Source organism: Saccostrea echinata, unplaced genomic scaffold (assembly GCF_033153115.1).
Source record: "Saccostrea echinata isolate AGI-Se365-2 ecotype Australia unplaced genomic scaffold, CSIRO_AGI_Sech_v1 ptg000033l, whole genome shotgun sequence".
NCBI classification, from domain to species: domain Eukaryota; kingdom Metazoa; phylum Mollusca; class Bivalvia; order Ostreida; family Ostreidae; genus Saccostrea; species Saccostrea echinata.
The window spans coordinates 8,991,598-9,052,545 of record NW_026889782.1 but is presented as its reverse complement, the minus strand read 5'-3'; the positions used below and the strand labels follow the sequence as shown (position 1 = coordinate 9,052,545).

At 32.1% G+C, this 60,948-nt stretch overlaps 2 protein-coding genes and 1 pseudogene across 2 annotated transcripts; 1 reads left to right on the top strand and 2 right to left on the bottom strand.

The window, feature by feature from the left end:
- Positions 1-267: 267 nt before the first annotated feature.
- On the bottom strand, positions 268-8,429 carry LOC133198087 (tenascin-X-like; annotated as a pseudogene).
- Positions 8,430-21,942: 13,513 nt separating this feature from the next.
- On the top strand, positions 21,943-25,947 carry LOC133198086 (tenascin-like). The gene is made up of 9 exons (XM_061334232.1): positions 21,943-22,030; positions 22,428-22,557; positions 22,837-22,908; positions 23,220-23,434; positions 23,807-23,914; positions 24,222-24,332; positions 24,743-24,850; positions 25,281-25,391; positions 25,826-25,947. Exons 1-9 carry the CDS (start codon positions 21,943-21,945, stop codon positions 25,945-25,947), a joined length of 1,065 nt encoding a protein of 354 aa, XP_061190216.1.
- A 627-nt stretch (positions 25,948-26,574) lies between these two features.
- Positions 26,575-58,027, bottom strand: LOC133198973 (fasciclin-1-like). Its single transcript, XM_061334868.1, has 23 exons — positions 57,977-58,027; positions 52,431-53,143; positions 46,958-47,129; positions 45,228-45,337; positions 43,175-43,329; positions 42,709-42,868; positions 42,276-42,390; positions 41,860-42,004; positions 41,560-41,722; positions 40,962-41,076; positions 40,339-40,486; positions 39,943-40,114; positions 39,515-39,629; positions 38,824-38,971; positions 34,985-35,150; positions 34,743-34,857; positions 34,143-34,287; positions 33,507-33,666; positions 29,495-29,621; positions 29,009-29,174; positions 28,506-28,677; positions 27,992-28,121; positions 26,575-27,789 (listed from the first exon to the last, which is right to left on the bottom strand). Exons 2-23 carry the CDS (start codon positions 52,572-52,574, stop codon positions 27,551-27,553), a joined length of 3,282 nt encoding a protein of 1,093 aa, XP_061190852.1. The 5' UTR covers positions 52,575-53,143; positions 57,977-58,027; the 3' UTR covers positions 26,575-27,550.
- Between the last annotated feature and the right edge of the window lie 2,921 nt (positions 58,028-60,948).

Genomic DNA, 60,948 nt, shown 5'->3' with positions numbered 1-60,948 from the left:
GTTTCAGTGCTTTGATGAGTAAGTTACATCTGAAAATACGAACTAGATTTTATTTATTGATTACAAGTTCTTTGTCATCCGACTTATCGTCTAGAGCATTTTTTTTTACCTTGGAGTATACAGTTAAACAACGTTAACACAAACACGAGATTTTTGAGAAGGTAGTTTCATTAAATAAATTCAAAAGATAATGTCAAATTATAAACTTATTTTATTTTTAAATTCCAAAGAAATCAATTTGGAAACAAATTTTGTGCTTTTCAAAGATTATCTTCCATAGCCTTGAATATAGAAACATTTGGAGTAGGGATCTCCAGCATATCCTCTGATACATACGCATGCGCCCTTCTTACATTCCGCATGTCTTCCGCATCGTCCTTCACATGGCACTAAGAAAGAACAATTGTTGAACTCATAAAAAAACATAGAATAACGAAAAGGCTTCACTAATCTGTTTATTTTTGCTCCTCGAAAACATTTGTCTTTCTTTTGATTTAATCTTCTGCGAATAAAAATGTTTCAGATAATTAAGAGGACATCTAATAAAATACATAGTTCACATTTTGCAGCCAGTATACTGTCATATCTCTCCCTTACAATAACCTACATCTACAAGAATTAGGTTGTATACAATTTTTGTATTTTTCAGTCATTATTTCCAAATGTAGCAACTTCTATTACTCATACTAAATAAACCTTTTAATCAAGTGAATAAATTGGATTCAACTGTGTTTTCATTAACAAAAAATAACTTACAAGCTACGCATGACTTGTAAGGGTTTCCATTGAATCCGCGATGACACTGACATCGCAGTGTATTCTCATTACAGTAAGCATTTGATCCACAGCGTCTCTTACATCCATTTCCTGTAAGATTGTTAAAGGAATTCAACAATTCAACAATTCTTTATGGATATAGCAAATTCTATGCCTATATCAAAATAAAGATTTTTTTTAAACATTACTACAATATTGAATGTTGGACTAGATAAAACAAATTTCTTCATATATAAGGACATTTTTTATTATCTTATAGCTGTGTTCCCTCATGCATTCATATTTGACTTCAATCCCCTAAAAATAAAAACAAAACAATACTAAATGTCTGCTGCTATACCTATGTTTTCTATTTGATCGAAACTTATATTCTGTATTTTTTTTTCTATTTTAGCAACTGATCATTCATTTACTAGAATGCTGAAAAGCACACAAAGAGTAATATTTTGAAATATGCGCACTTTATTTGATTACAAATCCTCCCTCTGTATTATTTGATTTTTATCGAGATATACACTAGACAAAATTGCTAACGCACCATCTAAATAAATAAATATCTTTCTTTTCAAAACTTGGTTATGATGTTTTTGATATATATATATATATAATTATGTTACTTTAATTAAAAAAAAATGAGGCATTTAAATGTCTTAACTGATAAATAACAACAATGTTTACTGAAGCGTAACCATTTCAAAGAAAAAAAATAAAATCGTGTCCATACTCTTTTGGTGGGATAAATTTTTATTTTTTCTATGTGGTAGTGTTTTTATGTTTGTACTAATTAAAAACTCTGGATAAAAGCTACACAGTATGCGGCGTTTGACCCTAGAAGAACGTGCCAAGACAGTCAGTATGGTGTCTGCAGGGGGTTCTTTTGGAAAAAATTGTAAAAAATTAAAACAATTAAATGATTATTCATTCTTCTAATGAAAAATTGTTGCACATGAATCAACAATCATATAAATGTTTACTATAGATAGCGACGGCATTAAATAAGCATCGCACAATAATTTTAAGATTGTTCCACAAAATTGGGGCAACCGGAAGTTGGGTAGATTTGAAAGGGACACCAAGGCACTGGGTGACTATTAAGGTCCTTTAAAGGTCTTATCATGACACTAAGACATTTCTCAATCCAACAGTTTTGAAAAAGATGGCATATAATATATACTAGTACCGATCAGGCAAATGATCAATTCAAGTATAAGAATTTTGTCTAGTGTATGGATATATGATTGTGCATGAATATACAAACTTGGTTTACAGCCTGTTACAGGATTGGGCCCCGTCCCTTTGACACACACGCATGCGTGTCGACCTCGGTCACAGTAAGCATTAGCTCCACAACCACCTCGGCATCCGACAACTAAAGCCACAATCAAAAAAATAAACTAAACTAAATATAAACTAAACTAAAGCCATAATAAAAAAATATCTTCTTTATGAATTTAGGGCATTTTTGCCTTTGAAGAAACTGTATAAAAACATGTACAAACATTCTCTTATTTTGAATTGAAAATGTCACTTCAAACTAAATTTAGTTGTCTTAAGGAGTTCCATGTTTGATTTAAAAAAACTTTAACAACGTAAATGTATCAAAGTTAAATGAAAATCAAGGTGCATCTTTTTCTTTTATGAAGCATATCTGGTACGAAAAAATGATACAAACGTGATACGCATTGGTAGTGGGGGTTCCCTATGTATCCTTGTCTACATTTACAGATTCCGCGACGTTCGTCACAAATGGCATTAGCACCACAACCTCGTCGGCACCTGTAACCTTTATGAAAAGCAAATAATGAGGACTTCATTCATGGCAAATAAGGCTAAGATAGAAGCCAAAGCGAACATAAGTTTAAGTTGCCAATGAATATGCAGACCAGCAAATTAGCAACTCGAAAACTATTAAAACATAATGTACCTGGAAAGCAAGCCACTAGTGGGTTTCCATAATACCCTGGGTTACACGCACACTTCCCTGTGTTGGTAAGACAGCGAGCGCGGATCCCACATCTATTTCCACAAGGACCGCCGCCTGAAATGTCAATTTACTAAAAACCACAACATTTTATTCTTGAATGACTTGAACGTGTGAGGGTAATTAAACACTAATGGATTCAAATGAAAACCCTGAATTAAAAAAAAAACCAAGTTAATTAGATAGCAATCACGTGACTGTGTGACGTCAAAAGCGACAATGGCTGATCAGCTTTTCACATTAATCTCACTAGAATATACCTGATTTAACTTGGATTTTCTGCATTATGGACGACCAAATCACTGATTTTGTCGACATGAGGTTGGATATCCAACAGCATAAGTTTAAACTTAAGGAACTTATGTCAGCAAGAGAAAATCAGCAAATTCGATAGATATGCTAAATAAGCAGAGACGATAGAGAGGAAGACGCGATGAAGACGAAGAAACTCGTCTTCACAGTACAATTCTTATTACACCTACGTATATTTGATACTATCACTTAGAGCAAGGGATGGCAACCGTTTACCGGATCTTATTAGTCAGAAAAGTTTCAAAACCGGTCACATAACCCTGAATATTAACCAAAGTTTAAGTATCCCAGTACGCAGCTATGTTAAGACTTCCCGAAGCTTTAAAATGCGCTCAGAACATAATATGTCATTGCGAGGTCGGTTTTGGTTTTAATTTATAAGTATTGAACTTTAGTACTTCCAATTTATATGAAGGGTTTCCTCGGCTATATACTAGCATATTTGTTATGATATCACATGACTTTGTTGATCACGTGACGGTCATTTATAATTTTTTGAAGTGTTTCATATAAATCGCTTCGGCGCAGCTGATTAACACAATAATTATTAACATTTTGTTATATAAATAAACTCATCGTATCCTTGTGTATCCGAAATGTGCTTGGGAAAAGTCATAGTATTACTTGGGTACAAAATATTTCCTGAGAAATTCAACTTACCTACAAATTTGAGGGTATTTTCCACACAATATCGTAATCTGTATTAAAACAAAGTCAACACACATTTTTCCCAAGCAAGATTCAGTTAGAGAACAACCTCTTCTTACAGATTTCCACAAAAATTCTCAGATTAATCCTCATTAATCACCTGCGCCAGACTCTTTTATACACACAAAATAAATTCTACCTCCAACCACGGGTATAAAACAGAGTACATTTCAAAAGTATATTTTTTCATAAGCATTTTGAACATGATGAATTTCAATCAAGGGTAGGTAAGCGGTGTATTTTTAAAATATTCGGACATATAAGACTTAAAAAACCTTTAACGACCCGTGAATTTTGCAATAGCTATCTAGCATTTTACATGCAGTTTGAAATAAAGTGTAAAGTTCATGACACTCTCCCCGTCATAACACCTCAAATTTGCAGTGACCTGACGTCATTTTCCATTATGACGTCATATTTTGGTAGTTCAGAGATGTGAAGGCACAGAGTGCACTGTCATATTCTACGGGAAACCTTAACCTACCTGCGTATTTAAAAAATCTTCCTGATTACTGTTCCAGCTCAGTATCAATAATACACTATTTAAGCCTGTGTATAAACAAATTCGTCACAAGAACATAGATTTATTGTTAAGTCATTATCAGTGATAAACGATCAACGTAATTTCATAGTGACGTCATAAGTGTTCGACGCACCTAACACATTCAATTTCTTCCGATGAGGTTTACAAAAAATAAATAATTTCATGGGTTTAAAAGTATAGTTTTCAAATACATGTATTTGTTATTAATCAGTCACAAATGTAAAAATAAGTAATAAGGTGTCATTTTTAAACATTTATCGGGATGAAAATACGGATGGGTACGTTATCAAATATACCATAAAGCCCTTCGAGCTTTAAGGGATTTGATCACATGACCAACCCGTCTTAACATCCCGATAAAAGTTTTAAAAGGATGCCTTATTTTTTAATTGCATACCCGGATGACAGACAGTGAGGGGATTTCCTTTGTATGTAGGACGACATACACAAGTGTGTCCCCCTAAGCAGACTGCGTTCCTCCCACAAGTGCCTCCACAACCAGTGGGGAGAATTGGCGGGAGATAAATAGGGGGCAGTAGATGCCGAAAACTGACTCTTCTGTGACTAGTCTGACTTCCGGGGAAAGGACGGACAGCCCTGTTATAGTAAACCCTGTATAAGAAAAAAAATAAGTAACTAAATAAAGTGTCAGGGTTTTTATTACCTTAAAATGGAAGAAACTCATCGTGGTAATCGTAATTTTTTTTAATTATATTTACACAAATTCCATGACAAATATATAAAACAAATTAAAGAAAAAACTTGCTGTGAACTGAGTTATAAGATTTTTTAATGTATAAATGTATGAAAAAAAACGCGTTAATTATTTTTGAAATCCAATTATACATTTATGCACCCATGCATAAATTATCAACAAGACAACTAAAAAGATAGACATGTTGTAGAAAGCACTTGGTTTGAGCACAGGAGTTCGCATACCTATCAATTTAACCGAAATTTTCAGTAAATAAAGAAAATACGTAATACCTATAATAATAACACAAGGAGTGCAACGCATTCCAGGTCACTGGGGAACTCCTCTCTTAATATGGAGGCTGCCGCGCAATCAATTTTCAATTGAAAATTATAAAACACAAACCATTCTTTTCGGAAGGAACCATTCTTTATGTCTGTTAATGCATATGATTTGAAATGCCTGTTTAACAACAGTAGCAGTGACATTTCTCATCGACTTTGCTCAAACGTTGGTTGTCCGCGACGCCATTACGTGACGTTATAATGGGTGCGTTGATCTACTCAAAAAGAAAAAAAAAATGCCAGAGATGAATAATAATATGGAAATTTCTATAATTTAAGGTCATGTACGATATGAATCTTCTACAAACCAATTCAACAGTTCTCCGTTTTTACATACAGGTGTAAATAATGTGAAGAATACAACGTACAAAATGATACATATAAGAAATCAAAATGAATTACATGTACTCCCAGTAGACAAATGATTTGAACGTAACAGGGAAATGTTCTGAGCACTGTCTTTCTCCTAAAAGATAATTATCATTTCCTTTTGACATTTGAAACATCATTTCAAAAAATGCTTTGGGCACTTTTTGGTATTCTTGCATGAAGTGTGCGAGGGTCTGTACATGTATGTGTAAAATGAATTATTTAATAATGTAACACTGCATGCATGTGAACAAAATTGTGAGTGATAAAATCATATATTCAATAAATAAAAGTAAAATGGAAGCGCACGTCCAGCGATTGAACAACTCTTGAATATCGACCCCCCCCCTCCCCCGACAACTTGTACGTAAATACATTCCACATATATAGATACTTATGAAATGACCTCTTTTTTCTTGTTAAAACAACAGACAAATAATGATCAGAAAAGCTTACTTGAGCCTTCTGCTCAGGTGAGCATGAGCACAAATTATAAGTGTTACGTTTTTTTTTTAAAAATAAGTATGTAATAGGTTTTTTATTTACTGAAAATTTCGTTTCAATTGATGGGTACGCCATCTTCCGCGATAGTACTGATTAAATTCTCAAAGTATACGATTGTTGAATAATTTTTTCGTTCTTCCTTTATTTACTTTTCCTCGCCAAAATTGAAGAAACATTAACTTGGATTGGAACCCCCCCCCCCCCCTCTACTTCCTGCTTTCAAGTTTTTTTTAACACCTTAAACGTAATCTAGTATTAATATATGCTTAATTTTTAACATACTACACTGAATAAATTCAATAAGGGTTGGAAAACATATATCTGTTCAATGTCTAAAAGGTCAAGACAACAAGGAGTACTTCAGTATACTTAAGTTAATAATCAATTATAAAGATTCACGGGCAATTATTTTTTTTAGTATTTTAGAAAAAGAATGAAGATGACTTCAGCCCCCCAAATTATTCACATATTTTTCTATCTATACATAAAAATTTAGATTTATTAACCGTAAGTTGTGTATTGAACCCCCCCCCCTCGCCTAATGCCCCACAAATCTTTTAAATACCACTGCTAACTTATTATGTAAAATGTTTCATATATTTTATATATATTTCACAATAGACAAACAAGTACTCGTATTACAAGTTAAAAGCTTACTATGGTATCATATTGTATATGATTGTTCATTTCAGGCATTATATGTTCCTTTTGGGTAAACCGACGCGCCCGTATTACGTCACGTAATGGCGTCGCGGACAACCAACGTTTGAGCGAAGTCGTTGAGAAATGTCACTGCTACTGTTGTTAAACAGGCATTTCAAATCGTATGCATTAACAGACATAAAGAATGGTTCCTTCCGAAAAGAATGGTTTGTGTTTTATAATTTTCGACTGAAAATTCATTGCGCGGCAGCCTCGATATTAAAGGAGGGGTTCCCCGGTGACCTGGAATGCGTTGCACTCCTTGTGTTATTATTATAGGTATTACGTATTTTCTTTATTTACTGAAAATTTCGGTTAAATTGATAGGTACGCGAACTCCTGTGGTTTGAGTGATATGTTTGAAGAATTAGAACTGACTTCAGGACTATTAATTGTGAGCAGAATTGTGTCCATATTTCGATATATATTAATTAATGATTATTTTCAAGTGCAGCTCTTTCAAATTATTTAAATACAAACACATTAATGAAAATTTGTCATTTCCCATTTTTTGTCTTGAGACATAGTTGTGAACTGTTTTGGAGTGAGCTAAGAAGATTACATCAAGTTCCTTACCTATGTCCATATCGCCTTGAAAACACGACCTTCCTGGACGAGGAGACACGCTGAGGTTTGTAAGATGACACAGGCTGGGGTTTGTAAGATACACGCCGGGGTCTAGACACCCTGATTGGCCCGATAGTAACCCGCTTGTAAATCTTCCTTCTTGTCCTATACCCCTGGAAATAACATGGGGACGGTGCACGTGATTACTATAGCTGCGCACGCGCACACGAAACCCAGGATTCACTCTTCTTGTTCTTCGATATTGGCTTATCTTTTATCATACATTTGAAAAATTAAGAAACAATCAAAATATTTGGGATATGAAATTTTAATTTCCTACAAATAATGAAATAATAATGTAAAAAGGTACTTACGTATGAACCTGTTAGTAAATCGAAAAATATTCTATCAGTACGATGATAACTAAGCTGTCACATTTTTCTCTTAAATTACATTTCAAAGAAATTGTTTTCAGGCCAACTTAAAATATTCACCATTTGCATTTTCTGCGAAGAAAAAAGTACAACAAAGGACTACCAAAACAAAGGATGCAAAAAGTCTGAAACTTGTCCTTGATAGAATAGCCATCTTCAACGGAAAAGGTGTGTGCTCTTTTTGAAAGGTCACGGGAAACTTTCACTTTCACTATTTTATTTCTTCGAATACGTGCTATTTGGTGAGAATCATTCACTGTGCATAATGAACGATCCACGTGTTACAATACAAAATAGTACGGGAGAAGGGTTTTCTTGAATTAATACATGCTTTTGATACACCTGTAGGTAATTGACCGAAAGAAACATCGCTCTTAAGCATTATTACTGGAAGAATGAGAAGAATCTTGTTAACGTTTCCGAGAGCTTGACTCACATCAAGAACTAGAATCCAAAAAAACCCACTTATTTCTTCTCCCTCCTCAATACCCATATCATAAAATTAAGAAATTCAGACACATGAATTCTATTTGTTCATAAGAAATTCATTGATCTTTCAAATCAAATATAAGTATCTTAGGTTTCCTTAGAAAAAGTCGTGTGTATTTTCGTTTTGAATAAAAATAATGGTTGTTTTTTTTTTCTTCAAAAGTACTATAAATATTTCATTGATAGCTCTTGCACAAGGATGAAGTTTTATTTTAGGTCGTGTTGTTACTATCAAAAGTATAGAATCTTTTGTAGCATAGATGTATACTAATGAAAATGGTGAAAATAACAAACAGTGAACAATCTTACTAATGCAATCTTGAAAAAGGTAAAAATACAGACTGTCACACCTGAAAATTCCAGAGGTGGGATCACATACATGTACCTAGCTAGGCTATCTTTTTTATTTATTCTCACCAGTATTAAAGCATCTTTTCATTTACACAACCCAGTATTATTGTCTTCTCATGGCTTTGCTTTTATTAAATTAAACGTTTTGATTAAATAACTCTCGAAACGAAAAATGACCATACGAAAAGGAAAATAAAAGCAAAATAAGAAAATATAACACATCAATCTCACAATTCTCTTAGCTCGCTTTCCAAATAAAATTATAAAAGAAATTGTAAGATTTATTGATTGATTGTTTGTAGTTCTACGTCCCATTCGCGAATCTTTAACTCATATAGATACGTAACAATACACCCGTGAAGGTCTTAAAATTTAGACACTCAGGGCCACTGACCAGTGAGATTTCTTTATCGTACCAACGCCTGCTTTGCCAGATGCCTCAGGTTTCAATGCTGAACTGAATGACCCACAACTTTAAGCTTTAAGTGCCTAGCTCTTTGCGAAGGAACAGTTGCTTCTTTTTTTAAAAAATCGATTTATCCCACTGTGGGGCGTGAAGACCGGTCCTTCGGATGAGACCGTATAAACCCAGGTACCCTGTCGCAGTAGGTGCTGGCACGAAAAAGATCCCTCACTGCTCAATGGCCCTGAGTGCCGAGTATAGGTCAAAATGTGTAACTATCCACCGGCAAGTGGTGGCGTCTCCATATGAGTGAAAAATTCTCAACAGGGACGTTAAACAATAAACAAAAAATAAATCGAGGGTCGGGGTCGAGGTATGAACCACAACCTTCTAATTACGTAGCCAGCGATCTACCGACTGGGCTACCGTGATGTTTAGAAATTTTAAGAAATTAGAGCATATACAATACAAACTGGAAACAGGGCAAAATCATTTACCCCTGTGCATAATAGCTTATACATGTAGGAGGAGTACGCTTCCCCTGATGACCGGTCACACCTGCCGTGCCCTCTCTGTATTGATCAGATAAACAAATTAATTCGTACTCACAAAATTTGTAGAAAAACAATGGACTAATATTTTGTTCGAAACACCTCAGTCAAAATATTATCCAATGATAGGTTGCTTTTGCAAAAATGTCATTATAACAAACATATAATACAGGGGCGTTTTCCTCAAAAAACTGTTCTTCTGCTTAAGAGTAAACTTGTTTTCAACTATCAGGGCATTGAAACGAGAAAAACATGCGTGATTTCATTACAAAGGGAAAGGTTTCGTTAATTTGTTGTAATCATTACATTTTTAAAATTCATGTATTATATCCTTTCCTCGAAAATATAACATTAAAAAGAAAAGTACATTCATATTTCAATTACTTACTTATGTCAAGAATAAAATAAAACTATTTTTGAATACTTCAATCTATATGATTTATTTGAATAGTTGGATTAATATAATTCATACACTTGATATATCTTTCATAAATGCCCCCACGGTTGGTGTTTAAATTTCTCATCCACTGCAAAAGAAAAGATTAAATTAGTGACGAAACAATTCTGTGCTGTCTAAACTAATGAATGTTAGAAAAACATGTTTCATTTTCGAAAAACAATTCTTGTGAATTATTGATATATTCAGAGGAAAATTATAAATTAGACTTATCGGTGATTTGCTAATTACCTTTTTTTAAAAAATAAAATAAAATTTACAAAATGTTGACTTTAATTAAACGAGATTGTTTATATCCATGTGTCATTAACGTATTTATCTCCTGATACCTTTAATTTGTCATAGGCATTTTTTTTTCTAATTCTACCGACTTGTTTACCATTACTCTGAGCTCTCTGTTTCTACTATTATGCTTTTTCAATTACTTTCTAAGTCTACCATTGGGTGCACTATATGCTCTCTGTGTATTTCTATTCCCTATAAGGCTCTGTGCTCATCGATCATGATAATTTCTGTGTGATCTTGATCTGTATCTACGTTTCTTTAAACTTTTTCCAAATCTACGATGTATATGATGTCTGTTTAAACGATTTCTAAATCGTTTCTGAAAACCTCGATGAATTGGATTGTGTATCCTTGTTTTCTTTGTACATCTTAACCTTCTAGATTTAAATTTTACCGTTCAAATTTTCCATTACATTCTCATGTTAACCTGGAAAAAGGTTCCTATCCTGTCATTTTATCACTGTCAATGAATGTATAGTATGACTATATGGCGGTTCGCAAATTTGAGTTACAAACCTGTTATAATTACGTGTAGTTCCGTATTGATTATAATAAGATGTTGTTCCATATTGATTATTATATGACGACGTGGTGCCATAACGATTTGCTGATCGACGCTTCATCAATAAAAGGAACCCACTACGTTTTGCACGATTAAGCTTTCCATCAATGTCTTTGACCTGAAAATAACCAGTATAAACCAATACATAGAAAAAATAGAAATCATATCGACATCCTTTTTTATTTTAATTTACTTTAATTTTTTCAAACTTTAAGTTTTGCCTAGAGACACCATATTTCCTGATTATTTGTTTGTATAACGCCCCTCTCGAGAATTTTCCACTTTGGAGACGCCAGCACATGCCCCTGGAGGGCTGCAAATTTAGACCTATACTCGGCACAGAGGGCCATTGAACAGTAAGGGATCTTTTTCGGGACCCCGGTTTAAACCGTCTCATCTGTCAGACCTGTCTCCACGTACGTCCCGCAGTATTATAAAAACAAAAATATACCAAAAAGCCGTGAAATACATGTAGTTTCTCTTAACACACTTATATGTGTTGGAGTGCTTACACTTCGCTTTTTGTCCGCTAATTCATGTACACGCTAATATATGATAGAAATCAAATGCGCATGATTGCGTTAATCAGTTGAAGAAGAGGTTTGCGCTTCATTTTGAGTGCACTAATACACATGTGTTTACATTATCTTGCACATGATATTAGTAACTAAAGAATAAAGAGGTCAACTTACCGTCTGTCTGTAAAGGGCGTTTCCTGCAGAACAGACAAAAATACTATATTAACAATGATAAAAATATAATAGTCATCTAATCGAGCTACGTCACTTGTGCTGAAGTTCTACTTAATTATCCAAAAAGGATATTGCTTTAGGTAGGTTTCTCTTGTCAAGAATGTTGAGTATAGGCACCTTAACATAGGCACAATGAAGTATAAAATGATTAAAAACAAACACTATTTCTGTGTGTGAGCGTGTATCAAATAACAAAAATCATGGCATATCATCAAAATCAGGAAACGTAAAAGGCATTTCCTAACAATGATGATCTTCATTTCCAATCTGTGGACACGAACGAGATGTATGGGGTTGGATTATTGTCGGCCTTAAAGTTTAAGGTTAGATGTTTCCACACCCCAGATTTTATTGGTTCAAAGTAGGCAAACCGCTTTAGTTTCAACGTAATATAGTTTAATATAATTAAATGATTATGGAAAAGGTATATCACCAGTTTTTTTAATGATCGCAGCCAGATTAGGAACGTCCATAGGAAATACTCCTTAAAAATTTCTTGAAACTAAAAACAATATTCAAAACCTTTAAAACAGTATAATTTTTGATGAACGGGAATTCTTCTGTCTGAGTTTAAATAAATCAGATTCTAGGCTGAGTTCACCCAAAGTTATTTAACAGCTAAAAAGACTGTGAAAGTCCTACGATATACGGAGAGCTTTTTGCTGTGAAATTGATTCTCTTTTCTTCGAAACAAATTCATTGAAATGAAAAGTACTGAGAGCAGTTTTTTTTCACTATGGGAAACTAAGTCATCCTTTTTATGAATTACTTTAAAAAAAAACGTAGTACACGTATGGTTTAAGAAAATGTTTATACTTATATAGTATAAAAAATTGTAAGTCTTGAAAAATTAATTATTATAAAAAGAAAAAAAGATGCTGAAGACATGCGCATTTTCATGATGGTCAACAATTGGCGTTAGGGGATGAACATTGCTGTGGAATATCGTGGTTTATTGTATGGACAAATACTTTTTTATGTCTATCTGTCTGGTCTATCTTATGAAAACATTTTAATTCAGATTGAACAAATTAAAAAAGCATAAAATGGATAGATAAAGAAGAGGAAGATATAACAATATACTTACCTTTGCATGATATAACAAAAGAAATTAATAGCAAAGTTGCAACAACTATTAGAAAACGCTGCATGATTCCTGGATAGAAACTTGAATAACGTTATACAACGATCCTGTCTCTCTCGCTTGGGTTTTTATTTGTACGTGAATTGGGCGTATGAGTTAACATTAGATTTATAACGTGAAACGATAGTGGAAGTAGTTGATGAATCACAAATTGTGTGACATAAATAAGGTTAGTTGTGTAACGTTAAGTAAACGCTGCCAAAAAATACAAATAAAACGGATCGGTAGTGCTTTCTTAAAAAAAGAAAAGAAAATGAAGATGATTAAATAAAGTGTACAGAATAATCCTAAGTATAAAATGTATAGGGGCTTGAATCACGAGCAGTTACATTTTTAACATACTGTTATTATCATTAATAAATTATTAGGATTTTTTGTGTAATTCTTTGAATTCCAAAATTCAAAGTACCGTAGCTGAACTTTAAAAAATATGCTTTTAAATTCACAGCATCAAAAACTGATTGTTTTGCTCGGAAATATTATTTTGTGAATATCTGAAGTATTTTCGTTGGAAGATAAACAATAGCAATCAAAGTTTCAGTGCCACTAGTTGATGTTCAAAACTTCGGGTATCACGAATGCCTGTAAAAATAAAAATAAAACTGCACATTTTCTGTGGCCAACAATATCAATCATTTGGACTCTGTTTGACTGTTTAATATCTTTGTTACATTAAAAGTTTAAAAATTATCAATTTAAACTTAACTTTTTGACAATATTTATCAAATTAAAAAGTTTTTTTTTCCTCTCATAATCAGTAAAGTTTTGATTCTGATTTTTCTTTATATTTTTGATAGCTCATTTTATTTTTTGTTTTAATTAATTAGTGTGAAGTTAATAAATTTCACTTAATATTGTAGTTGTAGAATAATGTTACCTTTTTTATTACGTAATGTTATGTTGAATTATTTTTATATTAACTTTAAAATATCTTGATATCTTTATTTTGGTTTTGTTCTAAATTCTTTTAAACGAATTAACTGAATGATATTTTGTACGAATTGAATTGTACCGCCTTAATTTAAACGGAGCTCTCTAGTCTGAGAAGTTAGTTAGGCCGGATCAAATATAAACAAGGTTTCTCACAACGGTAAAATTAGTGTGTTTTGTTTTAATATTTCAGTCTATCAAATCTAATGGAATTTATTATAGTAAGCGTTACACATTATATAACTACTTATTCATGCTAATTACATCATTCTCAGGCTAGATTCCGTGATTAATTTGTCAATATTTTGTTTTAATTGTATGTTCTCATGTTTATAAATCACTTTCTACCGAGAGCTCTTTCAATAAAGATCTGTTTGTGTTAAATCGGACTTTGTTTCCATTTTTCCAATTAGATATTCCTGTAGAAGCCGATTGGCAGTTGCAGCACTCCCAGAGTTAATTCCCCGAATTCACCATTCAGTATCACGAAGGAATTTATTCCAGTGTGACAAATATAATGTGTGAAATCTTGATAAAATGACTTATTTCTAATCCTAGTACATGTATCACGTTATATCCCCTTTCATGAAATTTTCCCCCAAATTACCAATAACTAAAGTTTATTCAAAATTTCAAAAGGGCACTTTCTCCGACTAAACCATTTCAAGATAACATTGACAGAAATGTATCAAACTTTATTATCCATGATAACTCTTTTATTTCATGGATCAAATTTAAAGAGTGTACTTTGTTGATTTTACTCCAATTCCCAAGTTTTACCACTGTCGAAAACCTGTTAGCAGGTTCGAGGACACTTTGAAGGGTCATTTATACATGTAGCCATTAATACCAATACCCCGAAATAGGGATATACTTTTTCCCACTTTCGTCCGTTTTCTAACTGTCCATCTGTTTGTCTGACTTTCACAAAAACTTTAACTTCTTTCTTTAATTCTGAATGAGGGAATATATGGCCTTAAATGTGCATTACCTGTGACAAGACCGTTTTCATAATTGCTTTATAATATTTGAGATTCTGACTAGGTCATTGACGTTTGAACTACTTTTAAAAAAAATATAGGTCTCTGATAACGACCTAACAAACATTTTCCCTAGGGAGAATTTATCCTTACACGTACATATATTACCTCTATAAACCAAATTCATGAAAGGAACTATTTTAACGACTATAACATACACATAGTCCATTAAAAATACACCGGTAATTTTTAATTATTCATCAGCTGAAATCGATTACATTTCTCATGTATTTATAATTATGAATCAGTCAAGAAAAATCTTGATTAAATATAATTTATTTTACATGATTACAATCCTGTTTATTTTTCAATTACTTTTAAATATCATTATTTCACTGAGAGCATCATTGTCAGAAAAAATTAACTTCATATACGAAGTGTTTTTCCTCCGTGTGTGACTGACAGTACTTTTAATAATGTTCATAATGATCGGAATTGTGTTTTCTTAAGTGTCATATACAGTGTCAACACACTATGGTTGACTACTTCGTATTTGGTTAATAACGCTGTTGGACAAGAGAAGAATAAATGCCATAATAATCTCTTGGAGCATAATGGACTTCTTTTGATCGTATATATGCTTCAACATTATGTCCTCAATTTTTATAATCCTTTTGAACATAACCGGAATTTTCTGAACTTATGCTGAGTGTATGGCGATAGACTGGTCAAAACATATCGAAGAGTCTTCGATTTTACTAATCGCAGGTTCAAATGTACGGCTTCCAAAACACAATGCAAATACACACTTGACCATTGATTCACCACAATTTTCTTCAAGGATACATAACACAAACAAAGATTTGATGCCTGGATTGATATATATTTTTTTGACTGATTTTGATTAGAAATGATATAAGTAATAAATCCCTAAAATATAAAGAAATCGTAAGTTTTCTTTTGTGCTTAGATATGTGACTTTTTGTCGCTTTCTATATAATTCTATACAAAATTTTACACAACTTTTTAACCTTAAGACAAAATCTTACAAAATTCTCCCACTAAACCTGATAAACATTATTCAGGTTACCAATTTCAATATAAATTTATGAGAAATATTGCCGATTACTGAAAAAAAGTTTGTTTGTGTTATTTATCCTTAACTTGCAAGAAAATTAGTTCATGAACATTGTACGGTGTATTTGCATGAATTGTTGAGAGACACTCATAGTGTGTTTCAATTTTATTTACCACTTCACAATACTGTTTGGGAAATTCCCATGGTGAGTGTTGATTACTTTTTCGAAACGTTTAACAGAATTAAAAACATTAAGTTTAATAATTAAAATTAGTTCCAGAATATTTACATATATTTATCATATATTTGTGCACTTCTCCCACATATTTCTACGACTATATTCTCAGGAACAATGTATCATAGGTGGTGAGAAATCAAGTCTCAACCGGGACTCGAACCCAGGGCCTCTTGCGTACCATGTCACTGCTCTGACCACTGAACAATTGAGACCCAATATATTGACTGACCTAAACGCACCTGTTAACGCGGTGACATATTCCCATCTTTGTAGAAATTCGTCCTCGAATTCTAGGAGTTAAGGAAATGCTGTAAGGCATTTCCTAGGGAATAGTGGGCATTTGTACGTTGGGCACCAAATGTCACAGGTAGTGAGAAATCAAGTCTCAACCGGGACTCGAACCTAGAGCCTCTGGCATACCGTACCAGCGCTCTAACCACTCAACAAATGAGACCCGATATATTGGCTGACCTTTAAGCACCTGTGAACCCGTTGACAAATGTATTCGTGAACATGTCCAGTATGTCGAAGTTCATGAGCCAAGGAAAGCTTTTCATTTCAAGTTATGTTCATGCAAGATGACTTCAGTCTACAAAAACCGGCCCCTTGTCCTTTCAAAAGAGTAAGAATAGTGGTTTCTTCTACATATAACCAATATTATGATAAATCTGTTGATTTTTACACGATAATTTGAATAACAACAAAAAGACAATATAAGTTCTTCTATTAATAAACTTATTATATACCATTGGTAAAATGTTTAAATTCTTTTGAATTCCCCTTGGCTGGTGTTAATCTTTTAAGCCACTGTAAAAGATTATGTTTAAAACAACCGTTGTTACCTCCAATGTAATTATACATTGAAGAACGTTATTTTTTACTCTGACGGTAAAACAACACATCTACACATCTTTAATAAGGCCATTCCAAATTTTTTCTATGTTTAGCGTCCACCCATCTTTCAAAAACAACTCCAAAAAACACACAAACCTAAAAAAAAAAAAAAAAGGAAAACAGACTTCAAAGTAATAAAAATAACGTCAATCGAATGATTTGATTTCAAAAAATCATATTTTTCTCCTTTCTAGATCTATACTTTAACAAAATCAAGTACTAAATGCTTAAAATATACCACATATGAAAAAAATATGTAGATCATTACAGGAAATGATATAATTCAAAGATTTAGACCAGAATAATCAATTTCAGGTCTCCTGATTTTGTTTGTTTTTTTCATATATTTTATTAAAAAACCAAGGCACACGCGGACGCTAAACATAGAAAAAACTTGGAATGGCCTAACGAAGAAATATATTTTAGAAGGAAGAATTACTTTCCCCAATTAGCTGAATTACTATTTTATTTATTTCTTACTTGATTTTTTTCTACAAAGATAATATGACACGAATTTGTAGTTCTATACTGCTAAATAGTAGACGTTTTGTGCTTTACATAGTTCATCTTTCGTATTGTATGAAAAGCAATAATTAGCTTTAATAGCGGATATAAGAATGTTAAGTTTCCTCTAAAATCCATCGGTGTGGTGTTGAAGCAGTGGTAGTTTTCTCAGTTTCTTTTCTTTCTCTTTCTATCAATTGTCCATAGTTTCTTTGTTTCACTTTGACATACTGTTTACTTTTCATGACTTTCAATTTCAATCTTGAACTAGTACTCGAGTTTCTTTCCAATCCATAAGAATGTGATCTAGTTTTTAAATTGGCATTGCCTGTTCTTTTTTGAATATCAGTCAAATATTGATATTGCCTTTTTGAATCACTTCTGACTTTCAAGAGCGGATGAAACTTTTGGTAATTGTTTAGTTCTCCTCTGTCATCTTCATTCATATGATAATAATTTAATCTTTGTAGAAATTGATTTTTATCCGCAAAAGGCAGTATTCTTCTTTTTGGATTTGTTCCTGGATACATTTTCTGTTTATGAATTGCAGAAGATAATTTGTATTGAGTCCTTAAACCGTATCTACTTTTGACATAGGTTTGTTTATTTTGGTAAGTCTGTTTTAATCCGGTCTTACCTTCATCACTGCGATGAGAATAAAAATCATTGCCAACTCGGTAGTATTTGTTTTGTTGCAATCTCTTCTTTTTCGGAAATGTGGAAGATGATGGCACTTCCTTATATAAGGTGTAGTGTCGTTTTGAAGTGTTTCTGGTTTTGGAAAATGATTGATATTTAGGATATTTATCAATAAATCTATTTTTGTAAAGACCATACTTATTTCTGTATTGCAATCTATTCTTAGTAACATATCCTCGCCTGTAATTTCGTGTTCGACTAGAGTAATGTCTGAGAATGAAGTGCCGCTTATAGATATATTTTCTTCTTTTAAACGCACGGTTTCTTTTAATTTTATTTCTTCCATGTTTCCATCGATGACTTAAACTGAGGTTATGTCGTTTTCTATGAGCTGATATGATGCCCATTTTCCCTTGCATTCTGCTCATATTTCTTTGATTAAACGACATTTTTCCGTGGAAAAGGGGAGCCCTACGCCAATTTCGTTTATATCTTCGCTCTCCCTCAGAAAATCTTCTATTTCTTTGTCTTCGTCTTTGATCATATCTTGACCTTTTCCTTAAAATTTTTCTTCGATTAAAATTTAGATATTTATTTCTGAATTTTCTAAACCTTTTCCTATGTTTACCTCCCTGCCTTACATATTCTTTCTGTCTTCTGTGATGCTTTCTATATCTTTTAAATCTACTTATACGTTTGACATACCTCCTTTGAAATCTTTTCCTAAATCTACCTATTCGTCTGTCATACCTCTGTAGTCTGTTACTATATTTCCTTAATCTACCTCTAATTCTCCTAGATCTACGGGCTCTAATAAATGCTTTTTGCCTAGCGTTATGTTTTCTAAAACTTTTTGCTATTTGTCTGAGATTTCTGTGTTTTCTTCTTCTGTAAATGCTTTTTCTGAATCTTTTTCTTAATATACGACGACGTTTGCTATATACACTTTGTCTGTTGAAGGTACTTCTATATCGTTTCCGGAAACGTTGATGATGGTGTCTTCTTTGTGTCCGCCGCCTCCCTGCTCGTCTTCTGAATCGTTTCCTTAACCTACGAATCCGTCTTTTGTATAAATGTTGTCTGATCATGTATCGTTTGTATTTTTTCCTGTAACTCTTCATATAACCTTTTCTTGCCTTTCGTACATATGCCCAGACTTTCTTTCTATGTGTTCTCCTGTTTGAATTGACAGGTTGAGTGTAGGCTGATTTGATTTTTCGAGCAACAAATCTGAGAGATGGCCTGGAGTTGGCTTCCTTGTGGAATGGACTATTTGTGTTACGATTCTGCCATCCCCGCCTTTTTAAGACAAACTGTGTGCTATGCTTTGTGCGATCAAGCTTTCTATCAATGTCATCATCCTATAAAAACGAACGAATATATACACATGCACAAAACAGAATTTTAAATCAACTACTAGACAAAAATTCATCTTTTCAGTATCTTTCCATTTTCTGATTTATTTACTTAATATTTTCTTAATATGCGGTTGAATAACGTTAAATAAGTTCTGGATTTAATTTTTTTTTTTTGTAAAAGAAAAGCAATAGGACTTAAGTAAATGGCCGTCTTTTCATTTTGTTCCCAAAATCGTTTGCTGTCGAGTCCTATTATTAATCCCATCTTGATATTTTCCTAAAATGGTTGTACGATTAAAATGTGAACATTTGCAGAAATTTTATCTACTGAAAACCTTGCAAATATTAAACCTGTGAGGTATTTTACACATTCGCTTTGCTATTTTAAGTAGGAAATCGAAATACTTACCTCTCGTCTGAAAAGGGTCTCTCCTGCATAACGTAAAAAAGAACTAACTAAGCAAAGATAAAGCGAAATTTTAAAAAAAATGATTATTAATTTCTGAAATAAACATATATCAGATTCTTACCTTTACATGATATAGCAAATAAAATTGATAGCAAAGCTGCAACAAATATCAGATAACCTTTCATAACTTAAAGTAATAAAATTGATAAGGTAAATAAGGTTTACTAACAAGTTTTACTCTTTTTTCCATTTTTGTACTTACAAAAGGCGTGTTGATTTAAGGTTAGACATATAATGTGAAGAAGGAGGTGGGAAAGAAGATGGTGTAACGCTAATGAAGTGAACTGGGTTAGAACATAGCAGATGCTGCAAACACAACAGCAAGGAAAACAATTTGCAGTGATTTCATTGAAAAATGAATTAATAACACTGAATCTGAAATCATTGAGACCACATTTATCAAAAACATTTATATAGCCAATCTTCTAACCAATCTCCACCCCACTCTACCCCCATCCAAAACTTTTGTCGAACAAATTCTGAAACCAGGCTATGGACAAATGAGTTGATGGTACAAGGACATCAACTGTATAGTTTAGAGTCAACATTTCTCAAATTCTTAGCTCCATACAATGATCTTGTCAGCAAATAAAATATGCCATTAAATCGAATGTTGACTGACGTTTTTCTGTTAGGCCATTATTTTCACATTGAATTGTCTACGGATTTTTCCGTTTGCCCCATTATTACAAGGAGCACACGGCGGGTGTCCAAAGGAGATACCTACTCCTGCCCTGGCTTCTGATCCCAACTCTGATGTTTTTAGAGGTCCATGTTTGTTCTTCCCCCAATTTGTATTGTTTTTATAGACTTTTGAGCTCAATTACTGTTCGTTATCTTCATATTTCATCATAGAACTACAATTACAGTAAAAAAAGTTTTCTTCTTTAGAATGACCATTTTAGTATTTTCAAAATGATCTGAATAAAAATACTCTGAAATTCTGTTTAAAATTGACATATGAACAAAAAATTTTCTATCCGAAAAAAGATTTTAGAGGGAAATGTCGTTATGTTTATGCTACAAGAAGAAGGTACTGTTTTGGCTTTATTGTGCCTAAAATTTAATGTTTTCAAAAAGTTTTGAAACTGGTCTACATATGAGTTGAGTATATGACTATGATAAAGTACAAAAGAATAATGCATGAAGGAGGACCATTCTGATTATATGAGGTCATTATTTTGATACATTTCTCTTGTTTAAAGCCTCAAAAGGATCCATTTAAGGTTTATTTCCTGGAGAAAATTGTGTCCACATCCGCCTTACTTCAATTTTCGGATATGTTGTGTAAAATTTTTTGAAAAATGCCTTTTTTCAAATTCTTTGTGGGCGATGCATGTGCTCTATATTTTCTGAAAGAAAATTCCACTGATAAACGGTATCTTTTGCAATTTGCACAAGTTCATGTCGTTGCAATTAGCATTTTGGAGGTCATGAAAGAAGAAAAACATTTGTATGAGCTTACTGCATGGAATTTCATGATTCAAAATGCATGAGTTTTAATTTCTTACATCACTTTCATATCTCAGAAAAATACAGGAAGATATGAATTGAAACCGTAATTTGTTCAAATATGCTACCAAGATATTAAAAAAGAAACGCTGAAATATTTGTTTAGAATTGACTGCACTCTTATCAAAGACGACCAAAACAAAACTGAAATAGCATTCCTTCCAACTATAATGAACCATTCACAAGTACAAGAGATTAACAGCTAATAGTGTTACAACACAGGATTATTTCACCGACATCGAAAATTTACAATATGCTTAACACAATATTACACAAAGCAAAGCTTTTGGATGTCAATTTTTTCACCCAAAGGCCTTCGCATACATCAGCACTTTTTTCTTTTTTCTTTCGTGGTATAAAAGCGAATTTATTCATGAGGGCCCCTGTAAAGTATATGGACAAAGCTAACCATGGAGACTAGGACATTCATACGCTTAGTATCCCTAGCAGTATTTCTTTGTCTTTGCATCATCGCCTTCTTCCCAGAAGATGTGGATGGTAAACGGCCATACAATTTAGTTTTTTTTCTAAGCATCTATCTTTAAACAAGTGCAGTTTAAAGTACATGAAAAAAATTTGTATTTTCAGAATTTAAAGCAGTGTTTAACATTTGGTTTTGTGTTTGGTGTCAAACCATCCATTTGCAATTTTTAATCTCCTTTTTCACACAAGAATGCCAGTACTGTACTTTTTCTGTTGATTATGTTAGGATTTATGTAAATTGAACTGTACCAAAGAGTACAATAATCCTTTATAGCTTAAAATAAGATTTTCTATCACAGGATAAGAATGTATCTTCTAACATCAAGATGGTATGATATATGGAATTGGATTTCAGTGGAACAAATTCAAGTGATAAGAACGATACATGCATTTCTCATTCTTTGAATTTTAGGTACATATGCATTACGCAGAAGAGGGTATGGGGTTAGACGAAAATATGGCTACAAGATAAGAAGGAGTGGCTTTAACAAAAGAGGGGGAATCAGAGGCCGGTTTCGTAAATCAAGACGTGGATACAGAAGGTAGCCTTCATGGCAACTAAAACAACTTTTGTAGAGACACAAACTGAAAAAATCATAAGTCCTATAAAGGAAAAAGTATGGAAATATATTTTTTACATTTCTGTTGAATTGCAAAAAGTAGTGATATAGATCTGGCTATATTTCATTCCTGCTTCCTATAAATGCAAGACTTGAGTCAAATTGAATGTCTTTAATTTCTTATATATAATTTATTTTGAAAAAAAAAACAGGTATTTAGACAAGACATATACTGTTTAAAAAGTTTTTTCCACATTTCAGGATAAAAAGAATAAGATTTGTGAGAAGAAAATACCCCAGAAGAAAGATCATCAGAATTAAACATATCTTCAGGTAAAATTTTTCTATAAAATATAAATTTTCTTATCAAATAAGATGAGCATGTATGGATAGGAAAATCGCAATGTACACGGAAGACTTAACTATTGGGATTTGTCAAGGAGCCACTATGGTCATCAACATGCTGGCTGATTTGATATCTTAATTTTGTGAAATTACATGATAAACAACGTTCATGTATTATTACATTAACCCTGACTTAATTATATAAAACCTACGCTGCATCATATCATCGAACATCTTTTTTCGTCAATCTCTTTCATTAAAAAAGATTCATGCAATTTTTACCGTGATAATTTACCTAGACGTAGGAGACCTGTTGTGATCCGCCACCCAGTAACCCGTCACTACCATAATCACAAACACTACCATTACTACAGATATCGCCCACGATACCTGCCGCCATACTTACCGATAGGGTGCGCTGGTCGATGTGGTCGAAACGCTTATTGTTACAGAGGTCATATGTGCGTTTGTAAACGTGGATATAAAGGCAATCCGCTCAGAGGCTGTCGTCCAGGTAACTAATTAATTTCGAGCCAAGATTGAAATTGGGAAAATGTTGTAGCTTTATTTCATAAATTGTTGACTGAATGCAAGTACATTTATTTTTCTTAATAATGAACAGGATACTTAAAGTTTTTAATGTTACTATTCAGTTAATTCAACATATGACTGAATAAAAAAAAATCAGAATATTTTTTAAGAACTTTTCTTACAAGAAGGGTACAAAACGCAGTCGTGGAGAGAAGGTATACATCTGGCTGAAATGAAATTTTATGTATTGACATGCTAAAAAATTTGTCAGAATCTTCATTGCATATTATCATTTATGTCTGGTATGATGTAGGATTTAACTAAATTATTTTTTGTTCTTTATATACGTACAAAGGGGGCGGACCATGTGGAAACAAATGTGGAAAGTACGCCATTTGCAAGTCTGGAAAATGTCAGTGCAGGTCTGGCTACTTTGGGAACCCCTTAGTCGCCTGTTTCAAAGGTGAAAATAAAAACACTGTGAAATTTCCAAACTGATATAAATAATAATGATCAATTATTGGTTTGGTTAAATTTGAATTTATTACGTAGGAAGAGTTTAAACATGTGATTGTAAGTTAACGGCTTTTAAAATCGATGCTCTATTTGATCACGATTTAATATCGTATAATATATTAAGTTGAATCGGACAAATAAATACGTATTGCAATGGTGTCTCGTGTACATCCTCGGTTGTTATAGGTACTTAAATCAGGATATATTAGTATTTATATTAAATTATATACGACCTCGTTGTGGTAATCTTACAGAATATAAGTGTAAACGAGGCTGTGGTGTAAACGCTGTTTGTGACAGAAGGAAAGGAATATGCAAGTGTAAACCAAAATACATAGGAAATCCACACGTACGCTGCATCGCATGTAAGTTTCGTGACCAAGTTGAGTGTAAGCTTTCGTTTTCTTTACCATTTTTGTTATTGTTTTCGATTTTTTTCATTGTAGTTACCCTGGATCAAAACAGACTTCTTTGAAATCAATGCTACTTGATTCCTTTTGAAAGACTCTAAATGAAGCAGTCATAGATTTCATTAAAACAATAAAATCAAATCTACATCATGAAAATAATTTCTGTGAATATTGCTGTAAACAGCAAATACAACTGTATGCACAAATTTTCCTGACCACAACTACATTTATAGTGAGAAACTTAATTTCAGGAGTGCTTAGGTATATATACTAATAGACTAAATCATTTTCCATATGAATTATCTCTTTACTTTCCGAAGTAATTGTTCTAAAATCTTTTGTATTATTCCTTTTTTCTTCTTAAGTATATGGATGTAAAGGTGGATGTGGTCCCTATGCATTCTGTCAGAGTGGAAAATTTTGTAAGTGCAAACCCGGATATGGCCCAAATCCTGTGGTCGGATGTAAACCAGGTAACTTGTATTTCACATGATAAAATTAAGGCTCATTGATATATTGAGAAAAGAGATAACTCTTATAACTCTTACTGAGAGAAATAAAATAAATAATTATTGAAAAATGCCTGTTGGATGAAGAACCTAAATGTAGAGTATAGAAATACTTGTATGTTCTTATTCTTTAAAAAAAAACAAAACAAAACAAAAACAACAAACAAATAAACAAACAAACAAAAAACAGAAAGAGAAGAAAAACAATTATCACGTAATTATTATAATAGCATGTCAGCATTAAAATTTGAATATTAATTTATTCATTTGGACAAAATTTATAATGAAAATTACACACACTCTTTCACAGAATTTTTTTTTTAAAAAATAATAAGAAAATATTTTTGTGTATTGTGCAATGTTAATTATAAACATTGCAATGTATTTTAATCAGTGCCTGGGTGTGTTCGAAAATGTGGATTGAATGCCTACTGTGATGCCCCAAACAGAAAGTGTGTTTGTAGAAGTGGATATGTGGGCAATCCATACCAGAGATGTAGACATAGTAAGAATTGTTTGTTTGTTTGTTTGTTTATCGTCTATTCGAAAAAAAAATTCACTCATATTGAGACACCAACACTAGCCAGTGGAGGACTGCAAATTAAGGCCTGTATTTGACACTTACATGTACGGCCTTTGAGCAGGGGAGGATCTTTTTCGTGCCAGCAATAACTGCGACACGGGACCTTGGTTTATACGGTCTCATCTGAAGGACCGGTCTCCACGTCCAACAGTAGGTTTCAAATCTAAGACGTAAGGTTCAACTCCTTATTCCGCAACTCTAGAGCGAATGCTCTAACATGTGTGCCACACGGATGACCATTAGGAATTGTTACCTACAAATCCATTTTTTTTTAAATTACTGATAAAATTCGAAACTGTTCAAAGTTTTCAATCAAGTTTGTCTCAAATTAATGAATACTCACCATTTTATTGTAGGATACTCGATTCCTTGCGGTGGTAAATGTGGAAAGAACGCTTACTGCAGAAAAGGGGTGTGTGTCTGTAAATCTAACTGTCATGGCAACCCATACACAAACTGTGTGAAGAATAAATATTAAAATAAAATTGTCGGTCAAGGTAATCTCTTTTTAAAAATACGAAACGATTTATTGTGATAATTTAGTTAATTAGTAAGGAACAGGAAATTGATTAGTTATAAAATTTTAATATCATTATATGTTCTTTTTTCCTGAATCTTTCAGTTTTGCAAAGTTAAATAGAAATTCGGGAGCCTGTTACTCTTATTCCTTCAAAAATGTCAAATGAAAATACTTACATAAATTTATGTTACATTCAAATAACCTGTTACCTCTAGCAAGTGGTAACAAAGAAAAGGGATTAATCTTAGCGGAAGATAATCGATACCCTATAATTTTTAAGCACTTATTTACAGGTAAATGAAAGTAATTTGCCAAAAATGAAAATAAAATACAAACAAGAGGTCCTTGGGTCACAATGCTCAACTGAGTAACTTTGGTCCTGCTCTTTATCATCATCATATACCATTCACCAGAATGCTTTGTGCCAAGTTTAATTGTAATTGACCCAGTGGTTATGTAGAAGATGATATTGCGACAAAAGCAACGATAAAAAGAACAGGAAATAAGCAAATTTTGATCAAAAAACTCATTTGATCCTTCGACTCGGATGTGTGTATAAAAAAAAACAACTGAGAAATATTATGTTATTTAAGTTTTATTTCAAGAATTGTTGACAGTTAACTAATCTTACATTAATGTTAACATCTGTAACACTTCAAACTTCATTCATCATACACAACTAACACTTCTGTGCATACAAATGGAATTAAAAACACATACACTAAACGTTTATTATTGTCAAAACCACATATCAAAAAAATTATGTCAATACTTAAATAACATTTTCAACTAGAATAAGACTTAAAGAGATACTGCTATTTGGTGAATGAACGTTTTGTTACTTACATACCATGCACGGGTATAATTTCTTCAAATAAAATCTTCATTTAATATATAATATTATATGAATGCTTTATATAGAAATCTTTTAAAACCATAAAGACATATAGGTACGTTATTAACTAAACACTAGCCTTCAGATTTTACATTAAAAGGGAAAAATGGAACTGAAATTCACAAGAATGTATTTAACATTTTGTACAAAAAATACATTAATAGAAGTCATTGTTCATAACATGTATCAAAAATAATACTACAAAACAAAAAAATGGAATTCTAGAGAGACATTCATTATAGATAACTATCATAGAGACAACGGTCCATTGGATGTTCTACCATGGCTATAAAGTATATAACAACTCTTTTCTTTTCCATACTCATGTTGTCAAAAACACTTAGCTGACATCCGGAATGTTTGGGTTAAATACAGATATGCCCTATGTCTGTTCGCCCTTCCAATTACTCCACAAATACAAGATGTATAACTTTGTGCATAAAGCAAAAAGATTCGTTCTCCATCAATATTGCTGAATGTAACAGATTTTGTTGATGTCGAATTGTGCTCTTTCAGTGCAATCATGGTCTTCACAAATTCAAGAACATTTTCAAAAAGACTTTGCAAATAAGCTAGAAGAATCAGCTTCTAATGTCTGTAACCTATTTTTGAACACGATTCCTTGGCAATATCAGAATCAAAAAGATGATTCACAAACGATTTTTATCACCTTGTCCAGAGATAAAAAAAGCACAATGTAGTTAAAAATGAAAAATACGAAACTAGCACACTGAAATTCCTGCTAGCTCCATTCACTCCGCGAGTGTTCATAGTGTTTGTGGGGAGAGTAGACTCTTCTTCCACCTTGAATAAAATCCTGTCTATAATGTGGATAATGCCATTGTTTGCTAGAATATTGGACTGGATTATTTTGGACTGCACGCCATTCCACTCCAGTAGTATTTCTGTATAATTAGAATAGAAATTGTTTATTGAATAAAGTTTAAACAAGACACTCAGCTTGTAAATTCACGTTTTTTAGGAGATCATGAAATGAACTGTGTTTATGACTATTCTTTCCCTCCTAGAATTTGATTTCCATTTGCAAAGATAAAAACATTCATGTACACATATTTCATTCTACATTTTGATATGAGTAATATTTACCTTGGGTTTCTTCCTCCTTAAAAATAACATTTACTTTGAGAACACAGTCAGTTGAATTTTTATTACTACATGTAGCTCGAATTCTCTCTATACTAAGGGCTGTTCCATTCACTGTGTGGCGTTCGAGAAGCTAAGTTCAAAGATAAAAATAAATAAACAGATAAATTTCCAACAGAAAAGCTTGTAATAACCTTATAACTAGTTAGTGAAAAATAGCCTAGAAGTGTTTCTTATGCAACCATACCACAGTAAACCACATCAAGTCATCAGTTATAAGAGAATAATTGAATTTGAATGTATTCTTAAGCTGGGTCGTTTTTAATTATTTTCTTATCAGAAAATATTAGTGTGTAGTAATCATAATTTCGGAAAATGCATATTTGCAATGTGTTTTACTGTACAGATAAGAATGTTTTAGACCTTTGCAAAAACAATAAAAAAGTAAAAACAGATGGTTAGATTTTTCACTTTTTTCATATTGTTTCGTGAAAATTTAATTTCAACTATAGTTCACCTCATATTTCTCTGATGTGTTGACAAGATTATACAGGTATGAAATCTCAGGCTGAGACAAATACAGAAAGGCTTCACTAGCAGGCATAAACACTGTGAACTCATTGTTTGTGTCCCTAAAATCTTCTTCAACTCCAGGTGGAAAAATCCCCATGATATTCTGCAAAGAAGCTCTGAAAAACGAAGAAGAGTTTATATATAAATTTACTCATTTACTAATGAAAAGTTATATTTTTTAATGAAAAATATTTTGTCTTAAAAAATATTTAGAAAATGATTTGTTAAAAATAGATATCAAACTTCCATTTTCAATAAATATATTTATCTTAACTTTGTACGAGAAAGAAGAAAAGGGAATGGTGTAAACTAGCAGTATTCTAACATAACCCAGCCAGGGCTCAATCCAGGTATCCTAAAAGCTGATGTATATAGTAGCCTCTAAATGCTTGCATCTCGAACATACTCTTTCCTTATGAACCATATAATCTTTGTCCATGAACTTACTTCAATTTATCCTGAGCTTTCATCTCATCAATAATATTTTTGAAAGAATAATCCAGAAATCCGTCGATGACGTAAATGACCCCATTGCTACAAGCAACTCCATCTCTATTGATGTCAAGGTCGTATCTAAGGTTACTAAATCCAGCATCAATAGAAGTCCCCTCAACTGTAAAAATTAAATTAGACCTTTCTATAATTACAGAGATAATCAACTTACTTGTGTAAAATCAGTAAAATGGTGGCCTTATAATAACTAGTTTACTTTTCATTTGTAGAAAATAAAATATTTGATCTTCTTGCATCAGATATATTTCACCTGATACCTTACTAAATGTATTTCATATGTTTGATGATGAAATATCTATGACTATCATATCAAGATAACTATGTCTACTTAAATTTTTTAATCACAGTTGTATGAAATATAACCTTTAACAATCAGATCAAATGTAAATTAACAACGGAAAAACTGGAAATTTGAAGTACCTGTACTCTGTTTTTCAAACGTAAATGGTATTCCATAGGAGGATCTGAATGTAAACTTGTGTTGCATATGTTTTCTGATGAATTTGCTGTCTAGCAGCCCATTTGGAATGACATGACCTTTAAAAATCTACAGAAAAAGGTTGAAAGTATTAGATACTTTGAAAGTTATCTGGTTTTTATCTCTTTTATAACTAGACTTTGACCCGTGCGTGCACGGGTTGACATTGTTATGAATGCATCCATGTGCATATCGGACTTTCACAAAATAGATACATCGACACATTCATATATTGTAAGGTACTTTTGAAATAAACAATGAATGTGAATATAATTCTTTTTTTTCTTTTTTTTTTTTTTTTTTTTTTTTTTTTTTTTTTTTGCAAAAACGGCGTAGCGCAGAATGGGTTTGACCCAAAGTTAGCTATAAATCAAGTCATGAGTTCGAATCACGCCAGAGCTTACATAAATTTCACCTTTCCAAACAAATTTAGTAAAAGAAATTATTGATATTTATTGAAAATATGACAACAACAAAGTGCTGAGCACTGCTGATACATATCAAGCAAAGTAATGAAAATGAAGAAATGTGTTTAGCTGGTATTTTTACACAATTAGTTATTAAACTGAGGGTGTAAAAATTTTTGTAACAATTTTAACACTGCAGGTCTCAACTTGTTCAAAATATGACCTCAACAATAAAAGAGATATTAAGCACTACTAATACGTATACTTTATATATACACAGGTAATAGACATGTATATAATCTGTAAAAGCAGAAATGAAAATGGACAAATGTGCTATATTGGTATTTCTACACAATTTAGCAGATGTGAAGCAGAACAGATTATCTTGCAAATAATCCCCCCCCCCCCAAAAAAAACATACTGGTTGTTCAAGAGATCATAATAAAAATTAAGAATATCAAATGTACATTATATATGATATAAGAAAATGTTCTCATGACTGTCTGTTTTGATAAAAATTAATGCAATATCCTTGAATTAGTAATATTTTGAAGCGATTCGATTAAAACAAAAACCTCGGTTTTTGAATAATTTTGATTCGATTTTTGGAAACAATATGTTTGCTTCAGTTGTGTTTAAACCTGTTATAGTTATTGAAAATTCGAAATAAACAGTAACCAATTTGAAAGTTTTTTCATCTTTTATGATTCAACAAATGTAATGTGTTTTACCTTTAGCTCACCTGAGCTGTAAGCTCAAGTGAGTTTCTCTGATCACATTTTGTCTGTCGTCAGTCTGTCTAGCTGTCTGTCTGTCTGTAAACTTTTCACATTTTCGACTTCTTCTCCAAAACCACTAAGCCAATTCCAACCAAACTTGGCACAAAGCAATTCCTTATGTGAAGGGGATTCAAAATTGTTAAAATGAGGGACCACGCCCTTTGCCAAGGGAAGATAATTAAGAAATATTGAATTTTTTTGGTAAATCTTTAAAAATTTTCTTCTCAAGAACCATTTGACCAAGGAAGTTGAAACTTATGTGGAAGCATCCTCAGGTAGTGTAGATTCTAAATTGTTAAAATCATGACACCCAGGGATCGGGTGGGGCTTCAATGGGGGTTTGAAATTTTACATAGTAATATATAAGGAAAATCTTTAAAATCCTTCTTCTCAAGAACCTTTTGGTCAGGAATGTTGAAACTTATGTGGAAGCATTTTCAATTTCGTTTAAATCTTATCATGACCTTTCATGACCCCTGGGGGTACGGTGGGGCTACCATGGGGGAGGGGTATCCATGGGAGTATTTATAGGAAATTTTTTTAAGAATTTTCTTTTCCAAAACTACTTGACCAGAGAGGTTTTCTGAAATGTAAATTCATATAATGTACATTCAAATTTGATGATGACGATCACAGCGGGTCATGATAGGGTACAACCACAATGGGAGAGGGGGGGGGGACAGAATATTTACTGTAAATTTTACATATGAAAATCTTTGGAGAAAAATCTCAGAGTTAGAATATATATCAAAAACTAATATAAAAAAATATAAAAAACTAAATTTGTTCAGATATTTCTGATTTGTTAAAGCTGTTTGGGTTAGAGTAATTGACCATAGTTGCTCAGGTGAGCGGTGTGGCCCATGGGCCTCTTGTTTATACTAAGTATAAAATATATGGGAAACATAAATTATCATTATCTTAGATAAGCCAAGCAAGGGTATCCTAAGTAGGAAAGTAGGAATTTGAAGGTACTTCTTGCTGCAATAATGAAGCCTTTTCCTGGGGGTGGGGTACAACTCTTTTTGGATCACCCAATATCATTTCCATTTTTTAATTGAAATCACTCAATGTAATCAGGAACATTTTAAAATAAATGTTTCTAATGTTATTATTCAGAGCATAAATTTTTCCAAAATATTTAGTAAAGTTTGAGTTTAGCGCAAACATTAAAGTTTACTGACCTTTACCGATTTTATTTTGGGACAGCCAATGAGAATTTGGGAGCGGATCTTGAACTGAATATGGGAATTTTTCTTACTTCATACGTAAATAATGCAGCAAAAATAAAATACATACCTCATAAACATTTATATATCTGTTTAGTGATAACAAAAATTAATCTACTGCAGTATTAAACGTTTTCAATCAGAAGTCATTACATCACATGAGAACTGTCATGGCTGCTGAAGAAGACAACTTGTTTTCACGCTGGTGTATTTTTTCTTGTGGCGATTTAATAAAACATAAGTTTGTTTGCTACGATTAAATATAATTCATTTCATCAATGAATAAATACTTTTACGATCTTAATTTTGTCCCACCTCATAGTTTTGAGATTTACTATGCATGGATTAAATTTTACAAACAATCGATATTTTAGCAGCATTGATAGAATGAACTGTACGGGCCGCAAGAGCTGACTTCAGACTACCTATCAAGCGTAGTTACCACGACAACCTTTACATATTTAGAAGAACAGGCTGTCCCTTCTATATAACGTACCGAAGATCAATAACAATAATTTACATATTTCACCCACTTTTTTTTAAAGTTAAAGAAATTTTTGGAGGTGAAGTTATAAATCTCAGCAGTGAAGGTTATAGTAAACATGGCGCCCAAGTTGCAATCATTTAGACACATTTCAAATTGAAAATATCGGTTATATTGAGGTTATTTAATTATTTCGATTTATTTCAAAGTTAAGAAATGAAAATAATGTTATTGTAATTTTTGGCGGAAAAAGAATGCCTACTTCACTAAGATGTGATTCTAGCTGGAGTTGTAACACCCCCCCCCTTTCCCCTCAAAAAAGCATAAAAGAAAGGAAGGATAAAATAAAATCAGGTAGCTACATTAATATTGCTCCTACGATCATGAGCTTTTTGCCTCCGTTGAGATGACCAGAGACATAAATAACATATAATAAATGTGTCTTCGAGATGGCGAATGATTACCCACGTGGCAAAGTATCACATTTGCATGGATAAACTCAGAAACGATAATACAAATACGTGTAAATTTTCCTTGGAAATTTGCTATATATTTTGTTCATATATATTTATGATTTCTTATTAGAGAAAATTATAAAATAACAAATATATATCTACTTAGTACAAATTACATTTGTCTTCTCTGATTTGAACACCGTGATTTAGCGTGAATGTAATACGCACGCGCAAGATTGTAAAATCCAAAAAATCCAGATGATTTCCGTAATTTTTTGAGGAATTTTCGTTGATTATTAATTAGCGAAGCTTAATTGAGAAAAAATAAAAACAAATTGGTAATCTTCAAGTACCAATGATGTTTAAAATATATAAAACAAACGACAGTACTCTTCCGATTTATCAGTATTAAAGGCCAAAAATTCGAGTCTATTATTTTAATATAGTAGTACTGTATAGATTCAGCTAACAATCATGATTCAAAATAACAACATCATTTGCTACTGTAATCCAATGTTTAAAAATACCTTTATCACCAGAAAGAGTAATTTTTAATTTTCATAAAGAATTTTGTTTTTTATTACTTGTAAGCCATCTTACTTTTCTGAGGACTTGTGGATTTGATGCCATCCTCTGTAGATCATTAGAGGACAAGGAAGATAAATATTTAGAGGACGGAGCAAACACTGTCATTCTACTGTACTCATCCTTAAGAAGGTTAGAGAAGTCCGACAGATTTTTCATCAGATCATAGAATATCCTGAAAATGTGCAAAAAAGGAATTTTTTACTTTAAATTGTGAAATCTTTCCTTGTTTTTGTGGTTTTAAGAATTTGTATGAAAAATGTATGACCATCAGGAAGTGTTAATTTCAAACTAGACTTTCATGTTCATGCCTTGAACCATGAAATCAAATCCTAGCGAATCAAAATTTGTCCTCAAACCTAAAAAACTTGCCCCATCCAAAATATGCGATTTTAGGACATCGTTTCTATATTTATACTGTAGAATTTGTTTCATTCATTATCAGTCAATATTTGGAAAACATGAGAATTCCGAAAAGTCCGACTAATTTCAAGCGTAACAAAATAAACATTAAATAATCATATTTCTATTTCAAACATGAACAAATATGATTTAAACATGACCAAAGTATGGGGAGCAATATGGGAGGGAAGGGAGGACTTTTGTATTCTGTTTCAAACGTTACATCTGTTAAGTATTTTTGAGGCCTACCTCAGTTTTGGATAATTATACATGACCTCGGCTGCAACGTAGAATGGATAATACATGATAGTATCAACCACGTGGATGATTCCATTTATGGCAGGGATGTCAGGTCTGATGATACGAGTTCTCACATTGTTATTTGTTATGAATACTGAAAAAAGGAGAGATAGAAATTGAAACTGCCCTAACGGAAATGTACTCTCAAGTATACTTTTAAATTAATACTATGATTTACTAAGACGCTATAATACATTGATGTTTTGATAAACTGATACGTTGATACTTAACTTTAATACTACATGTATCTTTACTCTTGAACGTAGTTGGAGTTTATATCCAAAAATATCTTCCATATACAGATTATGAATGACATTTGTATAAACAAGTAAAATTAAATATTAATATTTAAAAAAAATTGAAAACTAGAATGAATAGAATCTAACAATTTGAAATTAGTTGTATTCACTATCAGCATTAAAAAATCTTTTATCAAATATGACAAGTTGTCGACATTACATTTGACACTTACAATATCGATGCTATCTACTTCCTTTCATAATAATAATAATTAAAAAAAAGATTGAAAACTTTGATCTTATAAATTACCATCTGTGGAAACACGTGTTATATGTAGAAATTCCTCTTCTGCCTTCATGCTTATTCCGTCATAGAGATCACTGGTATATTTACTGCCAGCAGATGTAACGTGTGCTTTAAGAACCTGTACAAATATTGATTTTATTTTAGCAGTGATAACATATGAATAGTTAAAAGTTTAAGAAATCAAAGTAGGTATTTTGACAATTTTTTAAACATTTTTTTAATTTTTCTTCTTTTTAAAAACGTACATTTTGGAATAAGGTTGAGTTTGCGAATAGGGTATCAGCACGTGACCTAGGAATGGCGGAGAACGCGGTGTTTATGGGAACAAACATTGTGAAGTGATTGTCTTCGTTAGACAAGGCGTGAGACAACTCCTTCATTCCTTCCAACCGCAGAATGTTAGATATGGAACTGAAATAAAGCACAACAATTTAAAGTAAATACAAAATTTATTCAGCAACTGTTATTTTCTGATGTTTTTTTTTTCTGTACGAGGGTTGTTCGAAAGTTCGTGGACGATGTCAATCTTCGTTATACTACTTCCAAGAAATTTAAAATACGCACAATATAATGTGTAAAAATATTTGTTTTGTTGATGTGTGAAGTTTCATTCCATTCGATTCAATAGAAATCAATTTATTTCATTTTAAAATCAACATGTTTGCTAACCCCGGAGCACACTTAACAACATTATAACGTCAAAAATATAGCGTCATGAAGTTCTCAAAATACTCTCCCTATACATTTCACACAGACTGGTCCAATCTCATTAAAAACGTGTCTCCATCAATTGAAATTTATTTTGTTAAAAATTGTTTCAGTAGCATATTTTTTGGTCAATGTTTTCTTTTTTTTTTACCGCATAACTATGCTTTTACAAGATCAGCAACCATGAAGCGCCTTTCTCTTTCCAAGACCTTACTAACTTAACGTTTTTGGTTAGATTTTTACAGATAATTCTTTTCCTCAGAGATCGTCCTCGTCTGAAACAGAGTCTCTATCATCCAAATACCGCCTGGGCCATTTACATACACACATACATGACTCGCTTTTGAGATATTTCATGCTTCTAACAACAATTTTTAGATTTAATTCTGACGTTTACCAGAGTACAACAGGAAATTGTATCCTACACTGCTGCTCCGTGACGTTCTACGACGTCATTTTTTGCAGTTTTTATTGAGGACTACCTATCTTCATATCTTTAGAAATTTATTTCTTTTCAACGATGCAAACTATTAATTCATAATCTGGAATATGAAACGATGTTACAATTTTTCATTTGATCGTCGAGTTTGAGCAATTTTATAGAGGATATGACTACAGACATTATTTAGGGTATTGCTCCGCGAACCAAATTTAGCAGTTTTTAACTCCTAATAAGTTTGAAATAAATCATGATATTTTTAAATTTTTAACAAAAACCATTTGAATTTATTGTTAAAATATTTCTACCAAATTTTGATAATATATGACGCTGAATAAAACAGATATGACAGAAGTCCACGAACTTTCCGAACAACCCTCGTATGTATGATGTACTTTTTTTGTACATGATAAAAAATTTTGAATGTTTGTGTTTTCCCAAAACATTTTTACAACTACTGTATCTGCCATTAAATAAATTAAACAACTTTTTTCATGAAGGTAAGTTCATATTTAACTTCTTTACCCTTGAAATTGTAGTGATACAGATATAAACTGCTAAAATTGAAATGGAGCACTCGTGAAAAGGGTGCTAATTTAATTTAGAGTCACAGGTGTGAAAAAAAAAAATCGAACTTTCAAAGTGTGCAGATTTAGCGAAATATGTATACAGAAATAGTATTGAAATGGGTAAAAATAGGATCTATTAATTAACATGCATACACATATCTGAATACGTCTGGCTATTCGATAAAAATATTAATTATCGACACTATATATGCATGTTATGTGTGTTATATTAAACATTTTGACAAACAGCTGACAAAATTGATAACTATTTGTAAAAATAAAACTATACATCAAAAACAAGTTATTTTAGATTGGATTTTAAATATATTTGCCTTGAATGTTGATATGTAATTCTAGACCTAAAAAAAAAATAGTCTACTAATTGAATAAAAAGCTATTTTATAAATGTCTTCACCATAATAATCAGGAAAAAATCTAATCAGCTTCTAAGCTGCACTTTTCTTAAAATTCTTTCTTATATATCTATATAGTGAAGTTTCTTTAAGTCTAAACGTAATTATGTAAGGTTGTTTAAAATGTTTAAAATGAACCCTCCGGCATTATAAATCAACCTTTTAAATACATTTTACATTTATTAATTAAGAGTGTTAATTACGAACCGTGAAACCTTGGTGTACAATTATCAAACAATATGAATTTTAGACTTATACACGTACAAAGTGAGTAGTAGCGAGCCTACAAGCTGTGTCTAAAAATATCTTACAGGGAAAAGCCTTTTCATAGGACATTAATTTGACCCTAACCCAGGTCATGGGACATTTAGTACATGTACCAAGCATTACAAACACTCAAACGTTAGTACTCAAAGTCCATCTACGTACTAAAAATCTATATTCGAAAAATATTATCCTTTAAAATGTTTGAATTCGTCAATTTTGTTAAAAAAAAAAAAAAAAAAAAAAAGTTAACACACATTTTTTTCGTAATCAACAATTATACAACAAAAACAAATAAATAAATAAATAAGAAAAAAATCATTTAGATTTTATATTGAAATTTTTTTTCACATGATTTTTAGAAATGGATAACCGGTGGTGTAGAGTGTTTCAAGTCCCTTTTAATCAATATTGGTTATCATCAATCTTAAGCAAATTTGTTATATAATATTAAGGTTTTTTTCAAAATCCAGATGGTTAAGTTGCTTTTCCCTGAAGACTGTAAGTTCTAATCTTTACATACTTACAATGAGCGATGCACCAAAATTCGGCACGTTAGTAAAAATTCTTTGAATACGCTATAAAACACATATATTTATCTATATATTTGTGAAAGTTATACTTACTACATACTTTATAAATATATTTAGTTCAAAGTGCAACTTAAAACACACATTAAAAGACATCGATTTTTTTTTTTGTTTTTGTTTTTTTTTTTTTTTTTTTTTGGTAACATAAAGAATTTTGAAAGCAATGCATAACACAGAGACTTCGAGTTTGCATTTATTCCTTTTTCTGAAATTAGAAGAATTAATTTTGAATTGATATAAAACAAACATGCATTTCTGTATACTTTCGGATTAAATGTTTAAGCATTTCAAATATGCTTTTAAACTCTGTCTCTTAATTATGTAAAAAACAAAGAAGAGATAAATAAATCAAAGAGATTTGTCAATATAAATTTTTCTTTCTGAAAAAAAAAACCAGAATACTTTTCACAAGTTTAATGTATCAAATACATTTTAAACGCTAAGAATAGCTTTTAGTTTGGTTTAAAAAAAATATTCTTGAAAGCTAAAGACCAATAGTTCTTCTATAGGCTATCTAACAAACTATTTGAAATATGTATATATTATATAGTGAAAAAACAAATTATACATGTAAAAATGCCTAAGTATCAAATAAATGAAGATTTTGTACAGTGTTTTCCAAAGCTTTGCAGTAATTGGAAAATATGCAATTTCCTTCACAGTAGTAGTATCTTTACACAAGCATGCAAGTTGTATCAAACATTTCAAATACTGTACATAATACTAAATATACTTCTCAGCTTTGTCAAATGTCACTGTAACTATTGAAGTTTTCTTTGTGAAAATTATTTATACAGAAGTGTATTTTTGCAATATAAAGATGAATAGTATTTTGTTGTAAAAATGTATTAATGTTATATATAACATTTCTCAGCTCAATACAAACATGCAGTTACATAGAAAAATTCTTAATCTATATCACAAATAGAAGAAATTTATTCATATAAATTTTAAATTGATTCATTTGAATTTTTTATGAATATATATCTACACAACTTCCGTTTTTCAGAGAAAACTTCAGGGTGTTGAAGACAACTTCGAATGATGTTTCAGTGACACATAGCCTTATCATGATGAAATCTTATAATTTTGTATACATACCTAACATCTTCATGACGGGCCAGCTCGTCCATTATGTTTCTGGTTGGTATATGTAGTATGTTGTCTATGATATGTAATACGCCATTGGAGCACCAAATGTCCTGAGTCACAACTTTTGCCACAACATAGCTTCCCTCAACAGTAAACTCTTAGAGAGATAAGATATATGTTGGATATATAAGTCCAATATAGAATAAAATACTGATTAAATTGCAAATTCAAATAATTGTTTCAAACAAGTTTATCCATTTAAAAACAGAGCTACATCAATGACATAATTCGTACTTATTCTGACAAATTTAAAAGGTATTCTATGACAAGAAATTAGCAACATATTTTTAGGCTACATGTGTATTAATTAATGTGTGTTGTACATGTCTTTATTATTGCAGCATAAGTTAAATGCCGTTCATGATATTTTTCAGATGTGTTCATTTTACTTTTCAAATGTATTACAAACATATTTTTTAGATTTTTTTGGTAAGCATAATACTTAATGTGAATATATAGATGTGTAACATATGCTAAAATATTTATAATTATGTTGTTTTTGTCTTATTCAGTGAAAATATGTTTCAATAAAATCTGCTGATATGATGTATTTCTTGACATGAAGAGTTCACAAGGTCTTTTCCTTGAATACCAAATGATTTTCTTTTACAGAATTTTACAAAATTACTGGTCGTCTTACCATGGTCTGTATTGGTTATTTCTACCCGCTGTCCTCCAAACGTATACTTTAGTACAGTACTGTAGATCTCTGTTGATGATAAAGCCTCGCCTTCGATAATATGTCCTTTTAAAGCCTAGAAGACAAATTCAAAGCAATCAATAAATGAATAAATAGGATACATGACTATTATTCCTTTATAAAATTAAATTATCACGTTAAGAAAAAACGGTTTAGGTAACAGCTTGCCCCGTAAGTGTGCATTTTAATTACATGTATAATATAGATTGCCGGATAATCAATATCATAAAAGCAAAGTGAGCAGAGGAACGATTGAACCTTTAAAGACAAATCTTTGTAGAAGTTGGCATTTATTTTAATGGAAACATAGTTATTTATCAAAGATATCTGTGCTAGCAGCAAGTCTTAAGATATGAAATTGATTATACCTTCAATGCTTTATCAGGTTGGTTAACAAAGATATTTTTGCGGGTGTCATTGCGGAGACTCATGATTGTAAGGTCAGAGGGCATGAAAACGGTCACTTTCCCGCCAAGACTTGTATCCCCGGAAAGAATCCCCTCTAGGACAGTGAAATCCCTCAGCATTTCACTAATTCTTCTGTAGAAAAATTTAGCATAAAATCTTTCAGAAATAAAATAAGAGATGGTGAGATGAGATAAATGTCTTCACATTCCAAGGTAGCTTTTGTTAAAAGAAAAAACTTCCTTAACACAACTATCCACATTCTGCATTTTACAGTAATGTAAAAACGATGCTGGATATTATTAACTTCATTAAGATATGAAAACTTTAATTAAGGTATACAGATACTTTTAACTTACAATAATTGGTTGTTCCCCTTGATGGCGTCCAGAACTGTGAATTGGTTTAGTCGGAGCACGCTTGACACAATATGTATGACACCATTCGTACATCCTATGTCCGCTTGTACAATCTTTGCCAGTATGTTCTCATTTTGTACATAGAGATCTAAAATATACAAGAGTTTGTAAGAAAAGGCAAGAATTACAGCTGAGCAGAACGAATCTCAAAATATTCGTGCAGTCCCTCGTTATATTGAAAACAAATACATGTATGGTAGATAAATTACTTTTTACACGTACAGTTTCTGACATATTTATTTTATTGCTTCAATACGAATTTTATTAAAACTGAACTGGATTATTTTGACATTTTAGTATTAACTAATAATTGAAGAAATTTTAACGGAAATATGCTATGCTCTGTAATTCACTTTATTATATACATTAAAACACGATTATAGCGAAGTGCCAAGGACCAACAATTTTGATTTGTTATAAACGTATATTTCGTTATATCCGTTTAGTTCTCAACAAATTTTAAAACTACAGGGAATGAAAATCACTTCACTGTAATCGTAAATTCATTAAAAGCGTCTTCGTTATAATTGTGTTTTACTGTATATTTTCTAACTCTTCCCTACCACCATTAAACTTCCGGATCGTCAGGGTGAAGTTGTTGATGGTTTTAAATGTTTTGCCTTCGGTGAAAGCAGAGGAGCTAAGATCCAGGCCTTTGACAATGTGTGCTCCCAGAACCTGAAGATTTATTTTTAATTTACAAAATAATGTTTTGAAATGCATAGTGATAAAACTGGTGTAACTATATGAATACATGTTTTGTTTAAACTCAGTTTTTTTTGGGGGGGGGAAATTCCGTTGTTGATTCTAGAAAATAACAAAATATACACTAAAAGATTTTCACATATGAAATAAATGTATGATGGAATTTCAAACTCAGAGACTTTGTAAATTAATCAGATTGAAAATATTTGAAATTTTCACTGAAAGCTACTTAGTAATTCAATTCGTTCAATACAGTATAGTAAAATTTGTCTTATCCGACTCTTGTCAATCCGTTTCATTGTGGATTCCGACCTTTGTTTGATTCCCACTTTACTATTTTCACTACACTGTGCAATTAACACCCTGTCTAATTATACATTTCGTCATCCCAGTGCATGTCGGATTAGACAATTTTCACTGTATTTTTCTTAAGTCCTTTATAGTCTATAGGCCTACCTCACTTCTGAGTCTATCATCTTGACCCAATCGTTGCTGGAACGTCCTGGGGATCTTGGCGAAGGCCTCATTATTGGGGGCAAAGAAGGTGTAAGTTTCTGAGGTACTCTGGATGTGGGAAAGGAGGTCCCCCGGGATTCCGTGGAGGTGACTGGCAAAAATACTGGGAAAAATAATGTGAGAAAAATAACAAAATTTTACACTTATGAAATAGAATTCTTTTTCAAAAATAAAATAATTTCAAATAATTTTTAGTTCATTTTTGCTAGTTTGGAACTTGGGACTAGGTTGGATAAATACCTGAGTGATTGAGTTGTATTAGTTCTGATGAACACTGTTTTATATATAAAGTACAGAATATGGTCAATCACGTGGACAACACCATTGGCAACGGGAATGTTAGACATGACGACGCGGGCGCGGATCCTGTTGTTTTGAACGTATACTGTCAAAACAGAAATATTTTTTATATATTGTAATGACAATATTTTGCTGTGTTAAAGATGAGCAATAAACTAAGGCCTCTACATTCAATTTTTTTTTGAAATATCCATCATCGTTTACAGCATTCAAAAAGATAAAATTGTCATTATATCTGTATCAGATTGTATTGTTTTTCTAGTAGTATTGAAAAAAACAGAACATAGATGCTTAATGATTAAAATATAGTCGTTGGGATTTTTTAAAAAAATCCTTCAACATCATAAATGTAGTACCATTCTCGCCCTCCCTGATAAAATGTAAGGTTCCCCGCTTGCTTTGTAAATCCTTAAGTTCGCCTCTAGCAGGAATAAACACGATCTCGTCCTCCACGATGTGGGCATGGATTGTCTAAAAATCGTCAACAATGTTAATAAGTCTCAAGTATTTCAAAAGTTGCCATGGTAGAACTTGAGAATTTCATATCATTTATGCCACGTCCATGAAAAATTTCAAAGGTCTGTTAACAAAGGTCATTTTATCTTACGAGAAAAACTGGATTTTAAATAAAATATACAAGTTCAATTAATAGAATTTTTGTTTGTTTGTTTGTTTTTATAAAGCATTATTAAGTCTAAATACCTCAGTACATTTTAGTATATAAATGCTTCAATAAAGAAAAAAATACGAAATACATTTTTTAAAATCTGATGACATAAGTTTTCTTACATATTTTAACAGAGTTGTGTTGAAGAAGAGAATATCCTGAGCATACGATGGCATCGGAAACAGAACAGCATCCGGAGGAACAAAGGATGTAAACTGGTGCTCTATATGGTTAGTCTTCGCCTTCATATCGGGGTCAATAATGGAGGCCCGCGCAATGGACCTGTCAAAGGGGCAAAAATAAATTATTAAACATGCATTTCCTCATAAAGAAACAGGGACAAGCTTAATAGATTGAAAAGCTGCAGATTTTAGCGAGAAGAGGAATTGAATGAAATCTTGCACGAATTAAATTTCTCTAATATTCCTTTCAAAATTTCATTCATTTTTTTTCCTTTGAAAATTCCTCTGGCAAAATTGATTACTGTCCTTCGTTGAGGAACAAACTACCTTATAATACCGAGTCTTTAACGATTCTAACAAAGAAAGTAATGAACTTCTTTTACAATCGGTAATTCTCTTAACTTACTGAAACTGGTACCCCGGCAGATCCGGATAAAGGAGGTAGTCGTGTAGGGTTTTTGCACTAGATACAGGAGCCAGTATCCGGTCTATGATATACAGGACGCCATTACTGCCAACAATGTCTCGTACCATGAGTTCAGCACCATTCACCGTAAAAATCTAGAAATAATTGAAGATAAAATGAAATATAAAGATAACGAACCGTATTCAATCTCGAAAGTAAAATTAAACGATACAAATTTGGAGCAGAGCAGATGCGGACCTCAACATTTAGAGGTGGGATCAGGTGCCAGTGAGGAGTGAGCATCCCCTGCCGACCGGTCACACCCGCCGTGTGCTCCTTGTCATGATCGGGAAAAAAACCCCGGAAAAATCTTAGCATTTTAGTGTGTAAGTAATGGCCTAACAATTAGTATGAAAAACACCAGTCAGCATTTATTATGTTTCTGTAGATTAATATGTTACATATATTTGATATAATGGCATTTTGTACATTTTGAAAACTAATTTTGTAGCGTGAATTCTGGTGTAGGGATATGAGATGAGGGTCGCTGGGGTGGGTTCATATTGTCATCAAACATGTATTGTATTTTTTTTTAATCCTGTTAAATGGCAATAATTAAAAATTACCTGTATAAATTATTGAGTTGACAATTTACAACGCTTATTCCTTCTGTACTATATTCGCTCAAAAAATTAACGGCATTGAGTGCTAAGAAATTGACCTTCAAATTTTTAAAATTTAAACTTATTTTTGTTCATTTCATGTGAAATTTAAATTTCATTTCATTTATATACTAATTGAATGTCTTTTCATATTACATCAAAAAAAAATTTAAATGATGTAAATTTTTTCTTCAGATAATATTTTGAATTTTAAAATTTGTCAGGTGTGCCTTCAACAAAGACGATTTTTTATGTACTCAGCATTTAAATTTGACATACATAGCTAAATATTTAAAGAAAATTTGTAAAATTGCATGTATATGGATAGGTAAATGTCACTTTCGACTGTCATGTAATCAGTCATTTTGAAGGTCTCACTGAATAAATCTTTTTTTCTGGAAATGAATGAAGCTCAAAATGACTGACGTTTTACTCATAATTATTTTAAATTGTCGACACATTTATTCCTGTAAAGACATTTACCTTGAAATGTAATAAAAGAATTTTTATATTAATTCTCGACCTTTAGATTTAAATTTGCTCTATATCTCATAAACTGCTAAATTTTATTAACGTCATTTTTCTTTCATGTACCGATGGATTTTTGAAAGGTAATAGATTTGGCTGTTTTAATATCAAGACCATCTGTAAAATCTTTGAATAAATTGACTGAATTATTAATTGTCAACCGACAAAAAATGTAAGGGGGTGAAATTACACACAAGGTAAGGATTTTTTGGCTAAATTATTTTTATATAATTATACATGTATGTCGGCCAACTGATTTGCTGTGTGATACATGTATAAGAAGTTCAATGAATTTATTTATTGTAGGTCAACGAACATTTCATATGACATGGCACCTGACTTAAGTTGTTAATGCCTTTTTTGCAACTTTTTTGTCATATTCAAGACATGGGTGGCATTGCATGTGATTTTTGTTTACCCTTTTGGAATACACAATAGATGATATTTACGTGAGATAACTTCATATATGATGCAAACTCAAAACAAATTTCTTATTACCAAGCATGTGTTCAAATTTACTAGGTGAAGGTAAATGCAAAATGTACACAATATCATGTTCTAAAATCTGCATTTACCCCCTCACTAGGTAAATTTAGAATTCATAATAAGAAAGTTTTCTGTCTGTTCTAAATATTGAATTTATTGGGCGGAAGTAAAAATACAAAATTTAAGAATAGAATAAAATAAGAAGTTTACAATTTAATTCTAAACTTCGAATTTACTCTCATCCAGTAACATCAGCATTATGAATTTGAAATTCCTCCTTTAAGAATACCTTTCTTAAGGTAGGAATTTACATGTTTAATTCTATATAAAAGTAATCCCTGATCATGGATATTGTATATATTGTATAAATTCCCTACCTTCTCCCCTCCACTGTGGTAGATATTCAGTCTTAGATTGTAGTTTGAGGGATGTTTGGAGATTATGGTTTGACCGTCCACGATTTCATTCGAGAGAACTTTCCCCCTCCCTACAAAATAAAAAAAGTGGGGTTTTTTGATAAATATAATTATTACTTCTTACTTCTTAGTTCCCTTTCCTGAGCTTTTATTTAATTTTTTTTTTTTTTTTTTGAAATCACATTCAATTCATCCCTTTTTCAATGTAACAGAAGTGCATCTCAATGCAGGTATGTAAATTAATATCATTATAACAGAAAAAAATACAAATTTCAATTGCACCTATATGTACATGTACGAGTGTGTATGACATTTATGTAATACATACATGCCTTGTTGGGCATTTTCAGCAATTTCCGTGCCAGAAAACATCAAATGAATTTGATAATATAGGCAAAAAATAAAATGAACATTGCTTATGTTAAAGAGGTTAATATATTCCAAAAACTCTTCGTACGTTTTTCCCCACTAGTCAGTATACATATAAAGAAAATGAACACTCCGTTTCACCTTTTAAATAGGGCATAGAAATCTTCAAAGAAAAGGAATTTACAAACTACTTTTTTGATGATCAAAATGATGATAATTTATATACAATGACCTTTAATCATTAATTTTCAATATTATAATAACTATGAGATTGTAGTGCGGTCGACTTATAATTCGAGAAATTCGTTCAGTATGCATACTTAATTAATGCAGATTCTTGCGCTGCAAAATGAATTATATGAAAGACAAATAGCACCTTTGCCAACCGAATAACGTTTCAAAATAGTTTTGAAGAGTTACAGTTCAATCGATTTATATCCTTCAAAAATTTATATTAACGTGTAACTATATGAGATATTTGACATTTCATATGCTTCGGTGAACATATTAAATATAAATAGAATTCATCGCCATAAATTTAAATTCATAGGAATACGCATATTGATAAATAAAACATGTGACTTTAAAAATTAGAAATTTATTTGGACTGGCACACCTTTCTTATCTAAGATGTTTTGAAGCATACTTCGAATTCAAAGCAATTTAAAGAAACAGATTTTTGGTTAAGTTAATGTAGACACGTATCTTTAATTCATACCTGAAGCTGATCATACATAAACTACTCAACTTTATTTTTTTTTCCAACCGATTAATGAGTTTTCTTTTCAAAGAACTTAATTATTTTTTTTTCTCTATTCTACATAATTCAGACGAGTTAATAATTCTTAATAATTTCAACAAATGTGTATACATGTCTATCGTTTTTTTTGGAGGTAAACATTTTAAAGATGATACCGTTCGAAGCCATGGTGATCCCTAACGATAAATGTTGTTAAGTACAAAAATATGAATAAAAATCCGTATATCCATATCAGTTGCAGAGAGAGAGAAAGAGAGAGAGAGACAGAGATTGGCAGATAAGGAGTTGGAGTCCAATCGTAAATTCTCGGGCCTTTTCGAGCTCTGTTGGAAAAGGCCCGAGAAGATGTGATTGATTGAGGAGGATGGAAACTTCGGTTTCTCATCAGAAACACTTGGCTCACCTCCACCGATTCGTACCTCATCTGATGAAGGCGACGGAATCATCCGAAGTTTGCCGAATGTCCTCAGAACCTCATTTTTATATAAATTATATCACATCTTTATATTCAGAGTCGTCCAACTGGAGCTGACTTTAATCAATAAGAATTCTTTCCCCTTACCAATGTGATACAACATCAGCGTAGTGACGCTCTCTCTGTTGTCCAAATCGAGGCCGTATTTTGATTGGACGTTCTTAAATCTCCAGAAGATCTCGGAAGACGGGACAAAGGCCGTGATGTCAGGTTGTTCATACTGACTTCCAAGGTCGTTCTTCAAAATGATGTCGTCTGCCTGTAATGGACAAAATGCAGATACAGACGTTTGTCGTTTGAAAAAATAGCAAATTTTTGAAAACAGGAAGAAGCAGTAAGAAGACGTGAAAGCGGTGGGGGCGGGGGGGGGGGGGGTGCGCTTAATAATTTTGCCAGTACGGTGTATATATTATACAATTATAATATCAATGCTTATTTTCGGTGTGTCACCGAATAATGTCCTTTTTTTCCACTTTTGCACTTCCAGGAATATCCGCCCCTTCACCAAACTGAAATTGCTTCCTGTATGCAGCATTCCAAAAAAGGGGGGATGAAATCTTTACGTTACTAGATGGAACACAACTCCCCAATAAATCTTAAAGTATAGGCTCGTAGAACGCGGGGGTAGGGGGGCGCCCCCTTTTTTCTGAGTACAGTATTCTTTTATAATATTTTTTTTTTCATTTAGATGCTGGTTGTCCTCCCACTGTTGCTGTAAGGTCGAGCAATGGCAAATTCCTGGATTTGGACAGTTTCCCATATGTCAACTGCCAACTATTGTGTACACATACACTATAATTTTTTTTTTTTTTTTTTTTTTTTTTTTTTTTTTTTTTTGCTTGTCAGATTACATGTATTTTGGAAAGTGTCCCCCTTCACGTTTTGGACAGTTTAGGTTTTTTCTAAGCCCCACCCCCCTTCCCCCCGACTAGTCTTTTGAAACTGTTGCTAAGGGCCTGAAGTATTTGTACATGTATGTGTGGATAAATTAAACTTTATTATTTGTGTGAAAAGCTTGTAGTCCTTCCTGTCGGCACTCTTGACTCTATAAAAACTCCAATTTTTTTGGTAAACCATAAAGTACAAAATTTATATCTAATATAACATCTCTATATGTACATATATAATATTTAATTTCATGTAAAATATTCATTTAGAATTTAGTTTTAAGCCGCAATGTGTAACAAATGCATATAATTCATAAATATACCTAAGCATTTGCCTACATTGTAGATACCAGTGTATATCAAGTTTCTTATTTAAAACGTATTGCACGTGCGGAAATAGCGTTGAGAAAAAATGGGACAAACGTCTTTCCCCTGAAAATAATATTTTTTTATGATTCTCTTTATAGTAACCTATCTTATTAAGCCCTTGTAATTAATTAGTTGACAAGACAAAGTTGACACATTTATGACTAACAATCATTGCTGTCGCCGGACCGTTTGACACTTTTGATAGGTGGTCATTCGTAACTGGAGCCCTGTGTGCCGACAGTCCACACCAGACCACTTTCTTGCAAGTCTGTCTTCCACAATAATAGAAACAAAACAAATTAAGATGAACTGTACATGTAGTACCATTCACAACTTTTTTCCCCGTATGTCAACTGCCAACTATTGTGTACCCAAACACTCTAAAATTTGATAAATATCAATGGTAAATTGCTTTTTTCGTGTTAAAACGGAGAAATCATATCTTTTCTTTCTTCGATTCAGAAAAATGATGTTTATTTTTACTAAATCGAGGGGTAGTATTGATTCGTCCTTGGTTGGGAACTTGAGATGGGGTGTACACCACAAATGAATTGCCCAAAAGGTCATTCATGCATGTAGGTGCTTAATAAGGGGAGGAGAGAGAGAGAGAGAGAGAGTCTGTTATCCAGTATGTTCTCAAATGACTAATTAGTTTTTGTTCCACTTTTTAGGAGTTTTGTAAATAGTTTTTAAAGGTAGCCTACTTTACTGATTTAATGACATTCAAAGTCATTATTAACTTTTGTGTTACAAAAGTATGTATGTTTTTTAAAATAAATACACAAGAGTCTTTGTAGATAATCTAGTAGTCTTTTTTCTTTTCTTTTCACGGCTTTAGGATGAACATGATGAAACTGTATATACATTTGTATATAACTTAAACCATCCTCCTTAAATATAAGCACGGGAAAACAATCACAAAGAAACATAAAATGACAAAGGTATTTTACAGTGCAACAATAATTGAAAGTGACAGCTTAATTAGCGCCATCTGTGAAAACAAGAAAATCTGACCAGATTTGCGACTCCCCGCACAGAAGAGCGACCCTGACAGCAAAAGTCGATACAAACAATTAATCAAAAGCGATAAGTTTGTCATAATAGATGTAGCGAAGAGAAACACTCAAGACTTGGCTATTTATGTACAGATATTCCCTACTGAGAAACTATTTTAATTTGTGCTACAGAGATGTATGTGTTACTTCAGTACAAAATAACGAAAAAATAAATTAAAAAGTTCGTAATAAAGGAATGATGAGAAAATTAATAAAGCAATCTTAAAAAAAATATATTTAATTGTCTTTTTTCCCAATTCATTTTCCTGCATGCGTCTAGGATACCTAATCTGACCTTCACCTGTCCTTTGTCTATTTATAAGTAAGTAAGTAAGTAAATGGTTTATTGTCATATTCATGATAGCATTAACTTGTTTTTGTACAATCACAACATAATAGGAATTTAAACACCAGGTCCATCGGACCTACATATCAGTTTTAACAATATATCATTCAGTAAAAGAAAAATTAAACTGTTTGTAACTAAATGTTGAGTACAAGAATTTCGCGGTTTGCCAGCTAGAAAAATTTGCCTAGTTTGGTTCAGACCTGACATATTACAGTTGTATAAAATTCAATACTGGTGAAAATGTTTTAAGTTATGAAGTACAATGAACAAGAAAGTAACGCTCGTCTTCAGATAAAGCCCCCCCCCCCATTCTGCATATACAAGTGCATTATCTTACAGCAAAATAAATGAATGCATGATTCGTATATGTACTTGCATACAATTTACCTTGCGATTTCATTCACTAAATACATGATATGTTTTTGAATAAATTGCGGTTAATTTATTTTCATTTTAACGACTTCTATAATTATTATCTAATTAACTTAATTTATTTTTAATTGAATGGAATGTTGACATTGATTGATTTCATTTTAGATGAAGTCGTAAATATACGCGTCGTCTTATAAATACCACTCTACAAGTTTGAAGCTTTAATGTTGTTCGCTTGAAATTTAATTGCTAGATTTAATACTGGGATAACACGAGATGAAAGCTAATAAAACAAGATTATCACTTTCATTTTCTCTTGTTACAAGAAAATGAACATTTAAAACATCATCATCATCATCAAAAAAAAACAAAAAAAAAAACAACAAGACTCTAGTCATTAAATTGAAATTTCCAAACAATCTCTCTCTCTCTCTCTCTCTCTCTCTCTCTCTCTCTCGTTAATCTTTCTATATCTAAATCTATTGAGGCACAAACCCGTCCAAATTCCCAAACACTTTGAACAATAAGAAACGCTAATGTGACAGAATTTACAACCCAGAACAATCATTCGGCGATAATACGAAAGGCGGTCGGTCCCCAGGGTAAAATAACATGTCAAAATAAACTAGACCCTATTGATTTTAGACGCCTTGTACATCATAAGGAAAAGTGGGGCGGATCTCAAAATAAATTAACCCAGTACATAGTGTAGTTTTAAGGATTTTAGGGAAAAAAGCAAAACAAAACTCAACTGAAAGACACCTTTATCCTTCAAAAGTACAAGTGATTTTTACCACTGAAGTTTTTCCATGTAGCGTTTCATACATTACACAGCTGGCCAATGTAAGTCTTTAGAGGTCGAGTGTAACTTTTATTGCACAATAAATACAGATGGTAGTATAGTGCTTAAACTCTACGTGATACTCCGAACTAGGGACTTAATAGTAGGATGTACGATGTCCAGGGCAAGGCTGTATTGAATTAGTTTCATTCATTTAAATATCTTGAAATAAATAGCATTTTTTTTCTTCGATTTTTTTTTTAGAATATGAGTAAATAAATTAAAAATGTTATCTTTACATTTATTTACTTGTTGTAAATCAATCATAAACCCTGCCACTAGTTAATGTTTGTAAATCTTACGATAGTCATTTTTTTTTATATAAAGATTTCAGTACAATACAAGAGATTTCATTTCTCGACATGTGACATGTATTACATGTAACATGATTAAGGTAAAATTATATGTGAAATATTGGAGTCGGCTATTTAATTCCGATTTCACAAAATTTCGGTTTCAGATCTGGAACCAAGCCATGTATATATGCGATTTCGAAATATATATATTACAGTTTTAACAATACAAGTGTCGAGTATTACATATATTCACAATAGTTTCGCTATCATTGGCTGAGGTTTTGAATTACAAAGTCGTATTTCTTAATCTTTCATTAGGTGGTTAAAGAAAATGTCACTGAACATATGTCAAGAAAATTAAAATGGAAATGAAAGATTTAGGTTAACAATCGCGGAAGATTTGCAAACAAATTGTATAGTTAATCATAATAATCAAAAACACGTAAAAATGTCATAATAATGTACATGCTAAGTACATGTCGCTTCAAGTACATTCCACGAATACATAATTTGTTTATCTTCATTTATCAAACTACGGAGTCCAGAGGATTTTTTTAAGAGGTTATTACAGCACTTACAGTACCGTCAAGGGTACATAAATCCCTCCCCCCCCCCCCAAAAAAAAGGGGGAGGTGTCCATAATTCAAAAACAATTCTGCCTTGAAATTTACGATAAAAAACCAAAAAGTTAGATAGATAAGCAAGTTAATCAAAACAGAAATTTATTTTTATATTAGCAAATAAGATGATAATAAATAAAGTAATTATAAATTATAAATCTTACGAAAGCGGGGGGAAGGGGGGGGATTCTGATCATTAACACTAATTTACGATTACATTTCAATATGACATGTATTTAGAAAATCATCAACGAAAAATGGAGTGCTCCCACCCCTCCCTCAAAACCCGTCATATAAAAAAACATCAACACTGCTTGGTCGAGAGAAAAAAAAAAGACAAACATTGAAACGTAACCTACTCTGCTAGGAAGACCTAGGGTGGAGTCAGAACCCACGGAGATTGTATTAAGATGATCCCCACCCCAAACCACCCTTCTCCCAAAGAAGAACAGGAAAGAATAGAAGACTTATTATAAGACTTAAAATTATTTTTAAAAATGCAATATAAGAAACAAGTAGGAAGATCTTTCTTAGCCTCGAAACTTTCCATCTTTTCTTTGGCATGTGATTTTTTTTATAACCACCCATTTTCTTATCTCAAATGATAAATCTTGAATCCGCCAAAGAACTCTAAAACAAGGTATTGACTTTTTTCCGAAAGAATTATATCGGAATAAATTTTGTGTACTTTAGCGACAATAACAAATGTACGGAGAGGAGGGGTGAGGTACAAATATAGTTGTCTAGAATTATTTATATAAAAATTCTTACCCCTCTTAGTCGATTGATTTCACTAATTAACTGTCTGATTGTCTTTGACCTTGTGACGTCAGATGATGTCGTAACATTTCCCACCAAAAGCAAACAGACAAGCAATCCGAGATGTCTTGGGCAACAGAATTTCCTTGAACACATAATGGTAAAGCACAAATTCTCAAAGCAAAAAATCTGAATTAATCAAACACCATGGTGAAAGTAGCAATCTCTGTGTTGATTTTGTACAGCGATTTTCCGACTGGAAGTAGTTAAAGAGAAAGTTTATCCCATGATATAAACCACTGGGGGCACTTTAGAAGATTTGGGGAAACGCCACGACAAGACGGCAAATTTCCCACAGAGAAAAATCAATAAAATGTATTCCTCGTTACATGTACAAGAGCACCGTACGTCTGTTAATGACCAGTAGTAATTGTATGAGAAGTTCCACTCCCTTTGTTAATCTCTTTGTATGTCATTAGACTGTGACCTCTAATTGGGTCAAAAAGCAGTTGTTTTCTTCTCCAAGAAATTAGCGTCTTAAATCATCCGATCTTTTGCTTCGAATGGTATTGCGTGGATAAGTACGTAGTCAGAAATGATCCTAAAATATTTGGAACCAGTTAGGAAACACTTCAGTCAAATGGCATCAGTGTTTTTTTTTTTCTCCTCTCTTTCTCTTCTCTTCTTCAGAGTTCTTGAGAAACCCGTGTACGACTTAGCATCTTCTGCAACGATATACATTTATTATACTGAACATCTAGCACTTTTATATTAGGAGCAACAAACATTTGACATTTAAAAAAATACATAAAAACCTAACGTGAAGGTATTTCAGTGTACAAAACAATTCTTTATTTTCTAAAACCTCTTGAAATGATCATTTGATCTGTGGTAGATATATAAACATTTTGTTCACCTTGAAATTACATAGTGACGCTTGAAATGAGGCGAAAAATTCTGCTTGCAGTCGCCACTCGTCTAATTACGATGCATTGTACATGATGTCTTCGCAATAAATTGTCTGATAGGTGTCATTTTTTAAATTTGGTCTCTTTTATGGAAATCAAAGCCATTTTAAATTGAGTTTGTACCGAAAATGAGTGCGATGACTCGTTGATGAAATTTATGCTCGATAATATTTGTGTAATGTTCCAACGCACTGGTTTTGAAGAGGCTGTAAAATTATTATTTATGGGTTTGATGTGTTAGGTATATCAGCATGATCAGTGAAAAGAATTTCATGCACCCCGATCTTTTTTTTTTCATAGCTGTATTTCTTTTATTTACGGGTTTCAAATAGATCAAATAACAAATGATTTCTCTGATGAAGAAGAGCAGATGAGTATTAGCACTCTGAGCTAAACATATTTACTGTATAATATTTGGAAGGTAATAATTTGTTTCATGTTGTAAATTTTAAATTTTGAATTTACCGAGTGGCAGTGAATACAAAGTTTACAACATATTGAAAATTCAAAATTTACAACATGATCATTTCATTGTTTGTTTCGTTTGGATCTGAGTTTGTGTGTTTAAAATTATTTATTTTCAATTTATTTTTATTCTTTTGTTAACAAAAAATAACTGCATTGCTGTATGATATGCTTTTTCTGCAAATTTGTTGTAATGCATGTAATTTTGTCCATAAATTAGTAGAAATAAATTTTATCTATGATAATGTTTAGTCGTACACAACCAATTTAACGCGCAGGAAACGTAAAGTCGTCTACCAAACTAGAATTTAAAAGAATGCTAGCGCTATCTTGTTCTAAAGTTATAATAATAGTTATTGTTAAACACAACACTTGCAATGTAAGTTGCACGAAAAATCTCAAAGGAGACACCAATTTAACTATAGAATCTTCTTCATTTTTTGTCCTATTATTATTGTATGTCAATATCAATGCACGCATGTCGTAGTATTTAATCATTCCAAAGAAACTTCAATATATACACGAGAGTCATTTGCTTTTAAAACTGACATTTTTAATAGCAGATCATAACCTATTTATCCTTATTTCAATTAAGGAATCTACTCCGTAGGTTGGAGTAATTTAGAGGGATTTGAATTTCATGTAATTGATTATTTAATGTATGTGCCATTCTATGTTGTAAATCAAAATCAAATTGGTTTTCTCAATTTTGATATACATCTATATATGCATATAATTTTCCATACAGAATGCCTGTCAATTACTACATGTACTTGCAATTAAGCACCGAGATCGGTTGGATATCAGAGAGATAAAAGTACATGGGGAAGAAAGAACCAGGTGTAAAATTTATATTCAAGTTTAAGTCACGCGCAACACAAAATTACCTTCTATTACAAAAGAATGTATTCAAGGGGAGGTAATAGGGGTCAATCTTTACGCAATCTTATGACGCCAGGTGAAAATTTCGAGGTTTATTTAAAGCTCTATAAAAATATTGATTTAAGATTTCTTCTTGTTGACGGCTGTTGTGTGTAGAAATGCCAGGCATTTGCTGCAGATATTTAGTTGAAGTGTAACAAACGCCCAGAAGAAAGACCCCAATGCTATAGAAGCGGAATTTTTGTCGGTAATAGTGACAATGCGCTTTCATCTGATTGTGCTCAAATGGAAATTTAAGCAAATTCAGAATGCCATACTTGGCAAAAAATTATTAAAAATATATGAAAGGATACATGGTTTGTTATTTATCTTCTCCTAACAAAGTTCATTCATGAATGTTTTATTATAAGAATTATAATTAGTAAACATTGTTCAATTTTAAATATATATTGAAGAACATTATAAAAATAAAGCCGCATGATCTACTGTTACTTGTTGTAGATGTGCATGGACGTGATTCTTATTATAAGCAAAGATTTCTTTTATTAGTAACTTTCATAAACACATCATCAATTTTCTTTTCATTTGTAAACAGTGGATGAAAATTTACGTACACATTGTAATGTTTGCACGAAAACAACGTCTGCACCTAGTAGCAATTATTTGATCCCAGCATTCGTCTATTAGAAAAGTATGCGACCAGATGCCAAAACATGTGTTCGACGGCCTCGGTGTATTTGTTGTAAAGAGAAACATACAAATGAAGCTTACAGTACGAATGTATTTGTCAAAGACGAAGTATTTATCATTATATGTAAGTGTTTGTAAATAAAGTGGTGATTTTCTTAAATATTTTGTTCAAATAATTCGAAAGCGGAATTCGATAATAAACGTACTGTATATTTGCTCACGACTTGTAATATATTAAAGAGTTATTGAATTGAAAGATATTACATGTATCTTCTTATGTATACAAAGACGAAATGATATTTAAAATTTCCACAAACATACACACACGCACACAGATACAGAGAGAGAGAGAGAGAGAGAGAGAGAGAATTTCAGCTGCGTAATGATTTAAATCGATAAATTTGACAAAATGACAGCATTGAATTTACTGCTACATAGATGGACATTGTGATATGTTTACAGTTGATAAAAGCTACATGTCACAACAGTGATTTCTATCGGACTTCATCGACTCTCAAGATTAAATGCCAGGGTATATAGCGGATCCGGCCCTCCAACTTTAAAAGTCCGTACTGAAATTTTATATCCATCTGTTTGGTCCATTACAATAGTATATCCCTACCATATCTTTATTTAATCCCAAGATGCAAATTAATATGGGGCAAGATCCCCGATCTTAATATTAGTAAATAATAAAGTTTCAGCTAGTATCTCATAAATATATATGGTAAGTTTACATTTTTAAAAAGAAATGAGATTCTGAATTTATTCTTTAAAACACTCTTAATTTTTATTTTTAAATTGATTATGGTCTTACCCGCTTCTCTAGCAATAAATCCATGCTTTTTGTAAAAATCACAAACTTGTCCTTTGAAGCAATAACTTATTGTACACAGCAGTTAAAATCTCAATATTTCCAAGACAAAAAGATATGAACTGAGAGTAGAAAAAAAATCAACCCATGAAATATTTAGCCTTTTGAAAAACTTGTAAAGAGATATTCACAAAAGCTCATATCTGTTTACAAACATAAGTATACTGAGGGAATCCAATAATACGGGGTTCTACATAGCAATGTTTGTATAGGAGATTTAATACAGGTAAAAGAACGGCTGCTCGCGATTGTTACCGCTTCTCCGTGTTTTCTTTATTAAGCCGGAGAGTCTTGAGAAGAAAAAAAAGGAGGGCCAGTTTTTTGGCTGTGAGATTTTTTTCATTACCTAAGGGGATTCCCTCTTCTCTCTTTTCTCTCTCTCCTTCTCTTTCTCTCACTCTTACATACAAAAATGTTTATACATGTAATATTTTTACATATTTCCTTTTGTCCTTTAAAAAAAAAAATTCTTATGTCAAAATTTTTGTAAGTGTCACCTTCCAGAATAAAAAAAGTTATTTCGGATAATTAATCAAATGCGCGTCTACCCTCCCTTCTCCCTCTCTCTCTGCATCGTTACATGTATTTTATCTAACACAGATGCATGGTTGGTTGCGCTTTTCATAGACTGTTCTGTTAAATGTGTGAAGTTAGTCATCAGTAATGACATCTTCATGTTGAAGTCAACAAGGTCATTCAAATAAAAATAATTTTGACGGGATCTGGTTGATTAAAGATAATGTTACAGAGATCAATATACAACTAGAGTTAAAAAAAGAAAAAGCTATTATTTTAACCATATCTGCTGAGAACTTCTCGATTTTCTGTTCGACTCGACTTGCTTATTAATTTGTAATTTATAACTTTTTGTTACAAGGCCTTGGGCTCACATGCTTTGAATAACATAGAACAAAGGAAATGGTACATAATCTACAAATATTGGAACATGTATGACCTTAACCAATCTTTGTACTTTTATGTTCAAATGATTCCAATATCAGTGCACAAAATTTCAAGGCTATACTAAGGTCATATTCTTAATAAAAAAAAAAAGAATTTCATTTTCGGTAACAGGACTAAAAGCAATAATTACAACATATTTTATTTTGCATAAATGAGGACAAAGGTAGAGCTTAATTGTCAATATTCTAAGATATAACAAGGACAATTGGAGTTACCCTCCTTATAAACATCGTACATTTTCTCACCCACATCGATTTTGATGTCATGAAACAAAATGCAAAAAGTTCTCTCTCCAAACACAGAGAGAAAAAAGACAAAATATTACGCCCACATCTGAATCATGTCTATAGTTATTGCGGACATCAGTAGCCCGTGACGAATCAAAAGTGGAATTTAAATAGATAAATATTTTGAAATGACTAATAAATGCATTCTCCTCAATTTGGTATTAACGTAAATATTGGAAATGAATAAATAATCAAGCACTCCTTCCCGTGAATGCAAAATTCATAGAATGCGAACAAATCCCTTCCTCCGAATCATAAATATTTTACAAGTTTCAAGAAATTATATTATTTATTCCTTTCCAAATAGCTGACATCTATATCAATGAAGTTATAAAATCTAAAATATATTGACTTCAATTTCAAACTTATTTAATTATTCTAAATTTAAAGTATATGAAAGCGGGTATACAGCAGTTGCACAATACTCACGAAAAAAATCCTCGTGTGTGCACTGCAAAAATGTATATCTTGTAGACACTTGTTGAAGATGATGTTAAAACACACGATTGCCCCTTCTAACCTACAGCATGAATCTGAACACAAAAATTGTCCCTTTCCTAAAGATATCATTTATTTTTTATCAAATTAAATCAGGATTAAATTGCAATTTAAACACGGCATCGTGTCTACCCAAAGAAATAAAGTTTTAAATGTGACAGCCCTGTGCTCCAGCTAATGATAACACTTCCTTTTTAAAAACCACCTGGTGTTGTTTAGATATTCTTATTTTGTATTGGTTGAGTGAAATGTAACTAAAAACGGGGAACGCTCTCGTGTGCCATATGTCACTGTGCAAGTATAATGTATTCAATGCATGATTTTTATATTTTGATTAAAGGAATAATTTTTTTTTCAAACACGTGTTTTATTCTTAACCATAAAATTTTAGTTCAAGTCCACGAACTTTTTAAAACCAATTTGAAATAGAACTTCGCTCATTTTAATGGTTGATATCCCCCCTATTTTGGAGGGGGTATTTTTTGATTACTTATTCTTATCGGGGTTAGTCCATCTAGACTAAGATCATTACAATAATATAAGTCAATTAATTCAGGACTTATCTACATGAAAATAAATTACACGTTGAGAAGTTTTCCCAAAAATATAATTGTTCCAACTTAAATTAAATCAAAATCGGAAACGAACTATGCTATATGTGTCCAAAAATGTAACACACATAAAGCGCGCGCCCTCGATAACATTTCAAGAGCCTGCAGTGGTGGATCAAAAGGGGGGTGTACCCCCTAGAATTGTTAAATTTTAAAAGATAAATTGCACCTTGGAAAAAAATGAAAAGCTTTTTTCTGTATTCTTGCAAGGCATGTCTTCTGGAGCTTTATTCCCAAGCTTTGTTTCCATAGACCTTAAATATGAGTAGTTTTATCATTCTTAACATTATTTTCGCCGACAAGAAATAGTAAAATTGTCTACTTAGAAGACCTCCAAATCTCTGGAACCAAGGGGCTTCCAAGTGGAGAGGTGGAGAGGGCGTCGTCCCCTGGACCCCAACCAGGGTTTTGTCCGGGACCCACTTGGATCCTCAAGGTTGCCCCCAGACCCCCTGCCTGATCAGCTGGCACCCCCAACTCCAAATTCTGGATCCGCCCCTAAGCTTGATATTGAAAAGGCAAAATAATTAACTAAAACTGAGAGACGCGACATTGAAAAAGTTCAGAACAATGAAATGACCTCTGACCCTGTGTTTCGGAAATGCAAGAACAAGGCGCAGGGCAGTTGACAATTCTGATTTCGAAAATAACATGTCTTGTCTGTCCCCTTTTAGAAGAAAACTGCTTGTCAATTTGATGTTTTTACAGAAAGGAAGAATGCTTTTATCGACCATAAATGACTCGCAGATGGAATTTGGACAATTACAAACCCATAAACCGAGTTTATTTACAAATGTTTCTCAAGATCTGAGTCACCTCACTTCTGAATGATAATAGCCAGTTTATTTACTGAAATTGCCATTTAATTCTAAGTCCTGAGTCATATTCGTGACAGAATACGAGAAATAAGCTTTCTTAAACATAGCTTAAGTCATAAAAACCAAAGATATTTTATTTGTTAGTAAATAAAGGTATTTTTATCAAAGAATGTACGGGGATGCAAGAGTTCAACCCCCCCCCCTCCCCATTCGCCAATGAATATCATCACTGACTATGGTCAACAGAATCTAATCTTTTACCAGTTTAAAACAAGATTTATCAACGAAACTTTTCAACTGTCATATGTCAAAGAAACATTGCACCTTTCGTGTCTGACCAGAATATCACACCTGTAAATCATATTTTTAATTTGTCAGGAAAAATGTCGTAATAGTTCAGACGAACTATTTAACTATTCTAGGGACATGCTATTTTTAACCACAGATGAAGGACATGTATGTGCAATGCACTTCATTTTTTCTGAAAATCGTATCCTTGAATGCAGATTTTACAATTCTTTCTCTCTTGCACTCGCTTCTAGATTAAAATTTTAGAGAAAGTTCTTGTATGGAGATATTGTTTTTCAAATTATCTAGCTGACTGCAAATGTTTATGTTTCAGGATATTATTTTATAATAAAATATATAGTTCTTTAAAGATTTTTATGCTTTTCAATATTTTTTTCTGCCTGCTATAGTTAAAGTTTTCGGAGATTTGATTTTATATAGTTATTGCTGTTTTTGAGATTTTACGATGATTGGCCAACTAAGGAGTACAATATTTACCGAGTCCGAAGGGCGAGGTGAATGTAGTACTTCGAGAATGGTTAAGGAACCCCCCCCCCCCGAAATAATTGTTTTATTATATGATTCAATCATTAAATTATACGAACTCATTCAGCAAACAATGCAATCTTTCTTAAATGTTTACATTTGTTGAAATCCTAGCCAAACGCAGTGAGAGAAGCAAGTTTAAAATATTTGGTGCGATGTAGAAAAATCAATTGACACGTAGCTTTGATTTTAAAAGTGTTGGTTGGAGAGGGAAAAATTGACAACTTACCTTAAAAAAAGATGACAAACATATAAAAAAAACCCTGAGAATTCTACTAACTCCATAATCTTATTTTGGAGGGGAAGGGGTGGATGGGTTAGAGTCCATTAACATAGGAGGGATTTGACTATATTAATTGTCTCAAATAAGAGAAAAGGGGGGCAGCCAACCTTTCAATGAACATTTCCGTACTTAATTAACAGTAAAAATTTACATTCAGAAAAAAGTGCCCATGCCCTCACCCCTATCCCGATATTACGTGCCTGAATATTGTGTTCAGCTGAGTGGAAGTCAGGTTCAGCTAAAATAATCTTTCGCAACTAATTGTTTGAATTTGGAAGTCCTCATTTATTTTTAGTCCAATGTAGAAAAAAAAATACTTATGTTCACCTGGAAGGTCATGTGCAGGTGAATATAACG

Excerpts from the sequence above, each read along its gene's own strand:
- LOC133198973 (XM_061334868.1), bottom strand. The coding sequence starts at position 52,574 with ATGTGTTCAAGGAAATTCTGTTGCCCAAGACATCTCGGATTGCTTGTC. Across the intron at positions 42,005-42,275 it reads TATCAGGGAGGGCGAGAATG|TATACGTTCAAAACAACAGG; the intron begins GTACTACATTTA and ends CTGTTTTGACAG. Across the intron at positions 27,790-27,991 it reads TAAGGAGGAAGAAACCCAAG|AAATACTACTGGAGTGGAAT; the intron begins GTAAATATTACT and ends CTAATTATACAG.
- LOC133198086 (XM_061334232.1), top strand. The coding sequence starts at position 21,943 with ATGGAGACTAGGACATTCATACGCTTAGTATCCCTAGCAGTATTTCTT. Across the intron at positions 22,031-22,427 it reads CTTCCCAGAAGATGTGGATG|GTACATATGCATTACGCAGA; the intron begins GTAAACGGCCAT and ends TTTGAATTTTAG. Across the intron at positions 25,392-25,825 it reads ATACCAGAGATGTAGACATA|GATACTCGATTCCTTGCGGT; the intron begins GTAAGAATTGTT and ends ATTTTATTGTAG.